The 60948-nt window shown below is 38.1% G+C and overlaps 2 long non-coding RNA genes across 3 annotated transcripts; one reads left to right on the top strand and one right to left on the bottom strand.

Moving 5' to 3' along the window:
- Positions 1 to 231: 231 nt before the first annotated feature.
- On the bottom strand, positions 232 to 18058 carry LOC119260901 (uncharacterized). Of its 2 annotated transcripts, none has more exons than XR_008549215.1 (5): positions 17847 to 18058; positions 14102 to 14138; positions 7436 to 7494; positions 2528 to 2649; positions 232 to 2009 (listed from the first exon to the last, which is right to left on the bottom strand). It is a non-coding gene; the product is annotated as an uncharacterized LOC119260901 (long non-coding RNA). The 2 variants fall into 2 exon arrangements; XR_008549216.1 differs by having other exon boundaries at positions 14102 to 14133.
- On the top strand, positions 16087 to 29851 carry LOC119260903 (uncharacterized). The gene is made up of 3 exons (XR_005128850.2): positions 16087 to 16222; positions 27474 to 27662; positions 29412 to 29851. It is a non-coding gene; the product is annotated as an uncharacterized LOC119260903 (long non-coding RNA).
- Positions 29852 to 60948: the final 31097 nt, after the last annotated feature.

Here is a 60948-nt window from a genome sequence, read left to right as displayed (position 1 = left end):
TCATGCCTTGAGAAACAACGGCCATCTGACCCCGGGAAGACTAATCTATAATCAGAAATGACAGGGAAGGAGACTGGGTCATGGATATGCTACTGAACCATCCCACTAGGATGGTCCTTCTTATGATGTGCACCAGCGAATAGGCTTCTTACTTTTCTAAGCCACTGCAATAGAGTTTTCTATTCTTCTCAGCCAAACACAACACAATTAATACAATACATTGAAATAGGCTGGTTTATGCTGCAGCAAATATACAATCTGTTCATTTCAGTAGCTACACACACACACACACACACACACACACACACACAGTTTATTTCTTGCTCATGGTGTGGCTACTGTGGTTTTATATGACTCTCTAGGGAGCTGACATGCATGTGCCAACTCAGCATTCCAGGCTAATGAACTCTCATGGCAATTCCATATCAACATACACCCCCTTGATCCCTGCAGCAGGGGGAAGACACAGAGTTGGAAATTTGATCAAGTATGATTAAGTACCCTGGCCAGAAGTGGCATACTTTCTGTCAGCACACATTTCATTGGCCAATCCAGATTATCTGGCCTAGAGCAATCCAAAGAGTGTAGAGAACAATCTTCATGATGGAAGAGGAGTCTGGAGATTGTTGAGTAGTAGTTATGTCTACTTTATCATCAGAGATCTTCATTGTCAGTTGAAAACTAAGGGAACAATATTATTGAAAAAATGACCAGGCAAAGCCGTTTATATGATTTGATTAGATAAAGAGCAAAACCTTCCTGTTCTAATAAATAAAACCAGCTTCACCTTTTTTCACATGGCGTTATATGGGAGCAGAGCTGTGCTCTAACAGGTGTGGCAACAGGTATGAGGCACCATGAGTTACAAAACACATGGAATGTGGAGACATTCTCATTAACCCACTGGTGATTTTCCACGAGTTCTCTGATATTTCTCCACCAAACTGTGAATCTGCTGTGATTCTAAAAATGAAATAGGGAGAGAGGCTGCTGGTCTGTAATTGCTCAGGACACTTTCCAGCTGCCGTCCCAGCAGGTCCTTCTCCTAACTCGTTTTCTCATTGTTGTAACACCAGTGAAATTATTTTAAAAAGTCTCTGGGAGTTTGGTAAATAGATTTGAGTTGAGCATGACTCAGAACACCAGGCTTTTGCGTGGATTCAATGAAAAAGTTGTTGGCACGCTGGAGGGTAAATGGTGCAAACTTTGGAAATATCAGCCAAGAAAATGCGCAGTTTGCAAATACTATTCTATTGGGTTGTCTTGGACATTCAGTGAGTGGGTGGAGGACCCCCTTCCAGGGCTGAGTCTGTTGCTGGCTGTGATGCTTTGCACCTTAATGATCTTTGAAATCAGACATTTTAACCTTTGAGTCCAGCCTTGACATTTTCTAGTTGGTGGACTTAGTCACCTCTTCTCCTTAAACTTCAGTGTCCTGTCTGGGCAATGGAGATAACACCACCTCACTGACAGGATTTTAGGGAGGATAGATAGCTGTAAGGATTCCTCGTGAATTTGCTTTACTGTCCTCTGCTCCCCATGGATTCTCCTTTCTCAGTAGAAGTCAGATAATTTTGAGTAAGATAGTTTAGATTTTTCAGGATCAGACTAAGTCTCTTAAAGTTTTTCTTTAAAAGTTATCCTTGAAAAATTTTATATTTCATGAAAATATATAAAAAATTCTAGTGTCTTTCTTCAGAAGTCCTTAGAAAACTGTGAGAAAATTTAACATTTGAATGAGTTTTTATTTTTTATGGGAGTGTCCAACTCCAGGGATAGAATGCAGAGATCTTTTGATTGACTCTGGACTTTATCTATTGGAGGCTTGGCTCAGTGGTGTTATGGAAAAGCTGTGAATTATGGACAGAGGGACTAGGAGTTGCAGTTGAGCAGCTGTTGGCTGGGTGGGCTGGATACCTGCAGGAGTAATGCTCGGAGGCCTCAGGTGGTATTGCGCTGGCTTCTGCAGTAGCACGTATTGAGTGAGGTAGGTTCGGTTTAGGATATGACTTTGAAGAAGGCAAGGGTGCAGTGAGAAAGAAGAGTTGGAGGGTGAGACAGGTTGATAATATAAATTATGGCTACAAGCACTATTTTATACCATGGTCATGTGCTAATGATAATAAACATTGCTAGAACTTATTTGGGACTTAGTATGGGGTAGGTGCCTTTATAATTGCTATTTCATTTAATCATCAAAACAACCCTGACAGTCTCTGTCATTATCCCCACTGTATAGGCAAAGGAACTGCAACTTCTTAAGTTCGAGGAACTTCCCTAGGGAGGCAACTAACTGTTTTGGTCACAACCTGAATTCAGCTCGGCTTGATTATGAATCATTTCTTCCCCCACTTAATTAACCTGTCAACATATTAATGAGATTGCAAGGACTCGTTTCTCAAAGAAGCTGCAGCAATAAGACATGAGACAGAAAGGAATGAAGCTGTAGCAGATAAGGGAGAGCAAGGATATTACAGAATTTAACTAAATCGTATTAGGAAAGTAAAATTGTCCTGGTTTCACCCACCAGCATGGAGGCACTTCCAGCTCTTCCCTGGTCCTGTCTGGTCCTCCTGTCTGGTCCTCTCGTTGGCCCTGATGTCACCTCACCCACAGTATAACCTGTGGAGACTCTGTTCGCTTAGTTGCCTATGAAGATGTGATTTAAAAGTGATGGGTGCTGAGATCAGGAGTTGACATTATTTGAGAAATCTGATGTTAAATTTGGCTCCTTTTCTCTTCAGAGAAAAGGGTGCTAAGGGAAAAGTAAAACCTTACTTTTAGTAAGGTTTAGTAACTGAGTTAGTACCTACTTGATTAATGCCACAACAATTTCATAATCAGTAGACAAAATTTCAGCCACCAAAAGTAATTTCAAAATACTCCAATATTTGCTATATATTCTTATATTTAAGCATCCTAATTCTTAGAATCACACTCAGTTTTAAGTACATCAAATGTTCTGTCCCACTCACTGCCTTCATACATTGCAGCTGTTGTCATAACTCTTACTTTAAAACTCCCTGAGATTTCTCTTCCAGGCTAAGTCTATGTACTCTTAGCTTTTTCTTAACTCTTTTTCTAATCACAGTGCACACCCCTCTGATGGAGAGGACCCCCAACATTGAGAAAGTCAAGGTTGAATCCTCATTAGCAGTCTGCACTAGGCAGAAATCTGGAAAATCTCACCCTAATAGCTTTTGTCCTATGAAGGTGTTTTTGTTGACCACCAACTCTTGAAGTGGGAGTGAGGGTAGTAGGGCAGCTGCTTTCACAGCTGGCCTAGAAAGCACTGTGGTGGCATTAGTTTGTTATCTTTGACACGTAGGCTCTCACTTTCTGATTATTCAGAGTCATGAAAGGCTATTAGTTTAAATTTGATTTTGCACCGGAGAACACTCTTAATGTAGGCAAACTCTCCGAGGCAGCTCTTAATTATGCTCAAATATTCACTGAGGGACATGTTTGGCCTCTAGAAGTAATTCATACTCAGTAGTCCAGAAAGAAGAACCCCTAGTAGGATAAATGAAAGTGTCTTTCTCCTATACAAAATCAAATGTATTATTGCTTCAAGCCAAATACCTACAGTTCATAATTATATCTCACATGGTTCCTTAGCCCTAGCATCACTGCAGTCTTATTCAGTGCAAAAGGCAAATGTTTATTAATTTGAGGCCAGATGGAAAGCTTGATAGATTTTACTATTATGCCCAAGAGAGCACTGTTGGAGAAATATAATTGGTGCTTAGCAAATTGAAAGCATACTTTTGATTGCAATAATTTCTTGCTCAGGTTCAATGCATCATTTTCTGAACTATATTCAAGTTGCAAAAGTTATGAGTCAGCTAAACATTTTAAGGTAAGAATTGTAGATAACCCTAGAGCTATGCATATAATTTTAAAAATTGATGTGATAGCTGTTATTTTTAAGAGAGCTTATTTGTAGGAAGCAAGAGTTATACTATTGGAGTAGAAAATAAGTCTGATTTAATTACTTTCCTATCTCTATAAAAAAGGGATACACACAAACTAACCCAGAGTTTAGAGTATACATAAGATAGCAGGTTTTATATATGGCTGAGAGAAGTGATCATGTATATGTCTGTTTTTTATACAATAAGCTGCAGCAATAATAGTAAAGGAGACCATAAATGACTAAAATGTCAGAGTAACCGGAAACCTCACTTTGACCAACAACCCAACAGTTTCCCCTAAAACCTTTTATCTTCACACCTGATATGTAGGTAAAAAGGAGAAATCTGTTTCAAATTTGAGGGCAACTAGTCATGATTCATGTCCTCTATCCATTTTCCTCCCATTTTCCTTTAGTAATAGTACCCCTTAAAATTTGATGTTGATCAGGTATATTCCTGAGGCTCTCTTATGATAAAATAGGGTTACCCAAATGAGTTATGGCAAATAAGATGTGAACAAATGTGATCTGTATAAATTCAACCAAATTCCCAGTATATGACTAAGCGTGCTTCACTTCTTGTCTCTTTCCTGTATGCTGAATACAGAGATGATGAGATTGAAACACCAACATTGGAAGTAGAAGAGACGAAGAAATGGAAAAACATTCCCTGACCATGTGTTGGAAGAAATAACATTATCAAAAATGGCCATCCAAGTCAAAACAATATGCAGATTTAATGCAATCCCTAACAAAGTTTTAATGGCATTCTTCAAAGAAATAGAGCAAACATTATGGAAATTCTTATGGAACCACAAAAGAGCCTAAATAGCCAAAGAAATCCTGACAATAAATAAAGAAGAATTAAGGTATCACATTTTCAGACTTTAACCTATACTATGAAGCTACAGTAATCAAAACTGTATGATACTAGAACAACAACAACAAAAAAAAAGATACACAGACAAATAGAATAGAATTGAGAGCCCAGAAATGAACCTACACCTCATGGACAGTTAATCTATTAGAAGGGTGCCAAGAATATACATTGGTAGCAAGGAAAGCCTCTTCAATAAGTGCTGTTGGGAAAATTGGACCGTTACAATGAAAAGAATGAAATTAGACCACTATTTCACACTATACATAAAAATCAACCCAAAATATAAAAGACTTGAATGTAAAACCTGAAATCATAAAATATACAAGAAGAAACAGGAAAAATACTCAGTGACACAGGCTTCCTATATGTCTTTGTGAATTGCTCTTTGGCAGTGAGGGAAACACTGCCAGAGAATATAAAACTATTGCCAGAAAATATAAAACCATTGGGAGTACATCAAATTACAAAGCTTCTCTACAGTGAAAGAAACTATCACTAAAATATAAAAAAATACATCCACTTTATGGAAGAAAATATTGCACAGTATATATCCAACAAGGGATTGATTTCCAAAATTAACAAAGAACTCTTAAGATTCATCAAAAAGGAAACATATAACCCAATCAAAATGGGCAGAAGAGCTAAATGGGTATTTCTCTAAAGAAGACATATGGATGGCCAATAGACACATGAAAATATGTCATCATTATCATCAAGAAATGCAAATCAGGGCTTCCCTGGTGGCGCAAAAGGTTAAGACACAACTTATGAAGCAATCCTCAGCCACTGCAGCACGAGTTCAATCCCCAGCCTGCCAGGGAGCAACCCACATGATGCAGTAAACCTTTCCTGTCTCGCCTGCTGCTCCCCTCAGCAGTGTATTTCAGTCTGCCTGTTCTGTTCCCCACTCTGTCTCTGGTGAATCCTCTCACCCCTTGCATCTCTAGCCTGTACCCCAGTTTTTGTATGTATAAATAAATAAATATTTTAAAAAAAGAAATGCAAATCAAAACTACAGTGAGATAATGTCTTACACCTGTGAGAATGGCCCATTTCAAAAATACCAGAAATAACAAGTGTTGCTGAGAATGGCAAGAAAAAGGAAATCTTATACACTGCTGGTGGGAATATAGACTGGTCCAGCCCTGTGGAAAACAGAATGGGGGTTTCTCAAATTATTGAATTGGAACTACCATATGACCCAGCAACTCCACCTGTAGGTATCTATCCAAAGAATGTAAAAACACTAATTTGATGGGATACATGCACCCCTATGCTCATGGTTGTGGAAGCAACTTAAGTATCCAAAAACACATGAAGATGTGGTATATATATTACTTGGCTATATAAAAAAAGATAAGCTTGTGCCATTTATGACAGCATGGATAAAACTGGAGGGAATTTTGTTAAGGGAAACTGGTCAGAAGGAGAAAGACAAATACCAGATGGTCTCACTTATTTTTGGAATACAGAGAAACAAAACAAAGGTTCAGATACAGCCAAACCAATAACAAATTCGAGAAATATGACTGCAGAACTGAAGTCACCAGAGGGGAAAAGGGAAAGAGAGGAAAACGTGGGGAGAGAGCACAACAGACTATGGTGGTGGACTGTGGGTGTTTTGATGATGGATGTGGTGTGGTGACAACACCTGAAGGGGGAGATCCTATACCTTTAAATCATATGTAGCATTGTAAACCAATGTCACATCAAATAAATAAATACAGACATAAACAGAGAGAAAGACATATGTCAATATTTTAAGCTATAATTAGGCATTCATTTCAGTAGAAATTGTTAGTGGAAAAATTGGAAATTATCTTAATTTAATTTTTTTAAATTGAAGTAACATTGATTTACAACATGTGTTTTAGAGGGAAATTGCCTTAATTTTAATATTAGGAGAATATTATACATAGCCTATGAAATGTCATAGCATGGACTGTAATTGTTTAATATTATATATCCAAATGATATTTTTCTATTATGAGAAAACAGGAGACCATTTTTTTCTGCAGTATATCCTTTAGCACTCTGGATATTTGGTTTTTCCTGTTTTCTTTGATGTGTTTTCCATAAATATATTCAATGATTTTAAAATCACTTTTAGAATTACATAATTTCTATGTCAATAATCAATGTGCAGTAACTTCTGTGAAGGATCATGTTTCTACTTATTCAAGTGATAAGCCCAGAAAGTGCGAATGTGGATACGACCAACTGTGCAGTTGAGGATGTTAACTAGGTCATGGTGAAGCTGACTTTCCTACTCTTGTATCACAGATGTCAGGTGTGACTGAGGCACTGAGTAATGTTGACTGACCAAATGGTCCAATTCTTTTTTGACTTCATCTTATGACATTCTTCCTCCCACCCCTACAGATAACAAAATTTGAAAGTGCTGTGCTATGCACTGATTCTGATTGCCATAATTACTAAAATCATAGATTAGTCTGGGTTATGAGTTTTGAAGTTATTTTTAAGGCTATAAATAAGTGTCAAAGCTCAGATTATTCTGACGGTACGAGTTAGAGGAATCATCAGATCATCATCAAAAACAGAATCTCTGGGGTGGGGAGAGCTGTTTTAGCCACCACTTCTACCTCAGAGGGATCAATTATCTTGCTACATCACTGGGATACCTTGCTAGATGGTTCTGAAAGGGAAGTTGTAGATCAATCATCAGGCTGATTGCATCCAGCTGAAATAAAAATAAGATTTTGTTTAAAACGTTTTTTTCTACTCCAGTATCATCTTCTGTTGATTAGGAGATGCAAATAATCAGTTTGATAGAAATTTCTTCCAATTCCCATAATGTGGTTTTATTATGGAAAAATCAGTCTTCAATGAGTAGACAGCTTGGTTGAAATAAAAATACTTTTTTTACTCTGTCTTTCCCTTAATTCATTTCATTTTTTCTTTTTAGATTTGGATTTGAGAAAGGCTGCCCTATTACTTGAAGAAATTATATTCATTCTCCAAGGCAAAGAGCATCACTATTTTCATGCCTCTCAGTCCTTGGAGAATAATAAGAGTTGTTCCTCCTTACTCCTGCAGGACTTGACAAATGAAGCTGAGATGTGTCTCACATTGTGTCTTTCTCACTAAGCCATGAGCAGGACTGTGTCACATTTTGTTTTATATGTCCACGTTCAACTCCAAGATAGGGGGTATTGTATAAAAGGCTTGAGTCAAGCTCAAACTGGTCCTTCAAGAAAGAGTGTTTTTTGGTGATGTCATGCTTATCAAAAAATTTAGACTCCCTGTTATTTCACTTATGGGAAAGCAGTGAGAAATGGAAGAAAATTATCTAAGAGGTCTGCATTTTGCATTTTATTCCCTCTAGATATTTGGTTATGAACTGGAAATTCCCTCTAGATATTTGATTATGAAATAGAAATAGCTAAAAGGAAGCCAGCAATGATTAAGTTGAATGAAACACATATTAAGGTTTAAAATTATATCAGTTTCTTTGTTAGATTTACTATCTACTTTTATCAATAAGGTTTCAAAAGTAATGTGATCTCTTTGATGAATCTTAAATTAAATCTGAGCTTTTGATATAGAATTTCTCTTCTTAGGACTGATTGGCTGGTGGTGGATGTAAATGGACATTTGGTGGTGGGTGTGTTGAGAAAAGGTACTTCTGGAACCTATACAGTATTGCAAATGAATGTTACCTCAATTAAAGAAAAAAGAAAAAGCAGACCCGTAAGATATGTTCTCCTAAAAAAGTTTCTCTTGTCGAAAAATTTTTGTCCCTTATTTGGGAATCATAATTCTCTTAGGGAGACTGAAGGACATCCACGCAGTTATTTCTTCCCTCTATGAGTAGGAATAAATACAATGATATTCTGACAGATATTTATTACTTGCCTATAAAAGAATGCATTAGGAAATTATATATATATAATTGGTTATGATTTTAGAGTTTTGTATTTCCATTAAATTCCATAACACAAAATAACTAAATTAGAAAGCTTTTTAGAAAAAAATCTACGTGTGTATTGCTTATCAGTTAAAAGAATTTTGTGGTATGGTTAGATTATGAGAAGAGATTGAGGTTAGTGACTATGTCTACAAAATTTATCTTAGCCAGGCAGGCTGCTGACAGTCTGGAAATTGGATAGCACAGACATTTAAGGAATCTGCACTAGGTAAGAGACAGCATAAAAAGCTGCAGTGAGTTTAACAACACAAGGCATTGTGCTATTCTTTCCCAATAAGCTACAGGAGAATACTGTCTTGAAGGAGAAGCTAGGGAGTGTTGTATAAAAGGCAGTTCTTGAAGAGTGAGGTTATTTCATTTAATAATTGTTTGTATTATCATATAGATCCTCTATTTGACCAGGTATGTTTTAGTGCGGAATAAAAATCATATTCTATAATTGTAGGATTGAGAGAATGGAAAGAGTATATAAAGGCAGACAATGCCATTTCCTGTCAACATGGGTGTAGAGATCAGATTCCTTTCATAGGAACAATCAAAGAAGAGAGAGAAAGCAAGGACCCTGAGTGGGAGCAAAACTGGTTCTTCTATGCTAATATCAGAGGAATGATAAACTAATAATACAAGTTTAAAAGATAATGAAAGAACTTCTACTAGGAAATCACTGTATTTGAGGCAAATGTTTTTTCATTTTCTTTGAAGTCCCAAATAATTTGTTTCCCTTGCAATATATATGCATGGATAAAGTTTCTTTGTGTAAAGAAATTTTGCATAAAGTTTGTTGTGACCAACTCCCTAGAAAACAGAACTAAATTGGTTAAGGAACTGGCAGATTGCTTATTCCAAATATTCTGGTTTGCTCCGATTTTGGATCCAGAGCATATTTCTTATCTTAAAGTATCTAGAAGCTAACGGCCAATTTATCCAGAGTTGATTTTACCCAATCACATGTTAGTCCCAACCACATGTCCATTTTTCAAATTATTAGCAAACACTTTATGCAGTGCCCTGGTATAGGTATTAGGATATAGCAAAAGATGTGACAGACAAATTATTTGTCCCTGTGGATCTTTTGTCTTAGCCACTCATTGACATCCATATATACATCCTTGTATATATGGGAAAAAACAAGATGATAGAAGTGACGTGATCTGGAGTTAAAATACTTGAAATAATGAAATACTACTCAGCTATAAAAATAAAGGTAATATCTGGCCATTTGTGAAAATATAGATGGAACTAGAGGGGATTATATTAAATGAAATAAGTCAAAGGGAGAAAGATCAATACCAGATGATTTCACTCATGTGTGGAATATAAAAATCAAATGATTTGAAGAGCAAAACCAAAAAAAAAAAAAGAGAAACAAATCAAAACCTTGTACTATGTGTACAGAACTAAGACCACCAGAAAGGTGGGGGTAAGCAGGGGAGCAGGCCCAGTGGACTATGGTAGACTATCAGTGGGCTTTGGTGGTAGACTTGTGATATCCTGTATTTGTAGAGGTGTGAACCTGTAGCCCTAAAACATATCCAGTGCTGTAACTCAACATCACTTAAATAAACATTATTTTGAAAAAAAGAATACTTGCAAACTGATCTTGGTTTTGTTTAAAATGGATCAACAGCCTCTATCTGGAGTAATATCAATTGCTGTGGCAGAAGGAAAAGAGTGCCCAGGGAAGCTGATAGTGGTTCTTGAAGTTTCCAGTGACAACAATCATAAAATAGTCACATCTGAGTTCCCCAGCGTGGGAATCCACACACAGGGAAGGCTGGTCACTATTGGTGAGTTAGTCAGATATCTTCCTTCTGAATATCCTCACCCATTTATGTCTGTTGCATTAATTTGTTATTGTCCAAGATCATAGGACCCAATTAATATGCTTTAATGATGTTTCTGGTCAATAAAAAAATAATTTGATATACTCTAGTGTATGATGTTTTGCCCACAGTTTCTAATGGAGTAGGAACATAGTTGAGGCACAAGCATGAATGTGAACTGCTGATCAACCTATGGTATGAGAAATTCTTTTGAACCTCCCTGATGGTATTCAAAATAATTCATCTACCAAACATGGGGTGGAGATCAGATTCCTTCCAGAGGAACAATGGGAGGAGACAGAGAAGGTAGGCACCTGGATGCCATACTAGTGCCAAATGCCATGGTGGTTTATTTCAGCTGCACAGCAGTTAGGATTAGGTTACGACGTGGTTATGTTTATGAAAGTCTATGATCATCCTTCATGATCTCTTGGACTTATGCAGGGGCTATACTGTGCACCCTTGAAATTCTGAGAGTGATATTAATCTCTGAAATTCCACCTGGCTTTTGGCACTGCTTCTGATTTACTAGCTTGGCTGTGGGAAGGGAACTAGTTGCAAGGGTTTGGCCATTGCTATCACGATGAATTAATTCTGCAATCAGGGATCTATTGGGAGAGTTGTACAGTGGCTTTGAATATCCTTCCCAGATGTACACTCAGGCACTAGGGAAAAGATAACTGGGTAAATCCTTGCAACTATTGAGCCTATTGTGCTTTGGACATGGGGTAAGACTCCATTTATAGTCTCCCTCTGCATTTCTCCATTTTAACAGATGGGTGATGATAACATTTTCATTCTCTTTGTGTCACATGTATCCAGTAGTTCTTAAAAGAATTAGTTATTTTCCTTTCCCCAGTTATTTCATCTAGTAAGTGGCTGCATATTGCTTGGAGAAAGATCCTGGGAATCCTAATCAAATATATTTTCTCTGGTGTTGCAGGGATCTTCTTTAAAGAATTCCAAATTACCCTTTAATTGATGATTTGGAAAAAAACAGTCCCAGGTCTGGAACTGGAAGAGGGGTCATGATTTTCCAATGTAGCAGCAGCTCATCAGCTCTTGACAAAAGTGCTCTCTTTGGCTGCTCAGCTTGTCTTGCCTATAGAAACCAAATGGCCTATTAACCTGTTGTGGCCTCCCTACTTCTTTTTTTTTTTAAAGATTTATTTTTATTTATTTTTTATACAAACACGGGGTACAGTCAGAAACGTGGGAGGGCGAGAGAATTCACCAGAGCCAGAGCAGGGAGCAGAGCAGGCAGAAGGACTGAAGTACACTGCCGAGGAGAGCAGCGGGTGGCAGGAGAGGTCCGTGCGCCATGCGGGACCCCCCTCCCGTGGCCAGGGAGCAGCCGGGGATCGAACCGGCGCCGCAGAGGCTGCGGGCAGCCTCACAACCCAGTGGCCAACCGCTGCACCACCGGGGAGGCCCTATGGCCTCCCTACTTCTGCAGATTATTGTTGCTGCTCCTGATGGGTAAGTGTGATACTTGGCTTCTGATGTTCTAGGTATCATCTCTATCAATGCCTAGATAGCATAATGATAGCACAAAGCCCAGTTCCATACCAATATTTCCTACCACCAACCTTGAGTGCAGAGGAGAGATGTTAATGAGATTCTGAACAATACTAGTGTTCCCCTAATTAATGCATTCCTATTATTTATTAAAATAAATGTTGCTTTTTTCTTCACTCTCAGAATCACACAGCTGGTAGGTTTTCTGGTTTCCCATATTAATGCTCTCCTATTAACCACTGTTCTGAGTGTCCTGATTCCTTCCTTTTTCAAAACTCTGCCAAGCCATCTCTGGCACCTTCATGTCATTTATTGCAGGTCATCAACATGACCAACAATCTAGGAAGTCATCCCAGGAGAACACTAGGACCATCTTAGGGTGTAACTACTTTACAGTTTATATACTAAAGGATTGGTTCTTACAGTTGAGTCTATATCAGAATTCCCTGTAAGGCTTGTGAGAACACAAATTGCTGGCCAATACAATGGAGTTCATAATTAAGTAGACCTTAGAAGGAGCCTGAAAATTACCTTAACAAGTATCCCTAAGGTACTGATGCTGGTGCAGGGACAATACTTTGAAGACCATTAGCTGAAACATGGGGTAAAGCCATCATTCCATCTTCTGTTCCCCAAACCCAAATCTACATGGTGTTGAATTCTGTCTTCTTCACCTTTTGCAGTGGTGTGACACAGGTGAGACATGTTTAATGAAGCTCAGATGAATGAGAACTTATGATATACATTTTAGAATGTATTTTTGATTATTTATTTACAATAACACTGGGTTGATTCATACTATTTGCTTCGGGGTTAGTTACTATTCATTTAGTTGTTCCAACTACTGAATTCTTATTCTAAAAAGGGTAGAAAAATATATAAAGCTCCCACATACAAGGGAGACTAGACCCTCAAAGGCATCCTAGAAATCCATATTTAAAAATCATAAACCAGAAAATATCATTCCCTGAATTAAATTTTTGTTACATAATGAATACAAAATATGATGGTTCAGTCATTGAATGAATTCCAAAATAAAAAAATGAGCCAGAATAGACTTTGATGAAGACTGACAGTGAGAAATTCACTGTCCAATTAATATTCAGATTTCACTCTTCACTCCAGCTTACCACTCCCTTTTCATAAGGCAGCTTGTCTAGGTACGGGCTACCAAGGATCAATTGTTGTGAATTTCAGATGTTCAGCAAGCTGTCAGAGGCTGCTTAGACGTTTCCAAGGAAACAGCTTTGCTTATCAGCAGTGTCTCCACAAAAGAACCAACTTTTAATACACTATTTCCTAGACATAGAAGCAATCAGGGAACTTCTACTCCTGAAAAACACACAAACCTTGTAGACAAAAATAAAGGCAGCTCACAGTCTTCTTAATTGGAAAGATAGTCCAAAATATTTTAAATTTATTTTCCTTTATTTTCAGTGGAAAGGAAGGACATATGATAAAACTTAAAATATTGAATGATCTAGTTTCAGCACAACTTACGAATTTTATTGCTCTCCTGTACTATAACATTATTTTAAGCAAGATTATTTTAGTATTTTATGTTTGAAATTTTATGATATAATGTTTTAATCTGTATAGCTGATCCCAGATGTAAGTGCAACTCTGTATGAAACTTGGGAGCAAAGTGAAACCTGGACTGTGATTCCGAGAATTTTGAAGCTTAGTAAAAGCTGAGAATGTATGTTCCTGTACAATGTCTAAAATTGCCAGTGTGGAAGAAAAATAAGTGGGTGCAGAGAAGAACTAACTGAATTAAATGCACTCTTCTGACAGTGAAAGGACACTATTTCACAGTCTGATAAGCCTTTAATAAGCACATTTCCCTGACAGCAAATCTGGTCAACAGTTGCCAGTGAGTGACTCCCCACAGAATTGCACAGGTGAACTGGCTATTTTTAAATCCATTGTGTGTGTGTTACAGATTGCTACCCAAAACCTGAGCATAAACTTGTAAAGAATGCCTTTCAGCCTATTGATTGCTTAACCTTCAAAATTACCTCTTGTTTCAGAGACTTCTAAATTTCTTCGCCTTTTCTTTGCCAGGAAATGCAGTAACAATCAACATGAAAGGGAAGAGAAGCAAATAACATCAGTTTGGGAAGATGGTTTTAGACTGATTTTGTTTGCATTCTGATTGGTCCTAATGTTAGTCTACTGTTCAGATCATAGCAATAAAAATATGTTTATAATTATAATTTCCAGGAGTTTACAAAATAATATGAGAAATCAAACATTAAATGAAATTTTTAATTGAAACCTGCACTGTTTGGTTCAGTGAAGCATTGTTGTGAGTGTTATGATCAGAGAAAGTTTTCTAAAATAAGAAAGAGCTAAATAAAAGTAAACTTTGGGCTTAAGTAAACTTAAGACCAAGTAGTAATTGCCAGCAGGAAAGGAAAAAGGAAGGAAATTGGGAGAAAGAGGACAACAATATGGTGAAGGTTAGATTTAGATTTCCAGTGAGTACTTAAGGTAGTACACCTGCATGCTGATTCTCAATGAGGAACACCTGAAATGTACATACTGTTAGACTACAATGGTCCCTCAATTAAAAAATAAAAAAAAGTGAACTTGGTAATGTGGCACCAGGATCAAAGATAACTGTGAAATTTATCTGTTACATTCACAACTTTGTTCTCAGAGATGAAATCTAACATTTAGGCACAGAAGGGTGAAAGCATGTTTGTCAATCGTTTGTGCAGGGAAAAAGCAGAGGTTTAATTTTATCACCAATGCAGTGATGGGGAACTACTGCAGGATTATTGCAGGGTATGTAAATCAGTGTGATGAACAGTTTGTGAATAATATCACTTCATTTAGTTAATCAGAAAATACTGCTTTAGTGCCTTTAATATGCCATCTTTGGCTTTAACGTTTGTGAGTTTAGTTTGGGCTTTGGAGTGACACTGCCTGTGTGTGTCTGTGTGTGTGTGTGTGTGTGTGTGTGTGTGTGTGTGTGTGGTAAAAACACAATGTGAGGCATATTCTTTCAGGTCTAGCAAGATGGTGACAGAGTGAAGACTCTAGAATCATCTCCTCCATATATTGAAAACCAGAATTTCTATTTGGTTCTTGTGCATACCTTCTATCTGTCTGTTGGTACTCTCATTTTGTTATCTATTTTTTCCCCCTGAGATTATTTAGTTTTCTATGTCTTATAACCCACTGGGCTTCTTTCAAATGGTTATTTTGAAAATTTTTTTTCAGAAAACTCCTAAATCTGCATTCTTTAGGGTTACTTTCTGGATATTTATATTCCTTTAATTAGTTCTTGCTTCTCAGATTCTTTAAGTCCTGAGTATCAGGACATGATGAGAAGCCACCTCTGCCAGTCCTCATGGACAGACTTTGACCAGGCAACACCTTCACTAATCAGCCCAGCTAGAGATTCTGGGGCCCTCTCCCAGCTTTCCTGTGTTTTTTGTATTTTTAGGTTTTGTGCATGTAGATTTCTCAATAGAGGGATTAACCCCTCCTTCCTTCCTTGAGTTTGTAATATTTTATTTCCTCTGATGACTGAGTTTTGCATCATGGTTTGCTTATTTAATAGCACATGAAAGCTTACTGTGTTGGAAAGTACACTAATAACTGTACCCCCAAACTTGTTCCTCCTTCAGTGTCAATGACTGACATCATAATGCACTGGGTGGATAAGCCTTAGAAACGTAAGTATCACTCTTAGCATCTTTTTGCTTTAACTGCCACACAAGTCTTTCACAAAGTCTTATTAGTTTTACTTTCCAAACAACTTTCATATTTTTTGTTTTCTAACTGTAACATGGCTGCTTTGGTAAAGACACCAATACCTTACCTGAACTATTGCAAAAATTTCCAAAAAGTTCTCTTTGCTTCTACTCTTCCCATGTAACTCATCAATTCTGAAATCAGAATTCAGAGTGACAAAAGGCATATGTAATCTTGTCACTTATTGGGAATTACCTGATATTATTATGATAAGACTTTCATCATTAACAGAATTCCAAATTCCCTTCCTGTGCTTCTAGACTGTGTTACTCTCTTTTTATACTCTGTGCTACAACCATCCTGGTCATGTTTCAGTTCCTCCAGCAAGAGGATATGATATGAGAACGTATCATATCCTTCATTCAGGAATGACTGTAAGTCCTTCAGTCTCAGCATAAAAGTGACTCCACAGGAAAGTTCCCCTGATACCTCAGTCTAGCTCAGGACCATATTCGTATTCTCAGCATACTTCATATTTATTTCTTAAGTTACTTATTGTCATTTTAAGAAAAGAATTATGTACTTGCCAGCTTAATATTATTGTTATGAATGTTTTTCCAGGTAGAAGGTAAGATCTAAGAGGGTAGATATCATGTCAATTTCATCTACACCATGTCTTCAAAATCACATAGTGTCTAGCAAAGAGGCTGCTCCTAATAGACATTCGTTGAATGAATGAATGAAGAAAGAAATGGGTGATGTGATATCTGAACTGAGTTTTGAAGAACATGTAGGAGTTAGCCATATGGCTGGGATGGGGAGGATAGCAGAGACATTGGGAGTAAAGAAACATCAGAAGGAGGAATGTGAGAGGTAGGAGGATGAGAATGGCAGGAGATGAGTTGGACTTTCAGCCAGAAGTAATGAAAAGTACTGCATGCTATTCTAAGACATATGGATTTTACCCCAATGATAGTTGGAAACTATAAAGGAAATTTAAATAGATAAATGTCTGGGTCAGATCTGAGTTATGGCATAAAACATTTAGCAGAAGTACAGTGAATGGATTGGAGAGAAGTAAATTTTGTGACAAGGACCAGGCAACAGTCTGCTAGACTAATTCACTTGAGAAGTGATGGTATCCTGATCTAAGGCAGTTGTGCAGGACAAAGAAGGGATGAATTGTGAAGATTATAAAGGCATTTAATTGAGATGACTTTATCACCAAGTGGAGAGTAACTGGGGATGGGTTATGGATTAATCCTTTGCTTTTCATTTTGCAACCCTGGGTGGATAGTGCTCATAGTCATAAAGATAGCAGATAATGTACAAGAGACAGATTTAGTCATGATGGCAAAATATTGATTTGCTTATTGTATTTTGTGTATGAAACACTTGAGAGCTGTCAGTGGAACTGCCTAGATGTGAGCACAGGAGGTAGCTGATAGCACAAGAGTAGACACACCTATCTAGGGAACAAGGTGGAGCTTTATTTTATAGTTGAAGAAGTCTTTGAGAGGCCAGTAAAAATTTTTCAGTTTGAGTTTGTGAGCATCCACAAAGTTTGGTTACAATTTTAGGGGTTGACATATAAGCGAAGACCATTTTTATTTGCTTCTAAAGAAGAAAAAATAGGGAAATAAATAAAGGAGTGAACAGCCAAGGTAAGTTCAAGAAGAATACTGCATTCAATTGACCAGAAATATGGGAATGAAAAAAGAATTTGTCAGAGAACAAAAGAGAGTAAGAAATTGGAGTGATCGGGGAACCACAACTTTCTGTTGTTACCATGAACAACTTTCTGTTGTTACCACATTAATATTATCTCAGACAGAACATCTAACAGAAGAATTTCAGGGTTCAGGGAAGGAAGGAGGAGGTTGAGACAGGTCAGTTTAGGGAGCGAAAGAGTCCGGTGTGACAGAGTCCTGGTGATAAGGACAGGATACCTTGGTTACAACCCAATAACAGCACACACAGGAGGGACCCCAACTGCACACTGTGGACTTCAGCTGATAAGAAGATGTCACACACAGGAGGGACCCCAACTGCACTTACACCTCCTGCAGAGACGGAATGGCAAGGCCTGGCTGACTATAGGTGAGCTGGGCGCCTGCTGGCCCTCAGTGGCCTGACCCCAGTCTCCATCTGCCTGCCCACTTCCCATTGCACAGATAGAGCAACATTGTGTTTTCTCTGTGCATGAGCAGAGCTGGGAAGGCACAGTGGTTTGCTGGGACCCACTGGCCTCCCCTCCCCCCAACCCAATAGTGAGGAGCCCTGGTTGCCCAGCAGCTGTTTGCTTTGGAGACAGAACTTGCCACTGTGTTCCATGCGGTCCACGAGGCCTACAGGACACTGGCAATCAGTGGCTGAACATTGAGAGCCAGAGGGCAGTGATGGAAATGTCTGCCCTGCTGGTCCTGCAGCAGCTGTGGGCTGCCCTGTTACTATTATATGACGGTACAAGACAGGTGCTGGGACTCCTTGAAGTTCCCTGGCAGATCCTGCTTTATGCTGTTCTCCTCGTTTAGACATTAAAGATTGGACAGAGTTTGAGGAGAGGGAAAGAACTTTCAGGAATGTATTCTGTTCTTGAAAAATGCCCTGGGCAAGGCCTGGGGAAAATCCCCCTTTATGTTGTTGGAGGACAACAGTTTTTCCAAAATTAACAGAAAGTGAGAAAGTAACACCAAGTGTACAAAAGTCCCCCCAGAAATTTGTAATGGATGAAAAGAGCTAAGCCTGAGAAATCATTGATTCAAAACAAGAAGTTTTCTGGTTATTTTTTATTTTTCAATTTGTTTTTATTGTTGCATCATAACTATGTTTCTCGAGGGAGGGTAAAGAGGCATGAAAAGAAGATATGAAAGTTTCTGCAAGTGGAGTTCAAATATCCGATTATAATTTGTAGGAAAGTCAGCAACTTTGTGTTGCCACATAGTTCACAACAGCCGATGGGATTCTGCAGAGACAGCAGTGCATTGTCATAGGTGTACAAGCAAAGACGGATGACAGTTTGTTAGATGATGGTGAAGGTATTCCCAATTAAGTGGAAATTGAATGACATGAACATCAAGATCTTTTTTCACCTCAGAGATGCTGTGATTCTCTTTTCAGGAATTCATAGGGAGAGCAAGAAAACCTTTTATTCTTCTTGTTTGAGAAAATTGTGCCTACATTCAGAAGTGCAAGTTGCACTGCCAGTGGTATTTGCATAGTTTTGGGCTGATGTGCCATGGGAACTATCTGTCAGATGTAGTTACAAGAAACATGTGATGCATTAGATTTAATCAAAGGCGATATGTCACAGCTTCTGCCTTGGGAATTTGCTAATGATGATGTGTGTTTTCTTTGTCTTTGAAACCATATGACAAATTTTGGGATCATAGAGTGAAACTTGCTTTCACTTTGATTTTAAACATTAAATGATCTTCACATTTGACCTCCTTCATGTACCAAATATGAAAATATTCAAAACATGAATGGCATCAGAACTTAGAATGAATCTACACATTCGAGGACTCAAGATTCGTTCACAACAGAAATCTTGAACAATATACTGGAAAACTCCAAGAATATAATTTATCTTGAACAACTGCAGAATGCGCAGTTGCTAGAGTAACACTATGTATAAGTTTCAGGCATTGTTTCTTTTAGGACAATGTACTCCTATTAATGAACTTGACAAAGTAAAATTATTAAATATTCTAAAATCAAGGTTTGATAATGAGTTACCTGAAAGAGCAGACTTTATTACATTAAAAAGGAGATAATGTATTATCTCTCACTTTTATATATTAGGTCTTGCAAAATAGCTCCTTTTTTAATAAAGCTTTTGTTTTTTCTTTTTGAAAAAGATTTATTTATTTATGTATACAAGAGCTGGGGTACAGGCCAGAGGTGTGGGAGGTGAGAGGATTCACCAGTGACAGAGTGGGGAACAGAACAGGCAGACTGACTGAAGTACACTGCTGAGGGGAGCAGCAGGCAAGTCAGGAGAGGTCTGCAGCACCATGTGGGCTGCTCCCTGGCAGGCTGGGGGATCAAACTTGTGCTGCAGGGGATAGCTTTTCACAGGCTGAGTCTTAACCTCTTGTGCCACAAGGCAGGCCCTTGCAAAATAGCTCTGAAAGGCTAATGTAAGAGGAAGGACAGCAACTAGGAAAGGGTCCTCTTTGGCATTCCATTTCATGAGGGAGCTTGTTTATCAGGCCTGCTGAACTTGGGCACCAACATGATTTAAGTATCAATTAGATCTTAGGGTAAGTAACTCCATGTGGTGTATCTACCTCTAGACTTCATAAGAATAGCAAACAGATTCCTTAATAAAAGCGAAAATCACAAGATGGTGCAAATTTTTCATACAACTGCTGAATACTTTTGGTAATCACTACTATTCTCTGCCCACTAACTCAGTAGATGAAGCCCATATTTAGGGTTAGATTAGCCTTGTGGGCCCTTGTCTTTCAATAAATTGGTGCCATTTCTCACTCCTATTTTATTTTTATTCACTAATATAACAGATATTTATGGGACACTTTCAGGGGCTGCATGTCCCCCTCACATTCATATATTGAAGTCGTAAGCTCAGAATGTGAGAAGTAATTAAAATTAAATGAGGTCATAAGTGTCAGCCTAATCCAATATGACTGATTATTCTCATAAGAAGACAACAGATATAGGTACACAGAGAAAAGAGCATGTGTAGCAAGAGAGAAGGCAGCCATCTACAAGCCAACGAAAAAGATCTCAGGATGAAAACAGACTTGCAGGTACCTTGATCATAGATCTTAGCTCCACAACTTTGAGGAAATAAATTTCTGTTTAATCACCCAGTCTACAGTAGTTTGTTATGGCAACCCTAGCAAGGGAGTGTAGAGACAGATTAGGTATTACACTGTCATTTAGTTTAGTGCATTTCAGTGTTTAGAAAGTACAAGAATAATCTGAATATTTGTTTAAAATAGAGATTTCTTAACCTCACCATCAAGTTTCTAATTCAAGTTTGATGTGAGGTCTCAAAACATAACATTTGTAACCATCGTCCAGGTGATATGATATTCCTGGGAGGTCCGTATTTTGGGAGTAGTGTTGCCTTCGTAAATACAAATGCTTTTCAGGAAGGTAATAAACAATCTTTGTCATTGATTGTCTCACTGGTTAACATTTCAGGAATGTTAAAACCCCAATGTTAAGGACATCCATCCTTGAAGCTGACAATGATGGGAGTGTTTACAATCACAGAAATTGCTAAATGCTGTAAGAAAAGACTTTTGTTGCTGGAAAGCCAATTAATGAGTATATTAGATTGCTTTTCAAAAAATACGGAACTAGAGAAAAGTTGAGGGCTTGGGCCTGCAGGGAACCCTCTTACGTGAGAAAGACACTGAGAGTAGAGGCAAAAATGGCCAAACTCTTATTTCAATAACTAAAAACAACCTAAGGTCGGCAATATTATCACTGTATTAATAATTTTACCAGACAAACTTCAGTCAGTTGGTTGAAAAAAAAATTAAACTGACAATGTGAACTTGAATCACTGCTCTGGTGCTCACTAGCATTTTGGTCTATTAGATAACTTTAGAGCAAAAGTTTACTTTTCTATATAAAGATGTAGATGGACAGGGCAATTTGAGCTGCCTCTTCCTTCTTGGAGATTTTTGAGGGTGGTAGCTTAATGAAGTTGTCAAAGCTGTGCCTCGAGAGCCCAATCACTCTAAAATGACTTTTTTTTTTTTTTGAGACTCTGGAGTTCATGTTGTGTAAGGAGCATGGGTCAGCCCTAATTACCTCTCAAGGTAGTTGTAAAACTCAAATGAGGTCATGTGTTAACAGAATTCTACAAACTCCACCAAGTTATGCAAAAACAAGGACAAATTTATATAAGCTCGTGATCTGGGAAATTTGACTGGATTGTGATTAGGTAAGGAAAATTGAAGAGCAATGATTTCTATAGAACTGTATTGGTTAATGGTCTCAACTTCACTTCCCTATGTTTGCAAGAAATGGAGAAGGGTATTTTAGTGACTAAATTTAGCAGAACTCTGGAGAAATTTCTTCCACACTGAAACTATGACCATGCTCATATTTATATTAATTTATATTACTTTCATTTACTCATTATTTATATCAACTTCTGTTAACAAATACATAATGTGCTTCAGTTGTGTGTCAGAGTTAAGTTATATGCTAGGACAGGATGTAAGACTGACAGATTTTCTATTTACAGTGTGCTCACCATTCTGGAGAAAGTGACAATTAAAAGGCATTTGGAAAAAAAAAAAAGTACAGTGCTTTATTGGAAAAATACTTGTATTATCTCTTAGGATTTGCTACTATAACCCTCTTCCCCACCTCCTTACCACCCCATGGGGGCCCCACCCCACCACGTGAAAACATGATACGGTTTCTAAAAAGAAGATGCAGTTATTTGGAGCAAGATGGTGAGATGATTGCTATTGATGTATGTGTATGATGCAGAATAATTACATATATTAGGATAATTATAGTGACTGTGTGAGCACTACTATTAATTTTGTTTAAATGCAAACTGGAAAGTATCTCTTTATTCAAAGACTTGAGTAAGCCTGCCTCTTTACAGTGGAAGATCACAGCAATTACCTGGAAAATAAAGACCCCCAAACAGTCTAGCCCAAACAATGTGAACATTTGAGTAATTTTGTTTTGAAAAAACAATATGATTTCACCAGTGTGTACTTTATCTGTAAGATTTTAGAATTGGATATTTACATGGCACAGAAGAAAAATTTTAAGTGCACATAACTGATGCATGTAAACCAACAAACACTAAGCTGGTGCCCCAGTATGTATTGATCCCACTTTTATGAATCTTACCACACTAGGATTGGGTGACTCACTGACCTGGAAGCACTGACTCTCCTGGGGCTGGCTAATTCCCAGAGAAAATAAACTATGTGTCTGGGAGTTTGCCTTTGATATGCAAAAAAACCAAGCCAGAACCCACACTCCTAAGGACCTCCTCTAGCAGCTTCTGGGAGAATATTCCAGTGCTCTGATCAAACCAGGGCAGATACTGGGCAACCAGAGACAACTCCATATCCCAGAGTTCAAAGAGACTGACTCAAACTAGCCAGTCCTGAACTGTTACCCCACTTAGCCGTTCCTTTTCACAAAATTCACAGCAAAAGTTTTGCACGGGATTTCCCCCTCTGCCACCTAACTAACCTGAGTGGCTTTGCGTTGCAAGGAGTGGTGTGTGCCCTCTTGGGAACTGTGCAGAATAAACTGTTCTTTTTAATTTATCAATCATTTACATAACTATAGAATTTGGGGAGCACAACGTCACACTTTTATATGAGCACATACTTCACATACCCTCCTGTCCTCTTACCTTCTCTACCTGCTCTTTCCATACCCATTTCTTTTGGAACCAGTATATTTTTCACGAAGTTATTGTTGATGTATTTGCTAATTTATTTTCTCTGGTTACTTATAATGCAAATGAGTGAAACCATGCAGTAACTGTCTTTCACTTCCTGACTTATTTCATTCAGTATAATCACCTATGTCTTTTGTCCCCAAAGACACTAATTCATCATTTTTAATGGCTGAGTTTTATTCCATTGAGTATAGAGTCCACAATTATGACTCCGCAGTTTTGTCATCCAGTTGTCATTAGGTACTTAGGTTGATTCCATGTCTTAACTACTATGAATAATGCTGATATGAACTCTTTGAATATTAAATACCTAGCAGCGGTATTACTGGATCATATGGCATCTCCATTTTACTTTTTAAGGAATCTTCATAGCATTTGCCATAGAGGCTGCACTCAATTGCCTTCCTACCAATAGCGGTTGAGAGGTCCCATTCACCATGGCCATGGCCCCCAATCTGTTGGCCTCACCATAACTGAATAAAAACAACACCCCAGGTACATTTTAAAGCAAAGTCACAGATCTCAGAAGTGGTCTCAGGAGGAAGTCAGAAGCTAGAGTGAGTTAGAAACACCTTTGGTGAAGCTGAGGGGCTGATTAATTTGACAGGGACTGACTGATAACAGAATGGAGGTGACAGAGAGGAAAGGTAGACATAGACACAGAAAACCATCAAAATAAAAACCAAGCCTATTTGGCCCATATCTGATACTGCAAAAATCTTCAACCTTCATATCACTCTGTCAAATCCTAAGGCAAAGACGCTTTTTCGATCAGCCCTTCTTAATCCTGAGTGAATTAACTGATAATACAAATCCATCTATGCAGAACACACAGCAGAGCCTCTGGGGTTGTAGCTGTTAGGAAGTTACCCAGGCCCTGTGTTCACATGTACCTGCCACAGATGGGCCTAGTGTTGTTCCACAGCACCCCAGTGAAAACTGTTTTATATGCATAACTATGTTCTGATGTAGGTACAGTAATTTTATTTAAGTAAGATCTCATATGAAGCTTAAGTATTTAAAAGAAATCAGCATTATATTAATACAAATGTGTCATATATGTTGAACTTCAGGACATCTATTTATTCAAGTAAAAAAATTAACTTCTATACCTTTGTTAGGAAAAGCGATTATGTTCTTGTATCAGCCTTAGCCTCCCAAATATTTCAAGGTTTTTGTTTTGGTTGAGTGATATATAGACACATCTGATTTCTTTTAAGTTAACAGCTACAAATAGATTTTTTTTCTCTCAGAATGCTTTACAATATTTTCTTTTAAAAGTTGTGCTTTATACACCTTGGAGAAATCTTTTATCCTAAGGTCCTATGGGCATAAAGTTATTCTCTTTAACTTTCTTCTAAAAGTCCAAACAATTTTGCTTTCTAAGTTTGTCTTTAATTTCCTTTACTTGTGTTATCTTTGGAACAAAATTTTAATTTAATGTGTATACCATTTTCCTAGTATCATTTTAGAGTAGTCTTTTCTTTCCTACTATCTGCAATTCACCACCTTTCTGTATCAAGCATATATATAGGTCTGTGTATTTCAGAACTTTCTTAGTTCGCTAGTCTCTTCTCTCTCTCTCTCTCTCTCTCTCTCTCTCTTTTTCTCTCCCTCCTCCCTGCTCCCTGCCCCCAACCCCCCACCCCAACTTGTTCTTCCCTGTCTTCATTGCTATAGACTTGTAATTTGTCTTGTTGTTTATTGGGCCCAGTAATTGTCAAATTTGAGTAGGTATCAAAATCACCTGGGAATTTTAGTGAAAATCCAGAGTCTAGCTCTCCCTAAGTTACACTCTACACATAGGTTCAGGTGTTCTTTAGCAGTTCTTTAGGAGACTGAATACACACCAGTGTTCAAGAATCACAGGGAAATTTCTTCTTCTTCTTTTATTTCCCCAGGGTTCTCAAGGAGTTATTTAATAGAGGTTCTCTGGTGTATAGTAGTGAATATTGCCTTCAACATTTTTATAATAAACCCACAAAGTACATCATGTACTTTTTATTTTTTCACTTGTAAGGGATTATTTATTATTTTTTCCCATTTTTTTATTTTATATATTTTTCACATCATTTTTCATTTTTGCACAATGTATGATTTTCATCTTGGTTATAGTCCCTGTACTTACAAATTATTTGACTATTTTTGCCCTCTATAATTTATTAAAAAAAACCCCAAAACCTAGTTTTATCTAATTTCTTTAGGGGATTAGATGGAGATATTATTAAATCTATGATTATTTTATGAAAATCTTTTCTAAAATTGTTCCTTTTTCTTCCTTATAAGATCTCATATGAAGAGATCTCATATGAATAATTTTCTAAAATTGTTCCTTTTTCTTCTATATAAATAGATTTATGTTCTATCACTTCACTGGAAAAGACATAAATTTATGGCATTTGTTAATCACAGTGGTATTCTTTTGCATTGAGGAGTATATATTTGGTCAATAGTACAAAACAAACAAACAAAAGGAATAGAGAGGAAGTTGCTTGGTGCACTGGTTAAGAGAACTGTGTTGCTAAAGAAGTTGAGAATTGACAAAGGGAATTTCATCCTTCAATTTTCCTTTCTCACAAATGCTAACAACATGAAAACTTGCATGGGTTGAGAGGATATATCGCAGTTCACTTGAATTTATCATATTATTCCAGAGTGAATAAAGTGCTTAAGTTCCATCAGGGGGAGTGTTCTCACTTTATCGATTTCCAGAAAAGAGTCAATAGGAGTATTGATTGACTTGACAGTTCTTTCTTACTCCTCAAGAAGCAAAAGAAATGGTGCTTAAAACTAGAATGATGAGAAACAGCACCGTTCTTACCCCTCTATCTTGCTGCAAAGAGATTAGAAGACACATTTACCAGCTAGAAAGTTTTCTTGAGTTGTGTACTTAATTCCGCAATTCTCAGGAGGAATGACAAAGTGGTTGCCATTTGCCATAGATTGATGGCATTTCTATTAAGTTTGGGGCAATTTTCTCATTCTGACCCCTTTTATAGGACTGATAGTGAAGCTGACATAAGAGACAAAAGAAAATGAATGATGAGAATACCTTCATCTTTTTTTCATATAGCCTTCTGTTCTCTTCTTTTTAATCATTTTGTAAGATGAGATAGAAACAGATATAAAATAACTTAGCAGCTAAATCCATATAAATTCAAGTTCTATCATTTATGAGTTGTAGGATCTTAGGGTAGTTGGTAAAGTGTGTAGCTCATTAGAAAAAGATGGGATGGTGATAATTTCTTTGGGCAATTGTTGTAAAAGTGCTAAACTAGTAAAAATGTAAAGATCACATTCAGCAGTGTTCTTCAAACTGTTCTTCATGGTCATTTATCATGAAATCAACATAGTGAGTAGCAGTCAATTTAAAAACATACAAACCAAATAGAAACTCTCAGTGTGCATCACAGGATTTAAAATGAAACCTCAGGATTTAAAATGTATCCTATATCACAGATAATCCCATACGCTTGCAGATAATGAAAATCTTGGTGAAGAACCAAATATCTATGAGATAAACTTGAAGACTATATTGATCCCAAATGAGGCTATATATTAGATATTGAGATTTTTTGCTTCAGTTTCTCATATTCACACATGGGCTTGTGCACGTGTGTGTGCACACGTACACACCCACACATACTGGGTTACTATGAAAAATGTACTACTCACTATGAGTTGAGGCAAAAAGGTTTTGTAAAACACTCTAAGTCAATAAATATTCACTTCTATTTTTCCTTTTAAATTTTACCTTTTACTTAGCTTTTTACACGAGAATGTCACAGTGAATACAGTCGACCCTTGGAATATATGAGGGTGCAATAAAGCCCAATGGAAATGTGGCCACAGGAGAGTCTCCCAGGCATTGTCACTAGTAATCTTATAACATGATATAAATGGAACCTTGAGATTTAAAATGTATCATATGTCACGGATAATCACATATACTTCCAGATAATGAAAATCTTGGTGGAGATACAAATTTCTATGAGATAAACTTGAAGACTGTATTGGTTCCAAATATAATTTTCAAATCATCCTATTAGACTCAACATAAGTTACCTCTCCTTCCTAATCCTAAAGGGTCTCATGTGTCCTACAGGAATGATGTTATTTTTCAGTGAGCACTGAATGAGGCGGGTACCTCTCCTGGCCCATGGCTGCTGATCTTTCCATTAACCAGGGCAAGGCAAGGTAGCCCTAAGAAACACTCTCATGACCACCTTGGTTCTAATTAATTCTTTCCTGTTTCTTTACAGGGTGACCTCTTCCTGGGATTTAAATCCCAACTCTATCAATAAACCCATGACTGCTTTTCTTGTCAGCTGGTCTCCTGGTTTGAAGCTGTTGGCAGAAGCTGTGCCTTCAAGTTTACTAGGGCCCATCCTTTGCCTTCTGGTGGAACATTCCCTTGAGGAAATCAGGACCTGTAGACCGCAGGACTTAAGGTGTGGAAATGAGAATCACAAATTCTCTCTGGGAAGCAGATCTCTTAGAGGCAGAGGCTACCATCATAGGACAGGAAGCAAAAATGCCTCCAATATGTCCTTGGGCGTGATGGTGAGGGAGGCCATTTCTGCTTCCACCCCGTGGTTTACAGATCCATGCATTCTAACAGCTGGGGACACAGCACAGCACCCAGCTAAGTATATATCAGGTGTCCTGGAGGGTGACCTCTCAGCCTTGCAGGTATCGTCCCGAGTCAGTGCCTTCAGATCAGATCAGCTGCTACTGGGTAGCATGGCATTTGTTCAGACCAGTGGATATTGTCCTGTTGCCACAGCGTTGCCTACTTTACTGTAAAGTGTGTTCTGTGATTTTGTGTGGGTTCTGCGCTAGCGGATTGCTCTATATTCTGGATAAGCCTTGGTGCCAGCACTCACTGGCCACCTCTATTGAGGGTATGCCTAAGAATGAAGCCAAAAGAGAGGAAAGCAAATGAGAGAAATGGAGAAACATTCAGATGACATTGCTTGAACACTTGGCTCCTGTAGTACCTAAAATAAAGGCTTGCCTGAATTTTCAACTAAATGAACTGATTTATTATTATTACTATTTAAGTATTATTATTATTTTTAAAGATTTATTTATTTATGCATTCAAGAATGGGGTACAGGCCAGAGGTGCAGGGGGTGAGAGGATTCCCTAGAGACAGAGTGGGGAACAGAACAGGCAGACTGAAATACACTGCTGAGGGGAGCAGCGGTGAGACAGGAGAGGGCTGCTGTGCTCTGTGGGTAAATCGCTGGTGGGCTGGGGATCCACCTGGTGTGGCAGAGGCTGTGGATAGCTTCACAGTGCTGTGCTTAACCCTTTAGGCCACCAGGGAGGCCCAAAATTACTATTATCATATTACTATTATTATTATTTGAGATGAGCTTCAGTCATTTACATTTGAAAGAACTTATAGGAAGCCACCAATGTTCCTGCCAGGGATCCTTACATATTCATTCTTTAACAAAGTTAATATCATATTTCAGGACTTATTCTGCCCTGAGAGTTATTTACTATCTTTAGGCTGAGTATGGATCTCTGATTTGATTCATGTTGTGATGATTTTATCATTGAAATCTCAGAAACAGGTATTTCCAAGTGCTTGAAAATCTTATAATACTTCCCAGCGTGACTATCAAGAACACGGTCTATGAGACACAAGGAGGCAGGGGTGTGGAGTGTGCAAGAACCTCTACCTTTACAGAGCATCTCTTGTGGCCGACGCAATGTTGTAAATACTTTCGTAATTAACAAAGTTCCTCCTCCCTACTGCCCAGTGAGACTGGTATTATTATTTCCCTCATCTTGACACTGAGGAAATAGGTTATGAGAAGCTGGGTAACTTCTGCTAGGTCACTCAGTTAATAAATAGAAGAAACACAGATTCTAAACAATTAGCACTGGCTGTATTGACAGCAGGACTCCAGAGATGTGCAAGATCAAAACAGGCATCAGGAATGAGAAAAGCCTCCTGCAGCCCCGTGAGTAAAACAGCTTCTCTCTTTTCACTCTTTCACAGCCTGCAGTGAAGCAGTGATCTGGTGGTGTCCTGAAGACACCCTCCAGATTACTTGAAGTATCATAGAATTGTGTGAAAATTTACTTTTGATCTGTTCTCAAACAAGTACAGGTATACGATTTTTATGTGAGAGGGATGATTTCAAACTTGCTTTTAAATATTTTCCTAACTTATGTTTCTGCAGATAATCGTTATGAGCCTAACAGCGCTCCTGCACTGATTCCCCAGCTTCACAACCTGGTCTCTATGCCTACCAGCTGATGGAGAAGGGTCTCTGCTCAGAGCCTCTGCCTTTGTGTGCACGTGGGCTCTGCAGCCCAAGTCACGTCAGTCTCCTTTGTGTGGGTTTTGAGAGTCTGAGATATTTTCTGCAAAGCATGTCCCTTCAAGTCGTCCCTGGTAATCATCGACAATTTCATCTCTTATATCTAATTCCCCACATACCAGCTTCTAATTGTATGTGCAAGGTTATTTTTAAAAATTTTTCTGAGCTCTTGATTGAAAGTATTTAAAGAACTTTCTAGGGACCTTGTAAGCTCAGGGCAAAATAAACCCATAGAGTCTTTTCATTCTAAGTTCTGCATTGATATCTAGTCTAGGTCAAGAATGAGTGACAGCAACAACTTTAGCACCCCTTGGGAGAGGGACTAATTCCATTTCTGGACCTAGTCAATTTGAACTTGTCTTCTGAGACTTTTGGGAAGAAATCTCAGAGAGACACAAAACTTTTGCTTGGGAGGCTCAACGGCCTAGTGGAGTAAGACAAGGCATTAAAGTCAGAGCATTTATGGTGTGTCCAGGTTCTGCCGTGTCGTGTGCGACCTGAGAAAAAAGACTTTATCTCTGTTTGACTTAATTTCCTCATCTATGAAACTGAGATGACAGTGTAGACCCTGCAGGTATTGCTGTGGAGAGCTGGACACATACACCACCCCCCACACACACCATTCACAGTGTGCTAAACCTTGTTTAAAATGCTTCATAAATAGGAAATTCTGTAATATTAATTATAACTTATGAAGGAGGAAATATTACGATTATCTTCATTTTTACACTAGGAAACTGAGTTTCAGAACTAAGTGTCACACAGTGTCACACAGCTAATAAGTGGTACAACTGAGTTTTTCAAGTTTAAGAAGTCTGACTGCAGAGTCTACACTTGCTATAGACTTTTCGTGTCCCGCCCAGAATTCATATGTTGAAGCCTGTGATATTTGGAGGATGTGGGTTGGGTGGTGATTGGTCATGAGGCTGAATCCCTCATAAATGAGATTAGTGCCTTATAAAAGGGACCCCAGAAAGCTTCCTTGCCCCTTCCACCATGTGAGCACACAGTTGGAAGATGGTCATTTATGACCCAGGAAGTCCAGACATCATACCTGCTGGTGCCTTGATCTTGGACTTCTCATTCTTCAGAACTGAGAGAAATTGATGTTTGTTGTTTATAGCCCATCTAGTCTCTGGTATTCCACTGTAGTGATACAAATGGCCTCAGGCAGATTTAAGCTCAATGAGTTTGGTTTCAGAGTACATGCTCTCAACCTTTATTATGCTGACTAAAATAGTAGCTACTTGCAGAATCTAGTTTTATAATATTTCATAAATGACTATGTCACATTGTGTCTGTGTGTGTGTGTGAGAGAAAGTGTGTTGCTTCTATAGGAGGTCTCACTATAGTCACTTTCAAATAGAAATTCGAATGAGTTTCATATATTATTAGGTATTTAATAAAAATAAAATAGAGCCACAACATTTAAATTATGCTACTTAGAATCATTTGAGAAGTGATAAATTTCTCCAGAATGTTGCATAAATTCAGTATAGCTCTCCTTGAAATTGAGAATGTTTGGAGATATTGATTAGCACTCTGAAGAACCTCTTCTCTGCTTAGTGCAGAGTGATATCCTAAAGAAAGAGTTTTTCTGGGATTTGTTCATAAAAGTAGGAAAAAACAAAACAAAACCAGAGGTCAAACCAATAAGCAATCATTTAGTTTCCATAATAAGTTGTAACCTCCAATATCAAGTTTAGTGTGTGAAATCCTAGATCAGAATTGAACATTGTTTCTTTACAAACTCAAGGATTTTTATGAGCTTTGACACACTAACATGTTTGTGAGTTTCTCGAGAAGTGGCATGCTATGATTTTTTAACTTGTTGGTTATGGACTGTGTGGTGGCTTCACTAATATGTCAGCTTGGTTAGGCTAAACTACACTCCCCAGAATTCCCTTTACTGTTTTTGGTTAGGGTGGGCCACAAGAGACATTCTTTTTTGTTTTTAAGATTTATTTATTGATGCATACAAGAGCTGGGGTACAGGCCAGAGGTGTGTGTGTGGTAGGGTGAGTGGCTTCACCAGAGACAGAGTGGGGAACAGAACAGGCAGATTGACCGAAGTACACTGTTGAGGGGAGCAGCAGGTGAGGCAGGAGAGGTCTGCTGTGCCTTGTGGGTTGCTCCCTGGCCTGGGATCGATCTCGTGCTGCAGTGGCTGTGGACAGCTTCATAGGTTAGAAGCTTCATGAGTCTTAACCCCTTGTGCCACCAGGGAGGCCCCACAAGAGACATTCTTATGCATGTTTTGAAAGGTGGAAAAGGACCAGCTGCCATTTGTAGCTCTTGTACATTGTAGTTTGTCTGCTGATTCACCTCATTGATGCAGGACAGAAGCTTGTCCTCTACTTTTTCTAATCACTCTCTATTTGGCTTTTCCAACTCAAGGGTGAGGTTTAAATTCAAGAAAAAGGGGACCAGCTCCTATAGGACACCCATGCCATTGCGGTCAGAGGCTGTAAAAATTGGCTTGGGGTCTAACTGTGCTCATGGATTTTTACTTATCCTTGTTCTTCACTTTCCATCTATCTTTCCTACTGATTGTCTATTCTTAAAACCTCAACAATGGACAGGAAGACAACAACTTTGCAGAGGTTTCTTAAGCAATTCCCATAATTATATAAGATAAAATTTCATAATTATAAACTATAGGATACATACACATATACATGGTGGAATATATATATATATATATATATATATATATATATATTTCCTGCTTTCTCATGGCGTAAATGTTCACATCTCTTGTACCTGATCTCTGAATTGCAAAAAATTCAAGATGTTCAAGATGGGCAGAAGCCAGAGCAGCGTCTCCAGAGTCCTGGCCAATTAGCTCCAAACTGATGTTCTCGGGCAGGATGTCACTCCAGGTCGTTGATCCTTCTTGGCTGTGAGGAAGCATGATGACTTAAAGTCAGTCTTGCTGTAGCTCTCAGTTACCCCCAAAGGAGGGTCTTTCATCACCCTCTCATCCTAAACCTTAGTCCGACTAATCTTGAGATTTTTTTTTTTGCCTTCCTCTCTCTCCTGAGAGATGCCCCTTCTTTCATAGTCAGAATCATTCATCTAAATCTCTTGATATAAAAACTTACTCTGTAGGTCTGTGTCTCAGTCTTCCTGCGTCAAGAAAACTTTACTTTTGTTCCAATTTCTATAATGAGTTAAATCTGAGGGCTGAGGTAACGGTGGGTGGATTGTACAGGGAGCAGAAAGGCACCTTTTGGAGAGAAATACTATTAAGATAGAAATATTGACAAATTACATAAGACCGATTCCTTCTCTTACTTCCTTATTCCCTTTCCCTTTGTCTCTCTCTCCCCTTCTCCCTCTCTCCTTCCTTTATTCCCATACAGATCATCCAATTATTATTTTTTTTGAAAGTTTTTTTTTTTAATAGAGGCATGTTTTTATTTATTTATTTGTTTGTTTGTTTGTTTTGTTTATACAAGCACTGGGTACAGTCAGAAGCACAGGAGGGTGAGAGAATTCACCAGAGCCAGAGCAGGGAGCAGAGCAGACAAAAGGACTGAAGTACACTGCTGAAGGGAGCAGCAGGCGGCACGAGAGGTCTGCGTGCCATGCGGGACCCTCCTCCGGTGGCCGGAGAGGAGCCAGGGATCGAACCGGAGGCCACGGGCAGCTTCGCAACCCAGTGCTCAACTGCTGCGCCACCGGGGAGGCCCTCATCCAATTATTGATCACATAATCTACATGACCTTTTTTACTAACCATTGGACCAAAATTGTGTTCCATAATTCCTAGTTTCTCAGGGCTGACTCTATTGGGGATACTCATACAATTAACTAACAATGTGTCCAATGTGGCCACTCTGATCCCTTGGGTAGGTGAAACGAGAGTTGGGAAAAGAACATACCGAACAGAAGAAATAGCATAGGCTAAAAACCTGAGGTACAAAAGGAATGTTATGGGCATATTGATTTTAGAATAGAATGGGGGCTAGGATCTTTGAAGGGACTGAATGACATATTAAGGAATCTGGAGTTTCTTCTTTTTTTTTTTTTCCCTAAAGATTTATTTATTTATGCATACAAGAGCTGGGGTACAGGCCTGAGGGGTGGAGGGTGAGAGAATTCGCCAGAGAGAGTAGGGAGCAGAACAGGCAGATGTACTGAAATACACTGCTGAGGAAGCAGCGGGCGAGTCAGAAGTCTGCCGTGCCATGTGTGTTGCTCCCTGGCTGGCTGGGAGTCGAACTCGTACTGCAGTGGCTGCTGATAGCTTCATAGGTTGCTTCTTAACCCTTGTGCCACCTGGGAGGCCCCTGGAATTTATTTTTACCAAATAGGGTGGTGGAAAGTCCAAAAGTGCTTGAATAAGAAAATGATCATTGCATTGTAGATCTCCTTTTGTAAGGATCCTGTATATAACACGTGCCTCATTGAGGCTATAGTGCCACAAGACTGGGACCATGTTCATTGCATCCTTGCATGCCCAGAGCTGAGCACATATGTGGTGTAGATGCAGTGTTCCCCAACTGTGTGTAGAGTGAGTGAAGGAAGTTTAGAGAAGTCACTGAAAATGCCCAGAGCCTGATTCTGGAAGATTTAGAAAGGATAACAGAAAACAAGTCAGAGAAGTCTGTCAGCTCTGATCTTGTCATCACCTTTCCTAAATTCACTCTAAATTTCTCATGCTGTGATTAGGTGCAGAGCCCCCTGTCCTTGGGGAAGTGGAGGGTAACCTAGTGGTACCTTTCTGGGCAGCAACCAGATGGGTGTGCTTGATGGTCATCACCAGACTGTCCTCAGTATCTCCAGAAGAAACAATTTCTAGTCTTTAAAATTACTTTTCCCACAAATCTCATTTTCTAACTATTTAATCATCTTTGCCATTGACCTGGATTTTCTGTCACTTCACCTCTTTTGACTGCCAATATCTCGCTTAGGAAAGCAGCAGCCTGAGCTCTCTGGTCTCTTAGGGAACAAATGTGGCCTTTGGGCTGAGAAGAAAGGGCGAGACATGAGTGTACAGGAAACATTTGGATAATGTTTGGCTTCTAATCAATATGTGACCAAGTAGCTATTAAATTACTACATTAATGATGAGAGGAACTAGAATTCAATTAAATACTGAATGGTAAAATTATAACAAATTGCTCTCTGATGTTACTGAGAAGCCACGGTGCTTTGGCTTTAAAATGAGAGGGGAAAACAGAAGCTATTGCTTGCTTACTATGTGCTCTTACTAGGAACTTTGTCTACTTTATTTCTTCTGTTTTTTCAACAACTCTAAAATGTAGGTCTCTGTCCCTGTGTCACCAATAAGAAGATAAACACTAGTGATTGACAGAGTCAGGATTTGAAACCACATCTGTCCAATTAAAAAGTAAAATTGTTGGGTCAGGGTTTGAACCTACATCTGTCCAATTAAAAAGAAAGATTGTTGGCCAATTATCTTGAAATTGAAGCAAAAATAGAAAGAAGAGGCCAGGGTGACTGGCTATTTAGAAAAAAATCTACATTATCATTTTTTGAGTCTCTCTTAGGCATCAGACTGTAGGCCAAATAAGTTTCACGGGAAATATCAGTTAAAATTTAATCTACATTTTTTTTTTGCCATAAAGCTATTTTCTGGAAATTACTATGCCTAATTCACAAATAACAAAATGCAAGCAGAGAAAATTTAAATGACTCTTCCATTTTTACTTAGTAAGGGTCAGAGCAGGAGTCCTAGTCCCAGGGGGCTGCTCTCACCAGGGCTGTCAATTATGAAATTGGGAAGGCTGCTCCACATATAGAAACAGGGGTACATGGGATGCCAACTGTGGGGATCCACTCCAGCTTTAATTAGAGCTAGAGCACTGAGTCAAATAGAGACTTGAGTTCACCCCTATAATTTGACAGTTTTTCTACTCTGAGCAATCATGTGCAATGATAACAATAGTTAATGTTCCTAGCTTAGGTTTTTTAATCCCCTCTGGAGGATCTGGACACTTTAATCAATTAGTTTCTTTTTGGAGGGTATAGGAAGTAGAATGCTTCTTAGATTTCAGTGTTTGTGAGACTCACACCTGGTGCTTAAATAAAGTAGGGCTGCTGGATCCCACTCCTAGAAATTCTGACTCCCCAAGTCTGGAATGAGGCGCAAGAATCTGCCTGTTTAAAAAAGTACTCCAGTTATGATGCAGGTAGTGTGAATACTGCTTTTCGAAATTCTTATTTAGTGGTTGAGATTCTGAGTTTGAATCCCTGGATCCATCACTACAGGCTTTGTGATGGTGAGTGAGTTGCTCAATCTATCTTAGCCTCAGCTTTCCTATCTATAAAATGGTGTCTTATTCACTTTTCTACACAGGATCTCTCAGAGGCACAAAGTAGGGACTCAATATATTTGCTCAGTGAATATAAAGTTGTTTTCTAACATCTGCACGATGTTGGGAAATTCACTCCCTTTGAGGTGGCTGGATCCGTTTGGAAGCTTTTGTGTTTTTATCTGAAATCTCTCCCTGATTAACAGACAGAAATCAGTGGGTCTATCACATTCTGGGGAGCACAGCACTTAGATAACATTTCTGGGACTGCCACCATCACCAAGGTTCTCTAGTTAAAGACTCAACTGAAAAATGAGGACTGCTTTCTTAAGGAAGTGCTATGAGAATAGAGAATAGATGCAAATATTGAAAGAGTGACACTGTCTACTCCTTGGGGATAGAAAATGTTGTCACTTTTTATTTTATTTTATTATGCAAGCAAGAGAGGCCACAGGAGTGCCTCTGAGGACTAGGGATGGCGCTGTCTTCCAGAGAAGGATGCTCTGTGGCTGTGACATTGATTTATCAAGAAGTCTTTGAATTGTTCTAAGACATTCTGATTTTTGATGAAGATAACTTTAAAAACGGAGGGAGAACACCAAGAAGACTGTCATCTATTCTGTTCTAGGTGGGGGGATATGTTGTGAGTTATATACCAGCAAAGTTATCCGCATCCCAACTGCAGGAGAGAAATTTAATTATTATAATTTAATAGAAGAGAAAAAAACTTTATGAATATAGTTGAGAGGCTGAGTGTCACGCTATTTCTCAACACTTAATGGAGCTGAATTGGTCTTATTTGTCCAGCATATAAGACATAAATTGTCATATATGTAAACACATTTCAAAAGATAAGATTCCAGCCTCCCTCATTTAAAAATCACTTTTTGATCTCTAGTCTCCCTTGTTTGAGAAGTTACATACAATGATATTTAAATGTTAAATTGCATAAAATGGAAGGATTTAAAATAGTGCCATTTCCTTCACCATTTGCTACATGTTTTAACATTTTAAATACAGAACTTAAAGCACTTGATCTCTGATCCAGTCAGAAGAGTAGTTAAATTGCTTCAAGTTAGTACATAGATGTGATATTTCCCAGGAAAATGCTTACCCATCAGGGATAAATTTTAAATGAAATAACCATTTAAAATGATAATTTAAAATGAAATGCAGCAGAAAGGGAGACCATTGTTCTAGGGATTAGTGATCATTTTCTTCAAAATAAGTGATGCAAGCCTGTAGTCCCTGCCATTGTCCTCCAACTCCTGGAACTATTTATTTATTTATTAAGATGTATTTTATTTATTTATGCATTCAAGAGCTGGGTGTAGGCCAGAGGTCTAGGGGGTGAGACGATTCACCAGAGATAGAGTGGGGAGCAGAACAGGTGGAGCCACTGAAATACACTGTTGAGGGGAGTAGCAGGCAAGATAGGAAAGGTCTGCTGTACCACGTGGGTAGCTCCCTGGCCGGGTATTGAATTCATGCTGCAGCTGCTGCTGATAGCTTCATAGTGCTGAGACTTAACCCTGAGATTTAGAACCTGCAGTTTACTGGGCCCTGGTAGTTACTGTCACAGATATCTAAGCTGTACCTCAGGGCAAACGCCCAGCAAAATCAATGGTTCTTGATGAGCCTAAGGGCTGACAGCTCTGTGGGGAGACTGCGGTGCTGAAACCTCATTCAGAGTTATGGGATCGACCCTACTTTTGCATTAAATTCATCATTTTTACAGAATAAAATTTGCTCCTTAACAGAGAAGTCATGAACATGGATATTCAGGGTCCCACCGGGTCAACAATTATTTTATTTTGCAGTTTCTTTCTACTTCCTGAGGCTTTCCATCTCTGACAACCTGTCAACCAAGACACCCTCCTGCAGCACCAAACCCAGGACCCATTCATTTTCCCCAAGTTCTCTCCCTGAACTTGAATCTACCTGAATAATAAGCATTCACTAGCTGTAACTAAACCCCAAGGAAGTTAATAAAAACACAATAAATATTTATAGTATTTCCAAACAAAATGCACCCCTCAATCATATACTGCTACATATTCAGATCCATAATCTCCTGTGTACTAATTCTCTATCCTGACAAAAATATGAATTCTTAGAGGGAAGAGACTATATTGCATGCATGTATTTTTATCTTTGAATCTCAAAGCACAGTACTGAGCCTCTTGTGCATCCTTGATGAACACTTGCAGATTTATCAAAAATGTCTTTTTTCCATATTTTCCAAATCAGAACTTGAATTTTATATTTGGAATGAAGAAACTAATGTGGCATCATGAGGCCAGGTAAACTGTGTTAATTAACCAATTTCACAGGATCATTTTCCTCTGCTGAGCACTCAACTTTTATTTGTAAAATATAACACAATTACCAGAGGCAAGTGGACCCAATGAATTCTGGCACCATCTGCTAAAAAGATTATTTGAATTTCCTTTGCCAAAGATCAAATGACTATATATGTAGGAGCCTCTGTTTTTTAACTCCCTACTCTGTTCCATTTTTTTAAGACTTATTTATTTATGCATACAAGAGCTGGGGTACAGGCCAGAGGTGTGGGGGGGGGGTGAGAGGATTCCCCAGAGTGAGGAACAGAACAGGCAGATTGACCAAGTACACTGCTGAGAGGAGCAGTGGGCGAGTCAGGAGAGGTCTGCTGAGCCATGTGGGTAGCTCCCTGGCTGGCCGGGGATCGAACACGTGCTACAGAGGCTGCGAATTGCTTCATCATGTGGTGCTTAACCCCTTCTGCCACCAGGGTGGCCCTACTCTGTTCCATTTATCTGTGTGTCTTCACTTTTACTGATACCTTGATTACTATATCTGCACATTATTTGAAATTGGTGGTGTGAATTTTCCAACTTTATTCTTTTTCAAAATTTTTTCAACTATTCTAGTTCTGTGAACTCTCATATAAATTTAGTATCAGGATGTCAACTAAAACATTAATATCTTCTGAGATTTTGATTAGAATTATGTTGGCTCTATCGATTAATTTAAGAATTGCCATCTTAATAATTTTGTATTTACTGGTCTACCAATATAGTTAGGGACTTTATTATGTATTTCAGTTATCTTTTATAATTTTGGTAGACAGGCCTTGTACCTCATCAGATTTATCTTTAAGTAGTTTATACTTTTGATGTTATTATAGATGAAACAACTTAGCTAACTTCAATTTCTGATTTTTGATTACAGGTACTAGAAACAGTTTTTGCATATTGATCTTGTATCTTACAAACTTACTGAAAGTTCTCAAAATTTTTTGTAAAGTCCATTATAATTTCACATAGACAATTACATTGTCTGTAAATAAACATTCACCTTTGCCTTTCCAATCTGATTAGCTTTAATATCTTCTTTTTCTTGGGGTCCTGAATAGAACCTTCAGTACAAAGTTGAACAGAAATTTTATGAGTGCAGATTAATGGGATAGAGTGGAGGGCCCAGAAATAAACCCACATTTAATATGGGCAATTAATCTACAACAAAGGAGCCAAGAGTATACAATGGAGAAAAGAATATCGCTTTAACAAATGGTGTTAGATAAACTGGATAGCCATATGCAAAAGAATGAAACTAGACTACTATCTCACACCGTATACAAAAGTTTACTCAAAATGGATTAAAAAATTGAACTTAAGTTCTGAAACTGAGACACTGACTTCACTGATGTCTTCGGAGACTCAGCTCCAAAAAATTTACCAAAATAAAAATAAACTAAGTGTGCTACATCAAACTAAAATACTTCTGCATAGTGAAAGAAACTATGATTAAAATTTAAAGACATCCTACTGAATGGAAGAAGATATTTGCATATCATACTTCTGACAAAAGGCTGATGTCTTAAGATCTATGTTGAGTACAAAAAATACTCAACAAAATGTCTTAAATGTTGTCTTAAATGTCTTAAATGTTGTTGTCTTAAATGTCTTTCATTATATTGAGTAAAAAATACTCAAATAATAACCCAATCAACAAATGGACAGAAAAGCTAAATATACATCTCCAAAGAAGGTCTATAGATGGCATATCAGACACAAAAAATGCTCATCACTTATCATAAAGTAAATGTAAATCAAAAACAGAATGAGATATCACCTCATACAGTGACAATGGCCATATTAAAATAACCAGAAACAACAAGTGTTAGCAAAGGTGTGGAGGAAAAGGAACATCCACTCTTGGTGGGAATGTAGAGTTGGTACATAGATACAGTCCCTATGGAAAACAGCATGGAGATTTCTTGAACTATTCAAAATCGATCTACCATATGATCCAGCATTTCCACTCCAAGGGATGCAAAAGCAATAATTTGAAGAATATATGTCCTCCTATGTTCATTGTAGCACTTGGTTGCCAAAGTGATAGCACTAGGAAGCAAGGTCTTTTGAAGGAAATTAGGCTTAGATGAGATTAGGAGGGTCCAAATGGTTTTGTTGATATGGGGTTGGGGAGTTAAGGGAATTTCTATTCAGTGACTTCTAGTCTTCTCGTGGAAACAGAATAATAGTAAACTTTTATTGATGACTTATTGAAATGTATTGCCTCATTTACCATGCAAATAACCCACAAGGTAGCAACTATTACTGTCCCTTTTTGAGGCACAAAACAGTTCAGAAATGTATGTCTAAAGTTCATTTGAACAGATGGCTGGAAACTAAATACAGACCCAGATATTTTGCATTCAGAACCCCCAATCTTTACTACAAGCCATGATTAGTTAAGGCCATCAGTTGATAGAGATGTGGCCATAGATGGGTGGTTCATCTGATGAGTGTAGAAGGTAGAAAGATACTCTGCAGAACCTGATTGGAATGCACTGATTGGAATAATATGGTAAGATCATAAGGGATGTTGAGAGCTCAGTTATGACTGAGAATTACACACTGAAAGTGCTATCAATCAACCCAGCAATATGATTTGCTCCTGAGGAGCTCAGTTACTTGAATGCAAGTACTGAGAAGACAAACTGTTATTTAAAGTCAGGACACAGCAGGTGTGGCAGAATGACAAAAAGACAATGGAGAGTGAAGGTGGCTGCAATATTCTACTGAGGAGGAAATTTTTAGAACTATGTCCCTCTTATTATAGGTATTAGGACTTTGCTATTAATCTACTATTAATGCTATTTGTGACAGAAATTTTATCTAAAAGCAGTATATTTGATTCTTTTTTAAATTAATTAATTCATTAATTTATTCATTCATCCATCCATTTATTTATTTATTTATTCATTCATTCATTTATTTATTTATACAAGCACTTAGTACAGTCAGAGGCGTGGGAGGGTGAGAGAATTCACCAGAGCCAGAGCAGAGAGTAGAACAGACAGAGTGATGGAGTACACTGCTGAGAGGAGCAGTGGGCGGCAGGAGAGGTCTGTGCGCCATGTGGGACCCTCGCCCGGTGGCCGGGGATCAAACCAGCACTGCAGAGGCTGCTTCGCAACCCAGCGCTCAACCGATGCGCCACCGGGGAGGCCCTATATTTGATTCTTAAATGTCTTTGCGCTGATCTACCTATTCATGGCAGCTTGGTCACAAGGTCATATTGTTAATTACTTACTTTCAGATTTCTTTTATGTCACTTGTGTTACTCTGTAATCAAAAATATTAGTGTTCTAGTAATATGAATGGTCCCTAAATATGCACTTTAGGTTTTCATTTTATAATTTAAAAAGTTAAAACTTGCATCTGAGAAAAATTAAAAGCAGTGTCAAATATAAAATTCTGTATACATCCTAGTGATCTAACAAACCTTTACTACTTAAGACTTGGATAATTGGACAGTTCTAAATAATCTTCACAGTTGATTGGATATTAGCTACTTATCAATAATATGCTGAGAAAACTTACTTTTATGACTAGTCCAACAGAATGAAATTGTATCTGATAGACTGCATTCTGTATCTCAAAATTTTACCAAAGATTAAACAATAATGAGATGGATATTAGAAATGATTTTATTTTGAATCTATTTATGGTAAGGTGTGGACCAGGAATCCAAAGACAATAGAATGAGTTCTTGGAAATATAAAACCTTGGATCCTATTCCAATTCAACTGAATCAGCATCTTCATTTTAATTAGCTACCCAGGGAATTTAGATGCATGTTACCGTTTAAGAAGCAGTGGTCATTAGCGTTGGGGTGAATTGAAATGCAAGTCTACATATAACACCCATTGGTTAACTTTGGTCTAGAAATGAGTTGATCTCATATGAACCCTGATAATATTTTAAGAAAAAGGCTAATTTGAGAGAAAACTGGGGAATTAGTTGTGGGGTCTCCTTTCATTTTAGACTTATGGTGACTGGTGAGTATAAATATCCATTCACAATTCTGATAGCCATTTTCTCCAGTCTTTGTAGTCATACCTTGGTTTCCCAGGTTTTCTTTGCATGTGTTTATGTTCCTAAGTTTAAATTCCCTTATTTGCAAAAGCAGTGGTTTCTAGACTCCCAGCAGCTGGGTATATGTTGAGTAGAAAAGCACTATCCCAAAAGGCATATAGAGTTGGCAGTACTATTCTTGGTTTAGAAAAGTCTGAAAATCATCACATGGGGTTCTAATTTCCTGGAGTCATTGATAGAGTTTCTTTTTGCACCATGACATTGCAGAATGTTGATTCACAGGAGTTAATGTGATTAACCTTCAGCCAAGTCATGTTCAAGGCAAAGAGGTGAAACCGACTCATTAGTCTTTGGTTCTGGAACAATGAAAGAGCATGACATTTGCTCCGTTCATGCATTGCATTCCAAACAGAGATCAACCCAATTATGTCATTATTTTTGAGCTTTTTCTTCTCTGTTTCTTTTTCAAAAACATAAGGCACAAAATGCTAAGGTGGGAGACAAAATGATAGTGCCTCTTCCTTCACAGAGTCTCACTTCCTAAGCTTCTGTCCTTTTTTTAGTAGAGGAAACAATCACTGTTCCCTCTTTTTTTTTTTTTTTTCTTTTTGCCCATGCTGGTAATTTTTTTTTTTTAGGATGCACAGGAAGGTATCTTTTATTAGTTTTACTCTTTTTTAAATATAATTCTTATATCATTTTTCATTTTTGCACAATGTATGCATTTTCATTTTGGTTATATTCCCCATACAATTGCACCCCTCCCTTATTTTGACCCTAGTCCTTCCTCTCCCCATCCCACCTCTCCTCACCCCCCCCATAGTGTGTCTCTGGTTTACAGTTGCTTGTTGATTTTGATTTTTGCTTTGTATTAATTAGTCTTTTTCCTGGTCCCTTGTTTAGGTTTTCTAAATTCCCTCTTTTATGACTTAGAAGAATGTAGTTGGTGAGCGGGTGGAGAAAGTCTCATTCAGTTGTAGGTTTATGAGTGAATATTTGTCAACTGAATGCTTTAGAGAATCTATTGGAAGGAAATAGTGGTGTTTTGTAGATTATGATGACAAGAAGTAAATAGGAGTCTCACTAGCTACTACAAGTGGGAACTATAAAGTCAGGGACCAAGGTCATATTTTCCATTTGCTGGGGGTAAATGGTCTCTTGTCTCTGTTCTTATACACTTGCTTCTAATTCTTTTAATACTTCACTCTCCCTTATGACCTGTGTCAAATCAGCCCTGACTCCATAAGCCCTCCATTACTGTAAGTCTAATACTAAGCAACAAGTGTTACTAATTTGTAAGTTTTTTGCAATGAGAATAAAACATGAGTGGACAATTCAGTGACCACACATCCTGAAATGAGCAGGAGAAATGAACAGTGAGCTAGAGGTCCTTATTTCTATGCTATTCTTTTGGTTCCAGAAGCCAATAGAAGAAGCTGCAGCACTCAGATGAAATAGATGAACACTTTTGTTTTAAGATCCCTGTAAGGATTGCTTCTATCAGAAACATGCTTGCTAGGAATACCCTTGGAAGAGGTTGAGTATCACAGCAATGAGGAGATGGAGACAATTCAAGTATTAATAAAAAGAATGGGGCCTCAAGGAATTTTCCTATCCCGAGCACTCCCATTTTCCTAATGGGCCCTCTTTTGCAGAGCAGTAACATTTGGTTCCAAAGAAGCAAATCCCAAAACTCTCAGTGTGCAAATGAGGCCAGAACTGGAAGCCAGTCAATATGGACTGACCTTTTTTCTTTGTACGTGGACACCATGGGAAATAATCATCAGTGAAAGAAATAACCTGGTTTGTGTGATGGTCCTACCCAGATAAAGTTCCATTTATTTTTTACAGAGAACTAGAAATACTTTCCTAATTAAAAAAAAAAAATACTGCAAAGACTTGCTACCAGGAATAGGAATCTGTATGCCATTGAAGAATATGTATGATGGAGTAGATGCAATTACACAGACATAGTCAGAGAGGGAAAAGTGGGCAAATTATCCAGGGGCATATGGGCTTTGGTAACACGCTCAGTCAATTTCCCCCACATCTCTAGAGTGAGACACATCTTATATTTTGGAACAACTGAAATCAGACTCCCTTTTTTGTGGACATAGATGAACGCTTCAATGTGATACACTAGGCAGCAGAGGCTGCCACTTGGAGCAATGCTGATTTATTTTAGGAAAGCTAAGCCAAGGGAAACCCATAATTTTCTAAGGAAGAAATTCTGCAATCATCTTTAAACTTTCAGATGCTAATTCCCATCTTATTTCTATAACCACCCGCTCTAGAGCATGTTTAATGAAAATAAGAGATGATGGCTGTCATATCTTAAGTGAGCTAAATTTCATCTGTGCTGAAAATCACTGTGAAATAATCTCTAATTATAATGCTGGGTAACAGAACATTTCAGCACATGTGCACTGATGGAATAGGCCCTCAGTACTTATCACGAGAGCTGTCTTGAGAATAACTCACATCTGCTAGAAGAGAAAAAGTTTGAGCTTCTGCATCAGTGTTTTCAAAATTCAAATATTTTGCAATCATGATGAAGTTTGGCCTGAAGACCTATTTTCCTATGTAGGCAATTAAAGACATTCCATTTTACATGAGGAAGTTTCCAATTGGTGCAATATCAAATGCAGAAAGTATATAGCATACCATAAATACATACATAGTTTTGCAAATGCTAAATGCATGACATGTGCCAGGTTTTGCACTAAATGTCTCATGCTATCTGCCTTAGGTTTACTTCCCAGGCAAGAAAATGGTAAAGTGGCAAAAAATCCCCATGGCAATACCTCAGTTAAGAAATTTCTAAAAGATTCAGAAGTCTACTTCAAATCTTCAGACATAATAATGGCAAAAGAATAGGAAAAAGAACATAAAAAATTGCTTCTATCAAATATATAGTGTTTTTAATATTTTAAGGGTTGGTTTTTATGGATTGGGGAACATGATAATAGTCATCACTTCTATTTGCACTTAAATAAGTCATATTTATTCTAAATCAAATCATTAAGCTATATATGCTATATACAGCTGTGTGCAAAGATACACACACACACACACACACACACACACACACACACTATATATATATGGCATATATTAGAGCTAAACTCAAACTCATTCCTTCAGCTTTTCTTTCTTTTCAAATCAATATTCTGCTTTCCATATTGTGATTAAGATAAAGATAACATATAGCAAAATACAAGGATTTCTGAAAGTGTCATAAATAATTATGCCACAAGAGTCTTGGATTTTGGATTGCTGTTCATATTTTGAAAATTGCATTTCCTCCCTCAGTTTCCAGAAGCACCAATGCAAAAATGATTTCTGTAACCACTAACACTTCCTCCAACCCCCTTCTCAAAGCTGAATGGCAGGTGCTCACCTACATCATGTGGGTAATTTTTCTAGACTGGTCATCTTTATCCCTCAAATCATATATAATATGCTAGAATTTGTGCCATTGTGCACTGATCTTAAATCAATTTTCAGATTTTTCATCTGTTTAGAGATATCCTTTATGGAAAATATTAGTCTAAAATTCTCATGCAGGGTGATGAAAAACCTTCCCATAAACTTCAAAATGCCTAAATAAACTCAGGTCTCATTAAATGAAAATATATTTGATTACATTTATCTATGCAAGGAAGAAAATTAACAAAATTGATTCTTATGAAGCTCTGGTAAGTCTTTTTGAATTGTTATAATAACTAGTGAGATACTAATCAGTAACGAAAAGCCAAAATAGACTTAGATGATCATGGAGAAAAAAAAAAGAAGAAGAAAGAAACCCCCCAAAATATTGATCTTATTGCCTTGTTTATTCAGACATATTCTTAGAACTGTGTCAAATGCATCACGAATAATTCAACTGAACTCTTCATATTTTGCCTTAAAACAGGGCAACTCCACCCACCGATCTCTTTAACATTATTTGATATATACTAAATTACTCTCACTTTAAAGGTCTCTTAAGCAGAGAATATTAAAATCTTTTATGCTAACAAGGAATGCTTCTTAGCTGAAATTTGATGAATTCTGTGTACTTCTTGGTGAAGTAATGTTTCCTGTCAGTATAATTCACTGTCTTCCAGCTTAAAAGGTCACCTGTATCCTACAACTTTTGGACTGGATGTCTATTTTATATTAATATGACATATTTACTATTCTGTAGGAGTGTTGTAAAGGATACAAAAGAAATTTGCACATCATTCTAATGCAGGGTGCCTTTAAGAAACTACCTTAACTGAGAACACATTTCAAAGTATATTTTCATAAAATCACTTGGTCAGAAATGTGTTTCATCATTTGCCTACCACTTCAACTTGTCTTTCCATTGTGAACTCTAGGCTACTCAACTGTGAACTGCATTAAATTATAGACTCAATTCTTTATTGAAAATGACACAATCTTATATATGTTTTGTCAAGTTGACTATTAGGTGAAAATGAAGATTGAAAATAATCTGGAAGCTCTACCAAAGTTGCCTCACAGAAAATGCCCTAGTGGTGCAAGGGGTTAAGACACAACCCATGAAGCTGTATGTAGCCTCTGCAGCACGAGTTTGATTCCCCGCGCCAGCCAGGAGCAACCCACATGGCGCAGCAGACTTATGCTGACTCGCCCGCTGCTTCTTTCAGCGGTGTACTTTAGTCGATCTGCCTGTTCTGTTCCCCACTCTGTCTCTGGTGAATCCTCTCACTCCCCACACTTCTGGACTGTACTCCAGCTCTTTTATGCATAAACGAAATAAATCTTTTAAAAAAAATACCCATCTTTTCCACTTTAAAAGGTCCTTAAAAATCCTAACACTGATTCATCATTTTTCTAATGTTCCATATGGTTATTTATTAAGTATCCACTATTTGTCTATGCTTACTGTATAATAAATATTAATGTTTTCATCTTAAATGAGGAAACCAAAAGCTCAGAGAACCATCTGTCAAATCACATACTTTGGGTGAGGAATAAGAGTAGAGCTTAAGTGTGTCAAGTCCCAACTCATCTGTCTCACACCTATATAGATTTTTGGGTTTTTTCTCCTAGTTCCTCAATATCCAAAGCTATCATCATCTAGAACTTGTTCGAAATACTTAAAAACCATATTTCTGATAAGGAGTTAATATCCAAAATATGTAAAGAATTCAGACAACATCAACTGCAAGAAAAAAAAATTGTTTAAAAAATTGGCAGAGGGACCAAATAAACTTTTTCCAGAAAAGAAATACAATTTGCCAACAGGTATATGAAAAGATGCTCAACATCTCTAAGCTTAATGGAAATATATATCAAAACCACAATGAGATATCACCTCACACCAGCTAGCTAGCTAGTTAGCTATTTATCGATATATATACACATATATAAAGAGATATATGTGTAATAGTTACCAAGTTGTAAATGTTATTTAAATGAGGGCTTTTGATCTATACTATTTCAAGTAAAATTTATTTCCATTAACTTAAAAAATATGAATAGGGTCTCAGAATCAAATGTACAGGATGGTAATTATAGTTGACAATACTGTTATGTTCTTGAAAGTTGCTAAGATAGTAATTCTGAATGATCTCATCATACACACACACACACACTGGTAATACGTGAGGTGATAGAGGTGTTAACTAATACTACTGTGGTAATTATTTCACAATATATATGTGCACCAAATCATCACTCTGTACACCTTAAACTTACATAGTGTTATATGTGAATTATAGGTCATAGAGGAGAAAAAAAATAGTTTTTTAAAAAGCACCACATCTCAGGTCCACTTTAGACCTACTGAATTAGAACCTACATTTAAAAATGATCCCTAACTGATTGGTAAATTTTTTTTTTTTTTTTTTTTTAATAGAGGCATGTTTTATTTATTTATTTATTTGTTTGTTTGTTTGTTTTGTTTATACATGCACTGGGTACAGTCAGAAGTGCGGGAGGGTGAAAGAATTCACCAGAGCCAGAGCGGGGAGCAGAACAGGCAGAAGGACCGAAGTACACTGCTGAGGGGAGCAGCGGGCGGCAGGAGAGGTCTGCGTGCCATGTGGGACCCTCCTCTGGTGGCTGGGGAGCAGCCGGGGATCGAACCGGCACCGCAGAGGTCGCCGGCAGCTTCGCAACCCAGCGCTCAACCGCTGCGCCACCGGGGAGGCCCTGATTGGTAAATTTGAATGGCATTGATTCATATTGTACCAGGAAGGTAGAAATTTAAAATATCATTTCAATATTAAAAGAAAGAGCTATTGACTACTATAACTATAAAATGATTGAATTATCTGCATAATTTATCATTTGGATAATCTTTTGTAAGGTAATACATGCTTTGAATCTAAAGTGGTAGGTCTCATCACCATTCTCGTGGTGTATGGACATAGTAGATGCTATTATTAAAATTATATAGGTGAAGAAAATAAACCAAAGGATTTAAGAAATTACTCAGTGTAGTGTGAAGTGTTTGTCGAACCCTTTCATTTGCCTGAGGGATAGGATAAGAATGGCCAGACTGGGGCCACTTGGAGAGGATTAAAGAAACAACAGGATTCAGTGCCCATAAAGTGTGAGGAAGAAACTGGCCCAGGCAAGAGGGGTTCTGGTTTTCTGAGGGTTAAAAAAAAAAAGATATGATGGTAAGTGTTGCAATTGAGTAATGATCATAAACTGAAGCATTTTGATTTCTCTTTTCAATTACGCTTTACTGAAGCATTAAAGCAGTAGTTTTCATTTGCCTGTGATGATGGGATGCATTTATATCGATTGAAATGCATTTGGAGGAATAGGTGAACATTCACTCACCTGCAGAAAGCCCTAGACTGAGAGAATAAGAATGTTGGGTGGGACATAAAAGGGCAGAATCCAAGGTTTTAAGAGCTACCTATCTGCACTCAGGTATTTTAATTTATTGGAAATGTACTCTGGGTTGGTTCTTAATTGGGCAATGCTTCATGATTAGTAAATGGCTTTAATACTGTTGCTTTTGTATTTTATTTTTTTTTTTATCTTTTATTTTATTTTTTTAATTTAAATTTTATTTTTTATATTCCCCATACAATTACAACCCCCTTATTTTTACCCCAAGCCCTCCTTTCCCTGCCCCCCACCTGCCATAGAGTGTCTCTTGTTCATAGATATTCGTTCATTTTGATATTTTCTTTCTTATAGTTATTCTTTTTCCTGGTCCCTTATTTAAGTTTTCTAGATTCCTGCTATGAGTGAGACCATCCGGTATTTTTCTTTTTCTTTTTGGCTTATTTCGTTGAGCATGATCCCTCCCAGCGCCATCCTAGTGCCTTTGCATTTTAAAGAAATTAAATATGTGTTACATTCCTCTTTGGTAGGTAAGCACACCTGTGGAAAATCCATCTGTTCAGACTAAGAGTTCACGCTGGTATGGCAGGTAGCAAGTGGGGCTTGACCAGGGAAAAAAGCTCCTAAGCATTTGCCTTGCAAAGTCTTGCAAGCATCACAAAATTAAAACTCAAATCAATCATTTGCCACATTTCTTTAGTGCTTGTGATGATGAGCATTAATGATTAAAATGAAAATTACCAATATGGAGGTTAGCACTAAATTCTAGCCACATTAATAGAAATAAGTCAGAGAAAAATATCAATGACGTCTTGTTTAAGTTAAAAAAGCCCAACAATCTTTTCACTGCACGCATATGAGTTAGTGCCCCAGCAGCCTTCAGGCCCTTAGGAAAAGCTACCAATTTCCTTAACCCTTCATTAAACATGTATTAATGCACTCTTTATCTCTTTAATGGGCTCCATATTCTAAAGTACTTTTCACTTTGGATCTTTTTAGTAAAATCTTTTATTCAAGTCCCTCTTTTCTAATCTGTACAGATAATAGCTAATGATCACTATTCATGTCTTTCAAGGTAACATGATTAATACTAACTCCAGTGCTGGGTAATGACTTTATAATAATAGAATGTTGCTTATCTTTATCCTTTAATCCCCTCCCTGCCCTTCTAATACCCGTCCTTCTGTAACCTTTCCCTTTGCAACAGCATGCTTGAGGAGATATCAGTATCTAATCATTTAGTTCATAGGAAAAATCCCCTAATGTCTTTTTAACCTGAGGTTCTTTTCAGGCTGAATGCTGAAATCTTCTCCCACGTAGAACAAATCTTTCTTCATCTTCTGAAAATTACTTCAAAAGGTGTTTCATGTTCTAGAAAACTAGTAAACCTCATTATACTCAGAGGCCATCTTGTTCAATGCTTTTAATACTTTGTTTAAGGCATGTTATCACAGGGCTAGAGTATAACTTACCACGTGTAAAGATATTTTCGTATATTAGCAGGCTGTGAAATCCACCATGGACAGCACAGCCAGAATAGACAGAGTATCAACAGTAAGATGCTCGCTTTCTATTGCTGGACTGCACCTACTTTCAACCGCCTACCTTTTGAAAATCAAAGCCTATTGCTAAAATAAAGCCATATAGAAACAAGTCTTTTGTTTCAAGTGCTTAAGAAAAGCCGAAATAGGGCCTCTCTGGTGACTCAGGGGTTAAAATCTCAGCGCTATCAAGCAATGGCCAGCCACTGCGGCATGAGTTTTATCCCCAGCCAGGGAGCTGACCCACATGGCACAGCAGACCTCTCCTGTCTCGCCCGCTGCTCCCCTCAGCAGTATATTTCAGTAGATCTTCCTGTTCTGTTTCCCACTTTGTCTCTGATGATTCCTCTCATCCCCCACACCTATACCCCAGTTCTTGTATGTATAAATAAAAAAATTTAAAAAAAGAAAACTGAAATAAAAATTAATTGCTGTCCTCAATCAAGATCTTTGTGCCATCATTTTCAACATTAGCAACAAAAAGACTATTAAAAAGAAATCAAAGCTGAAAATTCACTTAATCCTGCATTGCTAAATTTAAGAAGCTTTGTATGGCGTGGACATGAAATATGCCGATGTATGCTTGAGATATTTTAAGCATAAAGACAAGCCATCTGTCGATCTGTTTGTCTCCTGCTATTCTCCTTCCTACCCTTAGTAGCTCTTCCTTTTCATTTTAAAGCAATTAACAGCTTTAAAATTTTTACATGTGAGCTCATTCTTTTACCGAAAGATATGAGTGTATCATTTTTATTTGTTAAATGTCTATTTTTATATACATATCAGCATATTAACAAAGATACACACAAAAATCACTGGGAGAATGCTCACTAGTTTAAATGGGGAAGGATGGGATGAGTTGGGGTAGGAAGATAGATTTTCATGACATAAGTTTTCTTTTTCTTTTTTTTCTTTTTTTAAAAGATATATTTAATTATACAAGAACAGGGGTACAGGCCAGAGGGGCGGGTGGGTGAGAGGATTCACCAGAGACAGAGTGGGGATCAGAACAGGCAGGCCAACCAAAAACACTGCTGAGGGGAGCAGCGGGCTAGACAGGAGAGGTCTGCCATGCCATGTGGGAATCTCCCTGGCCGACTGGGAATTGAACCAGCGCTGCAGAAGCTGTGGACAGCTTCACAGCGCTGTGCTCAACCCTCTCGCCACCTGGGAGGCCAAAGTTTTATTTTTCACATTACAATAAAAATCACACTTATATTTAGTTGTGTAAACATTTTGCAAAATTAAATGCGCTTTCAAACCAGTGCTCCTATGATTAGAGAATTATGGTGCAAGGGGGAAATTCCAACTCCTTGCTTGTTGACACCCTATCCTTCCAAGCATGCAAGTGAAAAGAGATGAATTTCCATAAGATAGAAAAGTAAGGGGCAGTAAAGCAGGAGGCATTAAGGAAGTTGAAAAATGGAAAAGCCATTGCTGCAGCAAAGTGATGGGCGATTTTCAAGAAAACATTTTTAAACAAAAGTGAGAGTCAGATGAAGCTAAACTAAAGAAACTAACCCTTGAAACCTCACTGTGGAATGGGGACAAGCAGAGGGGAGGCTGAGGGAGGAGAACAAATAACGGAGAGAGTGAAAATGCTGTGGTGGTGGATTAATGGTCCTTGGCGGTCGGCGTTCTATGTCAGCAAGGCTTAAAGGGGGGATCCTACACAAGTATTATGGAATCAAGGACATAAGCCAATACTAACTCAATAAAAATATTTAAAATAAATAAATAACATAAAATAGACCAATACAAGACTTGAAGAAAAGTAAAGAAAATGGTTTCATTACTATAGCAAGAGTGGAAATTAGAAATTGGAGTAGCAGGGGGAATGTCAAATATATTCAGCTGAGTGTGAACTACTTTTCAAAGACATTGATACTCGAAATGACAGAAATAGAATCAAAGCTCAAAAGAATAGAGCAGAAAAGATTTTCATTGTAGGAGGGGAGATTTTATCATGTTTGGACCAGAGAGTTAAAAGAATATAGTGGAAATCTTATGGAAATATGAGAAGTTGGCTACTTGATGTAACAAACTCCAGGAGGAAGCCCTGAGGTATGTGTAGTTAAAAAGATGCAATCATGGCTAGTTGTATTGAAAAGTTGAAGCCTTCACTCAGTAGAAATAAACCTGTTCAAGCAAGCACTGGCCTTTTTAGAAAGAAAGGAATGGCAGGATGATTGTTCTACCTAAAAGAGCTCCATTAATAAAGAGCCACATTTGTGTCTATATCAGCAATCATGGACCCTTGGCCAGACACCCCCACACATCCTTGTAACCTAGTTCACTTTTCAGTTCCTCCAAGCATGTGATGTTGAAATCTCACAGGGAGAACTGTGCTACTTTATAATAAAACTATTTGGACAGCACTTAACTGGAGCATTAACCTGTTTTGGAGAAAAATAAGTCTGCTGATATTTGCATGACTCTGGAAGTTAAATGACCAGAAGAAAAATACAAGTGGCACTTCTAAATTTAGAGAGTGAAGAAAGACACATTGAGGACCCAAGAGGATATATTCCTATAATATCATGTGAATATATATATATATATATCCTTTTATTGTGCATGTGTGTGTGTGTGTGTGTGTGTGTGTATATATATATATATATATATATATAACCTTACAACATGAAGATGCTATATCAGGTACTAGGATAATAAAAGAATCTTAGGTATTTCAGGAACATGAACATATTTTTAATGTATTTAGGATTATCTATTTTAACTCTTAAAACCTCTTATATAACTACAAAAGTGCTATATAATCCTGCTGTAAGAATTTTACATGGGGCCTCCCTGGTGGCACAAGGGGTTAAGCACCACACTATGAAGCTATCCACAATCTATGAAGCTATCCACAGCCACTGCAGCACGAGTTTGATCCCTGGCCAGGGAACTACCCACATGGCGCAGCAGACCTCTCCTGACTCGCCTGCTCCTTCCCTCAGCAGTGTATTTCAGTCAGTCTGCCTGTTCTGTTCCCCACTCTGTCTCTGGTGAATCCCCTCACCCCTGGCATCTCTGGCCTGTACCCCAGCTCTTGTATGCATAAATAAATATCTTCAAAATATTTTTTTTACTTGATTCCTTAATATATTTGGAAAAATACAGAGATGTATAAGATGGAAAATTAAAATCATTTTGAAATCCCTACTGAGAGAGGTCACTATTAATATTTTGGTGTATTTATTTACGGTCTTTTTCCCATGCATTGTTTTTATACTTGGAAAATAATATATCATCTCTATTGAATGGAGTCCTAGCAATGGAATTACTGGAACAAAGGGTGTAGAGGTTTTAATACACTTAAGGCATTATTGCATTGATTTCAAACCAGGTGCCTTTAGTTCATGTGCAACTGCCCACATTAAGTATATACTTTTAAAATTCTTTCCCAATCTACTGGAATAAAAATGCAATTTCATAGTTTTATTTGTTATTACTTTATTAGTTTGAACAATCAATATATATTGGAAAACATGTACTGGGCACTATTCCAGGCACTATTTAGAACTAAATGGGAAAAGGACAGCCTCTGCCTTCAAGGAGACCCACACAGGAAACACTCACAGGGGAGGCAGCTGGAGATATGCTCAGGGTTGCACAGGGGAGGCCTGGAAGGTGGAAGCCACAAAGGGAGGCACCTGTAATTTACAGAATATGCTCCTTGTATTTCTTAGAGGAATAGCATATTGTTGGTATATTGGTGTTTTCTTTTGGGGAATGAAGAGTGACCCTTTAATCTGAATGCAATTTAATGAAAGAAAACTATGTTTTTCATTTTACAGATACACAAATTTTAAGAGGTATCTATCAAACATAAAAGCCCCACATCTTATCATCTACCTGCTTAGCTTTCCTGCATCTCCCATGTCATAATTCTCTTTTAAAAATGATATATAATATATATACATATGCACATATATATTACATATCCATATATATATGTTTTGTTTAATCTGAGAATTGTGACTTGATTCAGAAATCAATTTTATTTTCCAGCCCTATTTCTGCTCAGATATGCAAGGCATGAGTGAACTTGTTCTTGACTGAATAGTACACAGAGGCCATTAAGTTCAACCTGCTCTTGTTCAGATGAAAAGGCAGAAGCAAAAAGAAGAGAATCACAGTTACCGGTGGTGAGCAGAAACTCCAGTGACCTTCCTTCGTACTGGAGAGTCCTTGGTATTTAGATTTTGGACCAAAAAATTTGAGGTTTGTACCCCCACTCAAATGTAACCCTTTAAAATTTGTGGTCAATATTCACTTGTGTTCAAGTTCTTGCTCTGTGCTGGCTGAAACATGCAGAGGTACTTAGTCTGCCTACTCTGTCCAATAGGGTAAGAAAGGAAAGAAAAAAATGAACATTTGAGTTCTACTATATGCCAGACACTTAGTACTTTGCACCACATGATCCTCCCAACAGCTCTTCGATGTGACTATTATAATCTCCAAGGCACAGATGGACTCACAGGAAATTTAAAGAACTTGCTTAAGTTGCTCAGCTTCTAAGTCAAAGTGGGAGGATTAGAACTCAAGTTGATTTCACAACAAAGCCTATGCCTTTCCATGAATCCTACAGCTTCCAAATGCTCATTAAAGACTGATGAAACGACCAAGTTGGATTCATTCCAGGGGCACAAGGATGGTTTTAACATCCGAAAATCAACGTTATCCACACATCAACAAAAAGAAATATAAAAACCATATGATAATATCAATAGATGCTGAGAAAGCTTTCGACAAAGTGCAACACCCATTCATGATAAAAGCCCTTGAAATTCTTGGGATACAAGGAACATACCTCAACATCATAAAGGCCATCTATGACAAGCCAACAGCCAGTATCATTCTCAATGGTGAAAAGCTGAAGCAATTCCATTAAGATCTGGAACAAGACAAGGATGTCCACTCTCACCACTGCTTTTCAATATAATATGGAAGTCCTAGCCAGAGCAATAAGACAAGAGAAAGACATCAAGGAATCCAAATAGGAAAAGAAGAAGTCAAACTATCACTATTTGCAGATGATATGATAATATACATAGAGACCCCAAAATCTCCACAGAAAAACTATTCAACTCATCAATCAATTCAGTAAAGTGGCAGGATACAAAATCAACACGCAAAAGTCAGTAGCCTTCCTATACACAAACAATAAATCTGAAGAAGAAGAAATCAAAAAAACACCCCTTTTATTATCGAAACAAAAAAAATCAAATATTTGGAATAAATCTAACAAAAGAGGTAAAGGACCTATACAAAGAAAACTATAAAACACTGTAAAAGAAATAGAAGAAGACACAAAGAAATGGAAAGACATCCCCTGCTCATGGATTGGAGAATAAACATTATTAAAATGGCCATCCTACCAAAGCAATATACAGATTCAATGCTATTCCAATCAAAATCTCAATGGCATTCTTCAAAGAAATAGAACAATTATTGATGAAATTCATATGGAATCACCAAACCCGAATAGCCAAAGCTCTACTGAAAAAAAAGAAGGAAATGGAGGCATCACACTCCCAGACTTCAAACTATACTACAAAGCCATAATCATCAAAACTGCATGGTATTGGAACAAGAACAGACATACAGACCAATGGAATCGAATAGAAAATCCAGAAATAAACCCACAGATTTATGGTCAACTAATCTTTGACAAAGGAGCAAAGACTATGCATTGGAGCAAAGAAAGTTTGTTCAATAAATGGTGCTGGGAAAACTGGGTCGCTACATGCAAAAGAATGAAGCTTGACCACTACCTCACACCATACAAAAATCAACTCAAAATGGATTAAGAACTAGACATAAGACCTGAAACCATAAAATACATAGAAGGAAATATAGCGAAACACTACGGGATTTGCACATCAAAGACATCTTTACAGACACTCATCACCCAAAGCAGTGATAGTGAAGAGAAAGATAAAAGCTGGGACTACATCAAATTAAAGAGCTTCTGCACAGCAAAAGAGACAATAACAAAAAAAAGAGAAACCCCCAACTGGGAGAACATTTTTGCACAGGGGACACTAATGATAAAGGACTGATCCCAAAAATCTGCAAAGAGCTGATGAGACTCAGCAACAACAAAGAAAATAATCCAGTCAAAAAATGGGCAGAAGAGCTAACCCTTCTCTGAATTTAGGAAATGCAAATGGCCAACAGACATATGAAAAAATGTTCAACATCATTGTAATCAGGGAAATGCAAATCAAAACTACCATGAGATACCATCTCACACAGTGAGAATGGCACATATTAAAAAAACTAGCAACAACAAATGTTGGCGAGGATGTGGAGAAAAAGGAACTCTTGTGCACTGTTGGTGGGAGTGCAAACTGGTCCAACCATATGGAGAGCTGTGTGGAGATTTCTGGACCTACTAAACATAGAGCTTCCATATGATCCAGCAATTCCACTCCTAGGTATTTACCAAAGGACACAGAGGCATTAATTCAAAGAGCACCTGCACCCCTATGAAAAGGCAGAAGCACTGTTTACAATAGCTAAGCTTTGGAAACAACCCAAATGCCCAAAGTAGATGATTTTGGACCAAAAAGATGTTTGTACCCCCACTCAAATGTAACCCTTTAATATTTGTGGTCAATATTCACTTGTGTTAAAGTTCTTGCTCTTTGCAGGCAACATGCAGAGGTACTTAGTCTGCATGCTCTGTCCAATAGGGTAAAAAGAAAAAGAAAAATGAACACTTGAGTTCTACTCTATGCCAGACACTTAGTACTTTGCACCACATGATCCTCCCAACAGCTCTTCGATGTGACTATTATAATCTTCAAGGCACAGATGAACCACAGAAATTTTTGCTTAAGTTGCTCAGCTTCTAAGTCAAAGTGGGGGATTAGAACTCAGGTTGATTTCACAACAAAGCCTATGCCCTTTCCATGAATCCTACAGCTTCCAAATGCTCATTAAAGACTGATGAAAGCTTGAGCACTCGACAGGTATGTTTGTTGGTTATAAATACTTACATTTCATTTCCTGACATTGCAGAATCCAATTCCCTGCCCCAATATTCTCAGTTGTAAGCACATGGAACTTACTTCAATTCCTGGAATGAATTTTTGAATCTCTTGTTTGGGACTGAGCAAGGGACAGTGCAGAATTCAAGAGCCAGATTATTGAGTTCAAGTCGACGTTCAACTACTTACAAGCTGTTTTATCTTGAACAAGATCCAGAAACTCGGGGCCTCCCTGGTGGCACAAGGGGTTAAGATGCAACCTATGAAGCTATCTGCAGCCTCTGCAGCACAAGTTCGATCCCCAGCCAGGGAGCTACCCACATAGCGCAGCAGACCTCTCCTGACTCGCCTGCTACTCCCCTCAGCAGTGTATTTCAGTTCAGTCTGCCTGTTCTGTTCCTCACTCTTCTCTGGTGAATCTTCTCACCCCCACACCTCTGGACTATACCCTAGGTCTTGTATGCATAAATAAATAAATCTTTTAAAAAAAGATTCAGAAACTCACCGTTCTTCCCTTTTCCTATATGGAAAATGGAATTAATTGTAGTGTGTAACCATTAGATTATTATTGATGAAATGAAGTCATCAATCTAAAGCACTTAGTTGGTAAAGGACAGTTACTGTAAGCATCCAATAAATATTGACAATTTGTACTGTCACCTCTGAACTTGTCCATGTTCCATCTGCTTGAACACTCTCTGCTATTATCCCATATGTCTGACTAACTTCTGAGCATTCTTCAAGTCTTGGATTCAGTACATTTCTCCAGAGACCCTTTCCATGACCATCTGAAACTGGGTGGAGTGCTTTTTTGACATGGTCACACAGAAACCTGTCTCTTTCTCGAAGAACATATATACTATATATTAAAATTTAGTCTATCTATACTCTTGACTAAACTCTAGGTTCTTTAGAGGTTGCTCATTATTTTATCTCCCTCAAATATGTGGTAGGGCACAGCGTAGGTGGGCATGTTCCTGGGTCAGTAACAGACTTTCACTTTAGTCTTTTAGTGTGGACTCTGTGATAAGTCCTTTAGAGAGGTCACAAGGCATGAGGAGCAGCAGGAAAGCAATCTCGTTTTTCCTGCCTTCCTCAAGTCACAGCTGTTAGTCTGGACCAGGCTTCCTGACTGTGACTCATAGAATTTTGTTGCTAGTTAATTCATTGATGATAGTTGTGCCATTAGGGACTTCATTAATGAGAAGTTTAGGGAGTGGAAAATTTAAACAAATAAATGGCTCCAAAGGCATATGCTGAGAGGCAATGGAGAAAAAAAGAAATTAGGTTACCTGGAAGGTGAGCCACAGGTAAGTGAATGACTTGCACAGCCAGTAGGTGAATCCCTGTAGATCCCCTGCATCTTGAAACACTCAGGCACCTCTTTTTCTTTTAGCACATGGAGTCAGTCACTTGTTTGATAAGTAGTGGATTAATTTTCTATTGCTCCTGTCACAAATGACTATAAACATGTTGACTTAAACAACATACATTTAGTTTTTTATAGTTCCGTAAGTTAAAATTCTCACATGTGTGTCTCACTGGGCTAAAGCTCAGGACTGCATTCCTTTCTGGAGGCCCTAGTGGAGAATCTATTCCATTTCCCTTTCCTGCTTCTTGAGGCTGCCCACATTCCTTGACTCATGGCCCCCTTCTTTTCACTCAAAGTCAGCAACAACAGATGGGGTACTTGTCATACTGCCACATCTCTGGGGTCCTGAGCTTGAAGAGGTTTTCTGCTTTTGAGGATTCATGTTACATTGGACATGCCAGCTATGCTCTAAGATAATGACTGTATTTCAAGATCCTTAACTATTACCACAGCCACAAAGTCCCTGTAGCCATGCAAGGTAACATAGTCATGAGTTCTGGGAATTAGGAAGTGGACACTCTGGGGGGGCGGGTCATCAAGGAATTGTCTTACTTTATTAAACGTTACTGAGACTCTCCCCAAAACAAGTCATGAGATGTACCCTCTTCTGTCTGGCACAGTTTAGTGAGTGTTGGGATGAGCTGCCCATATTCTCCCTCAGACTGTTTTCCAGAAACCTGCCTGCAATATGCTGTGATAGACACTATGTGGATCGCTGCAAGCATTTGGAGCTTTCCTAAATCTGAATATAAATAGGAATGAAGAAAGTTTTTCGGCAATGCCCTCTCTCATTAATGAAGCAAAAATCCCCTCCCTGGTTGGCACTCACTTACATCTTAACATTCATGCATATTAAATACAGTCAATCCTCATTATTTGCAGATTCCCTACTTGCAAACTTGCTTTCTTACTCAAATTTATTTGTAACTCCAAAATAACATTCTCAGTTCTTTCACACTCATTCACAGATATGAACGGTGATGAAAAATTTGAGTTGCCTCATGTGTTTTCTCAGTTGAGGTTGAACAAGGAAACACTCTGCCTTCTTATTTCAACTCTCAGACTGAAAACAAGTGTCCTCTCCATGTATCCTTCCTGTCTATTCAATGCCACAGTTCTCACACTTCTTGTCTATTTTAGCAGTGATTTTGCTACTTAAAATGGCCTCTAGGGGCCTCACTGGTGGCGCAAATGGTTAAGACTCAGTGCTATGAAGCTATCGACAGCCACTGCCACATGAGTTCAATCCCCGGCCAGGGAGCTACCCACATGGTGTAACAGATCTCTCCTGTCTCACCCGCTGCTCCCCTTAGCAGTGTATTTCAGTTGATCTGCCTGGTCTGCGTTCCACTCTGTCTCTGGTGAATCCTCTCAACCCCCCACACCTTTGGCCTGCACCCCAACAGCTCTTGTATGCATAAATAAATAAATCTTTAAAAAAATTTTAAATAAAACGGCCTCTAGCTGAGGTGAAGTGCTGTCACGCAGCCAGGTGGTGATAATGTGCCCCAAGGGGAAAAAACCTGTGTGAAATAAGCTCTGATCAGGCAGGAGTTACCATGCCGTGGGGTGTGAGTTGTGTCATTGAGTGCACAATCCATATTAAATAAGGCGTCTTTAAGAACTACATTTTAACTTAGATCATATGTTGATTGGTTGATGACAACGTTATAACCAGAGCTTAGAGGAACTTAACCTTTCTTTTCCCTGGAAGCAATAATAGTTCAATGCTCACTAATTCAGTCATAATAATAATGACTATGGACTCTCTCTTCCTCTCTCTCTATATATACATGCACCCACATCTTTCCATCACATTTTAATGTGCTTGTTTAGTTCTTTTGCCTTTTCTGGGGATCCTAGGCTTTCCGAATAAGTCCTTGGAGCGTACATGGCTGGATGCAAGGGAGCAGGAAAGCCTCTTCTCACTCCATACATTCCAGCATCCTGCTCTAACCTGGATTTTGACCTCAAGGGACAACATTAAACATTTTCTGGTACCCTCCTGGCTTCAG

Source organism: Talpa occidentalis, unplaced genomic scaffold, assembly GCF_014898055.3.
Source record: "Talpa occidentalis isolate TD23 unplaced genomic scaffold, MPIMG_talOcc4v2.1 talOcc4.6, whole genome shotgun sequence".
Taxonomy (NCBI): Eukaryota; Metazoa; Chordata; class Mammalia; order Eulipotyphla; family Talpidae; genus Talpa; species Talpa occidentalis.
Note: the sequence above shows the minus strand (reverse complement) of the source record. Positions and strands in the feature narration are given on the sequence as shown.